The sequence below is a fragment of the Humulus lupulus genome, chromosome 2, assembly GCF_963169125.1.
Source record: "Humulus lupulus chromosome 2, drHumLupu1.1, whole genome shotgun sequence".
Lineage (NCBI taxonomy): Eukaryota > Viridiplantae > Streptophyta > Magnoliopsida > Rosales > Cannabaceae > Humulus > Humulus lupulus.
In genome coordinates, this window is record NC_084794.1 from 47,665,935 (window position 1) to 47,738,023 (window position 72,089).

The 72,089-nt window shown below is 37.5% G+C and overlaps 2 protein-coding genes, 1 long non-coding RNA gene and 1 other non-coding gene across 4 annotated transcripts; 2 read left to right on the plus strand and 2 right to left on the minus strand.

Moving 5' to 3' along the window:
• Window positions 1-18,528: 18,528 nt before the first annotated feature.
• On the minus strand, window positions 18,529-20,891 carry LOC133816010 (uncharacterized). Its single transcript, XR_009884954.1, has 2 exons — window positions 20,690-20,891; window positions 18,529-18,591 (listed from the first exon to the last, which is right to left on the minus strand). It is a non-coding gene; the product is annotated as an uncharacterized LOC133816010 (long non-coding RNA).
• A 34,185-nt stretch (window positions 20,892-55,076) lies between these two features.
• LOC133820721 (small nucleolar RNA R71) lies at window positions 55,077-55,182 on the minus strand. Its single transcript, XR_009887121.1, has one exon. It is a non-coding gene; the product is annotated as a small nucleolar RNA R71 (small nucleolar RNA).
• Window positions 55,183-56,268: 1,086 nt separating this feature from the next.
• Window positions 56,269-56,766, plus strand: LOC133814211 (uncharacterized). The gene has a single exon (XM_062247204.1). The coding sequence runs from the start codon at window positions 56,269-56,271 to the stop codon at window positions 56,764-56,766; it is 498 nt and encodes a 165-aa protein (XP_062103188.1).
• Window positions 56,767-58,930: 2,164 nt separating this feature from the next.
• Window positions 58,931-59,860, plus strand: LOC133814212 (uncharacterized). Its single transcript, XM_062247205.1, has one exon. The coding sequence runs from the start codon at window positions 58,931-58,933 to the stop codon at window positions 59,858-59,860; it is 930 nt and encodes a 309-aa protein (XP_062103189.1).
• Window positions 59,861-72,089: the final 12,229 nt, after the last annotated feature.

The following is a 72,089-nucleotide window of genomic DNA, read 5'->3' on the forward strand; positions in this document are numbered from 1 at the left end:
TTTCATCCAAATGAATAGGGTGTCATATAGTTTTTTATTTTATCCATTTTGTTACAAAGAAAAAAATATTAAACTAGAATTACTTACTAAAATTGCCTATAATACAATTTTATTTATTAATTTTAAAAGAGAATCAGTATTCTAATTGTTCATTAAAGACTTTGACTAAATTATAATGATTCAAAATGTTTCCGTATGATGATTTTTTCTATATTATTTTTAATTGATAAATTCTTTTCTTTCACAAAAATATCATTTTCATTAATATAAGCATCTTATTTATATTTATTTAGTAAAATGGTATATTTTTGTACACCTTATATGAATTTGTAATAAAAGACACACCTCATTTGTTTTAAGGGCAAGTGAGAGAATGTTAGAGTTAGTGTTCTAAAAGTTTGTAATAAGACATTTTCTGTTTGAAATTAAATAAAAGGACAATTTCTCTATAATTAAATGTTTGAATAATTGTTGAATAATTATAAATATAAGAAAATTCTACATTCATTAATGAAAGTATGATTATGTATGAGTAAGAAGTGATTAAGATCCTAGATAATGAATAAAATTATTAGCAACATACTAAAGTATGAAATTTTAATAAATGGTTGCTAGTACATTTTACTAAACAATTTTAGACAATGTATGTGATCTAAATCTGAATTGCTGATGTGGATAGACATCTTAGTAAATGAATTTTATATAATTAGTTTATATATGACTAGACCGATGTGAATTAATTTCCTTATGAATATATCATTTGCGAAAAAAGATTTAATTCATATAAAAAGATGATCATATGTAGATCAGTCTAAACTCTGAGTAGTCATAAACTCCTGTTAATGTCTATTGGGTCTTTTGATTCACTCGTTAAGGTCTCTTAGTATATTGAGGCTAGTGACTTTTCTTTTGGAGATTCAATAGTATGAATCGTTGGGAACATGATCTTAGAAGAATGGAATCCAAGCTTTCTTAACATATTGAATAGTGGTTATCTTAAGGGTTAATTCCAGAACTCAACAATTGTTGAGCTCAAATTATAATATTATTACAAATTAATTGTCTACTAGTGAATTAATGGTACTGAAGGAATAAAAGGTAATTAAAAGGGTAAAATTGTAATTTTGACCAGCTCTAATTAGCGAACCAAAAAATTGGAGGCCAGACCTACATGAAGTGATTATATCAATGGATAAATCGAGATAATTCGGTAAACATAATTCTATAATGATTCAAGCAAGGTTAAAGCCATAACGATTCTAGGGAATATTATAAGCTTGATAGCGGGAGGATCTTGCTGAAAACAACTTAGTGAGAAGTAGTTTAAGCTGTGAATTTCTGAGTTTCTGTTTCCTTAAGTTTTTTTAGTTTTGATTTGGATTTTATGGTTCGATGAGTTTTTGATCCATCTGAAAAGCGGGTTTGGTTGCCTGGAACATTTGAGGGATGGTTTGAGATTGAATTGTGGGTTTGGTTTGGGGTGAGTTTTGGGAGGATTTGGATCTGAGAAAACTGGGTACACAGGGTCCCACCACGGCCCTCATGAACCCAGAAGTCTGGGCAGTTTCCCTAAAGCAGGCTCGTGCAACGGCTTGTGTCCAAGAAAAAGAAGAACCTCTCTAACTTAGGGCGGGCGCGGCTCAAATGTGTGGGGCTGCGACCCTAAGGCAGTTTTGAGAGCGGGAACTCAAACTTAAGGGCTCAGGATCGATCCTACGACCCAGTTTAGTAGGATTCGATCTCCCAGAGGATAGGACTCAGTCTGGATGCCTTCGTTTACTCGTTATTGACAAGATTCTATACTTGGTTGTCACTAGGTTATCGCTAGGGAATTGGAATCAAGATTGTGCTCAAGGTTTGTTCTTCTTACATATTACACTCGGACCTGAGGTAAGAAAACTGCACTTAATACATGATGTACATTATTAGGGCTTGGCCCGAATGTTGAATACCGATTTGATTAGGGCTTGTGTAATGCCCCAAAATCTCTAATAAGGTTTAGGACCTTGATTAGGAGGTCGGGAGGGCCATAATTGATTTATCATGTTATTAAATGATAATATGAATGGTTAGTTGTTTTAAATATGCATGTGAGCCCATTTTTGATTAATTGGGTGATTTTCATATTTTGGTCATTTCAGGCATATTTGGCATATATGTGATATATGTGTGGTGCTTCTTTATTATTTGGTTATGCTAGGGTTACTCAGCACGAGACGATCCTAGGAGGTAAGCTAGTGGGAAAGTGACAACGAGATTTATGCTTAACTCAGAGTGAGTCAAGGGGTATTTAGCACATTACCGGGATATTGGGTAATGGGAATAAATATTTGATGATAAATTGGGAGTTAGTAAGATCAGGGGGAAGTTCTGGAAGTTTTGACTATTTTGCCCCCGGGGATATTTTTGGGACCCCGAGGATTGGGATTTATTTGAGGGTACTTAAGCTTGAAGTAACCTGTTAAGAAATAAAAAGAACGTTCATAATGTTCTCTCTCACTAAAAGTTCCATTTTTGTCTCCCAATCACATTTTCGAAGGAAACTTGAGTTCTAGGACTCGTATTCAAGCGAGGATCAAGGCATAGCAGTTCTAGGGAAGATTAGAAGCTTATTAGCCAGTTGATTTAGTTGGGAAACAATTTATCGAAGGTAATCCAAGTTTTAAATTCTAAGTTTTTGAGTTTCTAAGCTTTGAATTAGATTTTATGTGTTGTTGAGTTTTTGAGTTGTTTGAGCTTTGGGTTTTGTTGGTTTTGGATCATGAGGATGTTTGGGATCTTTGATTTTGGGATTGGGATATGTTTGGATAGGTTTTTGGAAGGTTTTAAAATGGAGAAATCGAGGAAAAATGGCTGGTCCGAGGTAGGGCCGCAGCCCTGTTCTAGGGCGCCGCGACCCAGGCTCGATGAAGAAGGTGGAGGTTACTGAAAGGCCTGGGGGCCGTGGCGCTTGGATAGTGGGGCTGCAGCACTTGAGGCCATTTGTGGCCAAAATGATGTTTTTACCATGGGAGCTCAAGCCTTAGGCCCCGGGATCGTTCCTACTACCTGGTTTAGTGGGATTCGATGATCCGGAGGCTAGGTCTTGGTTCCGGGATAGGGGTTTTAGAACTTGAACTCATTGGATCACCGTTTATGGTTGTGACTAGGTTATCACTAGAGGCTTGGAATCAGGATCGTGCTTGTGGCTCGTTTATTGGTATCCTGTTCTTGGACCAAAGGTAAGAAAACTGTACCTAGTATGTGATGCATAAGAAACATGTGATTAGGGCATGCCATGAATGTTGAATATGAGATTGATCAGAGCTTGAGTCTTTGTGTTTGTGCATGATCCTAATAATGCTAGAAATTGTTAAGTAAGCATGCTGAATGCCCTACACTTAGATATTGACATATGATATATGCCTGGTAGCATTGCTTACTTGTGTGTGGCACTGACTAAATAGTCAGAATTAGCAATGGTGTCAGTATTAACTGTGAAGTTGTGAACTACTTGTCAAGTTCGGCAGTAGTACTGAGCACTAGTCACATGGAATTGACTAAAAAGCAAGAATGGACTTAGCATGTTTAACGCAAGCCGACAAAGATTAGATCCAATCGACATCTGCATTGAATGACTCGAATGAGCATTAATACCGGACCGACCTCAAGTTCGATGAAAATTATAAGCGCTTGTTTAGCCTATGACTAGTCACTTTGAGCCAGGGCCAGAAGGCCCAGGTGACTACTTCGTCACATGGCTATGGGTGCTGAGCCCGTGTGACTTACTCATCAGTCACTCATCTGGTTTAAGCTAGTGACTTACTCATAAGTCACTCTTCTGGTTTATGCAAGTGACTTACTCATCAGTCACTCATCTGTTTAAGCTAGTGACTTACTCATCAGTTACTCACCTTGTTTATGGAAGTGACTTACCCAACAATCACTCATTTGATTAGAGCCATGGTCAGAAAGCCTAGGTAGCTGTTTCGTCACATGGCTGTTGGTGCTGAGCCCCATAGTGACTTGCTTGTCAGTCACTCAATATGGTTAAATAGAACTTCAAAGTGATATTCACTCATCTGTTCAGGGCTATAAGCTCTGTATGATCTTAATGATCATCATTCACATGGCTGTGGGTTCTGAGTCCCGTGGTGACTTGCTTGTCAGTCACTCATCTGATTGGAGCCAGGATTAGAAGGTCTAGGTGACTACTTAGTCACATGGCTATGGGTGCTGAGCCCGTGTGACTTACACAACAATCACTCAGTATGGTTAGAAGAACCATAAGTGTTAAATCACTTATCTGATTAGGTTTGAATTGATAGTTGAATGACCCAACTACTCTAGACTATGGACCATTAATGAAAACTTAAGCATAGACATTAATCCCTAATAATACTTACAAGTGAAATAATCATACTTTATTAAAAACTTGTAAAAATAAATGTTAAACTTACATAAACTCAAAGCAGGATATGGGATCCCATTGTTTTAAAAAGTAAAAACATAACTTAATTGTAATAAAAAGGAGATTACATAAATAGGTGCGGAAAAATACACATAAACCATAAAACAAAGACTTCATCCTCGAAAATCGAAACTCTCGACTCCTTGAATCCATTCCGCCTCAATACACATTCCCCAAGCATCCATGAACCTTTCCCGCCACTACAGCTATTTTCCTGCACATATAAACATAAAAGGAATGAGCATAATGCCCAGCAAGGAAAATCTAACATATAGCCATATACCTAAAAATTCATAATGCAACACAAAAAAAAACATACTATAACACTTATGTCACATACATACTATAATGGCCATTATTACTTGGGGTCCCATAAACTAAACAAGTCATATGCCCATTAGATTAGTGGGGTCTTGCTAGCTAAGCAAGTCATATGCCCATAATCTATTTGGGGCTTGTTAGTTGTATAGGTCCTATGCCCAAGTCTACAAACATACTTAACATAACATTTTTCATAACACACATTCATAAGATAACATATAAAATCATATAGCACATAAAACCTATCCTATTTTCCTTACCAAAATAACCGGGATATGAGGACTGATTTGGGACCTTGGAACACTCCTAAAAACCATTTATAATATGGTAAGTATATTGAAGAAAAGCGATAAAAGTGAAGAAGGAACTATACTATCATAATATACTTACCAAAAACCTTGTGCTTAAGAACTTGGATTTCCTAACCAAGAATAAGAATAAGGTTAGAATGAGTAGAAGACTATGAGAATTTTTTTAAAGAACATAATACAGAAATGGACTAAAGTTTGGAAATACCTTGAAGACTTATATGACCAATCTAAACCTTGAACCGAAATGTGAATAAACCTTACTTCCCTAAGTGTTTGATAAGCTTATAATTCCCAACCCACGTGTTTACACTCTCACACTCACCTATCAACTTGCAGCCCCTAAACTTAGAGTAATAGATGAATAAATGGCTGGGTACTAGGTCCTATTTATAGAGTTTAGGAATGAAAAGATCTTCATTTAACTTGAATAAAAATAATGGCTTTTTAAGTGAAAATAATTTGAATTATCGTTCAGCAGAGGCTGAAGACTCGTTCAGAAAGGTGCTGGACTTATCAAGAGGTTGAAGGTTTGAATGGAGAACGTTTTTGAAAACTTTCAAAATATGCTGAGAGAGGCGATATATCTGTAGAGTCCAAGAACTTTACTTAGCTAGTTAGATAGTAGTATTATAGTATTTATAGTATTATCTTTATGACTGTGGATTTTTGGTTCAGACCGGGATTTATTTGGACACTCATAGTAGTACTTGTACATTTTCTAAGTTTAACCTATAGTTTAAGAATATTAATTTTAACCTAAGGTTTGATTAATATGACTGATATTGAGGATAATATTTGTTATACTATAAGGTTTAAATATGAACCAATAAGATTTTAGCACATGTTATTAAGGATTAAGTATTTTGGAGGATTAAATTTATTAGGGTTAAAATTTGAATCCCCTAAGGTCTGTCAGCAGCTTTGAATACGTTTGAGGGCTTAGTCAAGGCTGTTTACTCAATTTGAATTAAGCTAAAAATGTGTAATTTTGTGTTTAAATAATCAGTGAGTGCCGATATATCGCAGCTATAGGGGGCGATATATCGCAGCACGTAGATACGGAAAACACGAAACGATGCACGTTTGCCTCGGGCATAATGATCCAGGCGATATATGGCCTATAGGGGGCGATATATCGCCTCCTTCAACATATTTTGAATGTTTTTGAATTCATTTTCCATTCAACCATTCAACCTCTTGATAAGTCCAGCACCTTTTTGAACGAGTCTTCAGCCTCTGCTGAACGATTATTCAAATTATTTTCACCTAAAAAGCCATTATTTTTATTCAAGTGAAATTAAGATCCTTTCATTCCTAAACTCTATAAATAGGACCTAGTACCCAACCATTATTCACCTTTTACTCTAAGTTCAGAGGCTGCAAGTTGATAGGTGAGTGTGAGAGTGTAAACACTTGGGTGGGGAAATCATAAGCTTGATCATCATAAGCTTATCAAACACTTGGGGAAGTAAGGATTTATAGTATTTCGGTTCGAGGTTTAGATTGGTCTTACAAGTCTTCATGGCAACCCAAACTCTAGTTCGTTTCTGTACCTTTTCTTTAAAAGTTCTCATAGTCTATTACTTATTCTAACCTTATTCTTATTTTGGTTAGGAAATCTAAGAACTCGCACATAAGCTTTTGGTAAGTATTTTTCTCAATGGTTTAGTCCTTCCATTCCTTTCAATTCTCTTCTTCTCTATACTCACTCTTTTTCAAATGGTTCTTAGGAGTGTTCCAAAGTCCCACCTCTGTCCTCTTATCCCGGTATTTTGTTAAGGAAAATAGGATAGAAATTCATATGTTATATGTTTTATATGTTATCTTATGTTTCTTATGTTATGATAAGTGTTATGATATGTATGTTTGTAGGCTTGGGCATATGACCCATATGACTAACAAGACCCCAAATAGATTATGGGCATATGACCTGTTTAGCTAGTAGGACCCCACTAATCTCATGGGCATATGACTTGTTTAGTCTATGGGACCCCAAGTAATAATGGCCATTATAGTATGTGTATGATATAAGTGTAATGTATGTTATATTATGTTTTTATGTTTCTTATGAAATTTATGTATATGAACTATGTGGTAGATTTTCCTTGCTGGGCATTAGGCTCATTCCTTTTTGTTTATGTGTGCAGGAAAATAGCTATAGTGGCGGGTAAGATTCATGGATGCTTGGGAGAATGTGTATCGGTGATGAATGGATTCAAGGAGTCGAGAGTTCGATTTTCGAGGATGTAGTCTTCTTTTTATGGTTTTACATGTATCTTTCCGCACTTGCTATGTAACTCCTTTTTATTTTAAATTATGTTTTGTTTTTAAAACAATGGGATCCCATATCCTACTTGACATTTTATGTAAGTAATTCTTATTTTTACAAGTTTCCTAATAAAGTTATGGTATTTTTCACAATGTAAGTTTTATTAAGGATTAGTATGTATAGTTTCGTTAATGGTCCAAAAGTCTAGAGTAGTTGGGTCATTACAATATCGCCCCCTATAGGCGATATATCGCCTGGGCCATTATGCCCGAGGCAATCGTGCAATGTTTTGTATTTTCCGTATCTTCGTACTGCGATATATCGCCCCCTATAGCTGCGATATATCGGCATTCGCTGAATATTTAAACACGAAATTACACATTTTTAGCTTCATTTGAATTGAGTAAACAACCTTGACTAAGCCCTCTAACATTTTCAAAGCTACTGACTGACCTTAGAGTATTCAAATTTTAACCTTAATAAATTTAATCCTCAAAATACTTAATCATTAATAAACCTATACATAACATGTGCTATTATCTAATTGGTTCTTATCTAAACCTTATAGTATAATAAATATTATCCTCAATATCAGTCATATTAATCAAACCTTAGGTTAAAATTAATATTCCTAAACTATAGGTTAAACTTACATAATCTACAAGTACTACTAGGAGTGTCCAGATAAATCCCGGTCTGAACCAAAAATCCACAGTCATAAAGATAATACTATTATTACTACTACTATCTATCTAACTTAGCTAAGTAAAGTTCTTTGGACTCTACAGATAGCCATCCATTCAGGAGGGCAGGATTCCTTATCCTGGATACCCATCATTATCAGAACTTATTTGCATGCTTGAATAGGGCTATATTTGCTAGGCATGCACGTTATGACTTGATGGCATGATATTACTAATCATGAGCATATTGAGTTTTCTTGTTGGGTTTTGGCTCACGAGTGCTATGTGGTGCAGGTAAGGCAAAAGAAAGCTGGACCATCCTTAAGTAGGAGAGCTTAGGTGATGATGTGTACATATGCGGCTGCTCGACCACCACAGCTGAGGGTTGAAAGAGGAACTATGGTTAAACCCTATTTTGTCGCTTAGGTCGGCTGGTTGTAAATATTTTGTTGTAATGAACCTTTAAATTATATTTTTGGGATCCCTATGTGTACAGTAAACATTCTAATGAAACGTTATATCTCAACCAAAATTTTTAATCCTGAACCGCTAATCATATTTAGTTACACGATTATGGACAAATGACCCGATTAGCGAGTTTAGCACTGTTTCAAATTGCACACCGTAACGGTTCCTGGAGTTTGGGGCGTTACAACTTGGTATTAGAGCGAGCCAAGGTTTAAAGGTTCCTGAAGACAAGTTGGGCATGTTTTTAGCACTGCAGTGGGTTGTGATTGTAGGGTGGTATGAATGTTCCCGTGGGGAAAGCTCTTGATATGATTATCATGTTTAATAAGTCAAGTTATTGACTACAGATTCAATCAGCAGGTTTGTATCCAAGGCAGATAATGAGACTTGGGGGTGGTTATATTGAGGCAAGGAGTTGCAGCCAAGGGTTGAGCTTTTCATCTGCCCCTTACAATTTCCAGGAAATGTTTACAGATTTGCAATTATGATTGCAGAGGCATGAGGAAGAGATTAGGTGCTTGAAGCAATAGCGTAATCTGCCAGGAAACACCTCTTCCTTTTTTTTGCCAGGAGTGGCACCAGTTTTGGCTCAGCCTAGGGTTGAGAACAGATGGGAATTTCTCTACAGAAGATTCCAGGAGTATTACCCTTCAGTCTTCGAGGGAGGCCTAAATCTACTTAGAGCTGAGCAATGGATGGGCATGATCAGTCCCATTCTTGATAGTATGGGGCTAGTAGGTCACGATGGGGTGATCTGTGTGACATATGTATTGCGGAATGATGCCCAAGCATGGTGGGAGGTAGTATCCCAGACATGAGACACAACTGTGATGGAATGGAAAGAGTTTAGGCAGCTGTTTAATGAAAGATATTACTGTGATGTGACCCAGACTGCTAAGATGAATGAGTTTCTGAACCTCGTTCAGGGTAATGCACTGTGACCGAATATATTAATATATTTGATGGGTTGTCCAAGTTTGCTTTTGACATGGTACCCACATATGTAGCTCAGAAGGAAAAGGTTTATTCAAGGATTGAATCGTGGAATAACTCAGGGCATTAGAGTTACCCCAGTGCATGAAATCACTACATATGCTCAGGTGGTAGGGAAGGCTCTTGCTGTTGAGAGCATAGTAAATTGGTTTGAGTCGGAGAGTGCTAGAGAGCATAGAGCTCAAACAGTGATGCCTCCACTTATTGGATTAAGCAAGAAGAAGGAGTGAAAGACTGATATAGAATGCACTCGGTGTAAGAGGCGTCATCTGGGAGAATCTTGAGCGAAGGAATGCTTCTTATGTGACATGGTTGGGCATTTCAAAAAGGATTGCCCAAGGCGAAGGAAGGATGAGCAAAAAGGGATGGAAAACTCGACTCCAGCTCGAGTGTTCATTCTGAGGCAGTTAGAAACTGAGACTGAGACTAGTTCCTCATGGGTTGCAGGTCAGCTTTATAGTTCTGATTTCGTATTGTACTGACTGGTTTTTGTAACATGCTCTTTCTTTGCTTGTTTCATATAGAGAAGCATAGAGTTGTTATGCAGATTTCATGGTTATGTTATAAAGGGAATGTGATACTGTATTGGTGATTTAAGAAATGAGTTGGATTATGGTGGAAAGAACTCATCAGTTGGTGTTGATAAAGTTGGTTATGACTGACTTCAGTATGATCCAGGATATGGATTGGTTAATCAAGTTTGGGGCAATGCTAAAGTGCAAGGAAAGGATAGTAACTCTTGGGTTTGAGAGTGGGAAAGAGCCTTATGGTAGCTGGCACTGTGCATGAATCTTGTATGCTGATGACATCTGTATTTAGAGCTAGAGATCTAGTGCAAGGGGTGCATAGAACTCTTAGCTAGTGTGGTGGATACCACTTAGATTGTGCCAGTGGGATTAGGACAGACTGGATTAGTCTGTGAGTTTCTGGATGTTCTTCCAAGGGATTTTCCAGGATTGCCTTTATATGAAGAGATAGAATGGTGATTTGATTGGTGCCAGGAATGGATTCAGATCTAGGGCACTATATTGAATGGCTTCAGCAAAGTGGTAAGATCTAAGGACTCAGTTATTGAGTGGGATGGTATTCTCCAAGGGAGATCTTTGATCTGGTTATTACTAGCTAGAGATCAGGGAGAAGGATAAGCAGAAGACTGTTTTTATATCAGATAAGAGCATTGGGAGTGTTGGGTGATGTTATGAGAATTTGGTTAATGCCAAGTTGTTTTATGAACCAGATGAACGGAGTAATCAAGATGTATCTGAATTGGATTTGTGATCATTTTGAACGATGGTATCATGATGTATTCTCTGTGGAGATTTGCCAAGGTCAAGGAACGCCTTAGGGGCAAGAGTTTCCTTGAATGGGCAGGATATTACATGTACTTTGGGACAGAGTTTCGAGTCTTCTTACAAATCAAAATCAGTTTGTAGGTTGTTATGACACCTCAGTGACAGGGAGAAGTGATTGCTTATGCATCATGATAGTTAAAGAATCTGACCAGAACTAGAGCAGAGTTTCTGTTGGACCAAGTGGTCAGCGGTATGCTTGAGAATATTATTTCAGAAAGGATCAAAGGAAAGACAATTAAGTGAACCACATATAGAAGAGGTGAAGGGAAATGCTTTAGTTGGATTAGCTAAGGGTTATGCAGTGTCAGGTATGGGTTATTATGGTATAAAGATCGGATTTGAAATTCGATGGACACTGGGATAAATTGGGAGATTCTAGATGAATCTTATGCTATTCTCTTATTCTCTTCATTCAGGCATCATGAAAGATGTAACAAAGTTTGAAGGTTTTATAGTGGTGGTCTGGGATGGAGAGGGACATAATGGTATATGTGACAAAGTTCCTAACTTGATAAGCAGGTCAAGACAGAGTATCAGAAACTAGTAAGGTCATTATAGCCTTTGAGTATTCCATAATGGAAATAAGGAAACATCGGGATGGGTTTCGCGGAGGGGCTGCCCAGGGTAGTGGGTCAGCGTGATTTGGATTAGGTCATTATGGACTAGTATTTAAAGTGAGTCACTTCTATCAGTAAGGACGAATAATACGGTAGATTAGCATTCAGGCCTCTATGTGAAAGAGGTAGCGTGCCTTCATGGAATCCGAGGTCTATCTTATCAGATGAATACTCAGTTTTTACTTCCAGGTCTTGGAAAGGTTAAGGACGGCAATGAGTATATAGATAGAATTTAGTACATTTCATTATCCTCAGACTGATGGTTAATCAGAGAGAGGAAGAAAGTTATCCAGTATTGGAAACGTAGCTCATGAGTTGAGTTATGAGAATTTGAAAATTGAGGCTAAGTTATCCTGAAAAGGAGTAGCCAGTTTAGATTTAGACAGAAAGAATAAGGTTCTGAGGAACAAAGTTATACCTACGGTTAAGGTATGTTTCAGAGATAGTGAGGTCGAGGGAACTACCTGGGAAACTGGAATTAGTTGTGCGGAATTCATATTCTGAGTGGTTCAGATAAATTTCGAGGAAGAGATTTCTACAAGGAAGGGATAATTTTAATTCCCCAAAATCCCTAATAAGGTTTAGGACCTTGATTAGGAGGTCGGGAGGACCATAATTGATTTATCATGTTATTAAATTATAATATACATGTTTAGGTGTATTAAATATGCATGTGAACCCATTTTTGATTAATTGGGTGATTTTCATATTTTGGCCATTTCAGGCAAATTTGGCATATATGTGATATATGTGTGGTGCTTCTTTATTATTTGGTTATGCTAGGGTTACTCAGCACGAGACGATCCTAGGAGGTAAGCTAGTGGGAAAGTCACAATGAGATTTATGCTTGACTCAGTGTGAGTCAAGGGGTATTTAGCACATTACCGGGATATTGCGTAATGGGAATAAATATTTGATGATAAATTGAGAGTTAGTAAGATCAGGGGGAAGTTCTGGAAGTTTTGACTATTTTGCCCTCGGGGATGTTTTTGGGACCCCAAGCATTAGGATTTGTTTGGGGCTACTTAAGCTTGAAGTAACCTGTTAAGAAATAAAAAGAATGTTCAGAACGTTCTCTCTCCCTCGAAGTTCCATTTTTGTCTCCCGATCACATTTTCGAAGGAAACTTGAGTTCTAGGATTCGGATTCAAGCGAGGATTGAGGCATAGCGGTTCTAGGGAAGATTAGAAGCTTTTTAGATGGAGGATTTAGTTGGGAAACAACTTAATCGAAGGTAATACAAGTTTTAAGTTCTAAGTTTTGAGTTTCTAAGCTTTGAATTGGATTTTATGTGTTGTTGAGTTTTTAAGTTGTTTGAGCTTTGGGTTTTGTTGGTTTTGGATCATGAGGATGTTTGGGAACTTTGATTTTGGAATTTGGAGAAGTTTGGATAGGTTTTTGGAAGGTTTTAAAATGGAGAAATCGAGGAAAAATGGTTGGTCTGAGGTTAGGCCGCGACCCAGGTTCGATGAAGAAGGTGGAGGTTGCTGAAAGGCCTGGGGGTCGCAGCGCTTGGATAGTGGGGCCGCGGCACTTGAGGCCATTTGTGGACAAAATGATGTTTTGACCATGGGAACTCAAACCTTAGGCCTCGGGATAGTTCTTACTACCCGGTTTAGTGGGATTCGATGTCCCGGAGGCTAGGTCTTGGTTCCAAGATTGGGTTTTAGAATTTGAACTCATTGGATCACCGTGTATGGTTGTGACTAGGTTATCACTAGAAGCTTGGAATCAGGATCGTGCTTGTGGCTCATTTATTGGTAACCTGTGCTTGGACCAAAGGTAAGAAAACTGCACCCAGTATGTGATGCATGAGAAACATGTGATTAGAGCATGCCATGAATGTTGAATATGAGATTGATCAGAGCTTGAGTCTCTGTGTTTGTGGATGATGCTAATGATGCTAGCAATTATTAAGTAAGCATGCTAAATGCCCTACACTTGGATATTTGACATATGACATATGCCTGGTAGCATTGCTTACTTGTGCGTGGCACTGACTAAATAGTCAGAATTGGCAATGGTGTCAGTATTAACTGTGAAGTTGTGACCTACTTGTCAAGTTTGGCAGTAGTACTGAGCATTGGTCACATGGCATTAACTAAAAACTCAAGAATGGACTTAGCGTGTTTAATGCAAGCCGACAAAGATTAGATCTAATCGACATCTACATTGAATGACTCAAATGAGCATTAATGCCGGACCAACCTCAAGTTCGATGAAAATTATAAGCGCTTGTCTAGCCTATGGCTAGTCACTTAGAGCCAAGGCCAGAAGGCTCAGGTGACTACTTCGTCACATGGTTATGGGTGCTGAGCTCGTGTGACTTACTCATCAGTCACTCATCTAGTTTAAGCTAGTGACTTACTCATCAGTCACTCATCTGGTTAAGCTAATGACTTACTCATTAGTCATTCATCTGGTTTATGGAAGTGACTTACTCAACAGTCACTCATTTGATTAGATCCATGCTCAGAAAGCCTAGGTGACTGTTTTGTCACATGGATGTGGGTGCAGAGCCCCATAGTGACCTTCTTGTCAGTCAGTCATTATGGTTAAACAGAACCTCAAAGTGATATTCACTCATCTGTTCAGGGCTATAAGCTCTGTATGATCATAATGATCATCATTCGCATGGTTATGGGTTCTGATCCCCGTGGTGACTTGCTTGTCAGTCACTCATCTAATTGGAGCCAGGATTAGAAGGTCCAGGTGACTACTTCGTCACATGGCTATGGGTGTTGAGCCCGTGTGACTTACTCAACAGTCACTCAATATGGTTAGAAGAACCATGAGTGTTAAATCACTTATCTGATTAGGATTGAATTGATAGTCATCCTTTCAGGAGGGCAGGATTTCTTATACTGGATACCCATAATTATTAGAACCTATTTGCATGCTTGAATAGGGCTACATTTGCTAGGCATGGACGTTATGACTTGATGGCATGATATTACTGATCATGAGCATATTGAGTATCCTTGCTGGGCTTCGGCTCACGGGTGCTATGTGGTGCAGGTAAAGGAAAATGTAAGTTGTACCATCCTTGAGTTGGAGAGCTTAGGTGACAATGTGTACATATGTGTCTACTCGACCACCACGGCCGAGGGTTGAAAGAGGAACTAGGGTTAAACCCTATTTTGCCGCTTAGATTGGTTGGTTGTAAATATTTTGTTGTAATGAACCTTGAAATTGTATTTCTGGTATCCTAATGTATATAGTAAACGTTCTAATAAAATGTTATATCTTAACCAAAAATTTTAATCCTAAACCGCTAATCATACTTAGTTACACGATTATGGACAAATGACTCGATTAGCGAGTTTAGCACTGTTTCAAATTGCACACAGTAACGGTCCTTGGAGTTTGGGGCGTTACAACTTGGCCCCCTTTAAATGTGCATGATTATGATTATGCCTATGATTGATTGATTAAGCATGCGAAATGTTCTGTAACTGGATATTTGTTATATAATGAATGTCTGTTTGCATTATGTAATTGAGAAAAACTTGACTTATGAGTCAAGGACGACAATATCGCTGAGCACTGGTTGAAAAGCATTGACTTATGAGTCAAGGATGGCAATAGCGCTGATCGCTGGTCAAAAAGCATTGACTTATAAGTCAAGGGCGGCAATAGCATGCAGAGTGTTGGTTGATATGGTTAGACCTAATCAGGAGCACATCATACATTTGTCCGACCCAATGGTCGTGGAAAATTAAAGCGCCAGGTATGTTGGGCCAGCTCCAAGGCTAGTTTTATTGAAAATAGGGCAATGGAACCTAGGGTGACTTATTAGTCCCATATCCTAGGGCCGGGCCCCCAATATGATTCATTATTCTCATATTTTGGGCAACAGGCCTTAGTATGACTCATTAATCATGTATTTTTTGCACTGAGCACTAATATGATTCATTAATCATGTATTTTGGGCAACGGGCCCCCAGTATGATTCATTAATCATGTATTTTTGGCAACGATCCCCAATATGATTCATTAATTGTGTATTTTGGGCAAGGGCCCCCTGTATGATTCATTAATCATTTAATTAGGGCAGCTGGCCCCATATGACGCTGTAGTCATTTATATGAATGGTATGCATGCATGAGTAGGGTTATTATTGCTAGACTTGGTTATTATGATTTGGTAACGTTTTATTAACTACTTATGAGCATGTTTATGTTTTGTTGATGAGCCTTGGCTCACGGGTGCTATGTGGTGCAGGTAAGGGGAAAGGGAAGCTAGACCAGCCATGAGTTGGAGCTTTGGTGGCGATGTGTACATATGCGGCTGCTCGACCACCACGGACGAGGTTTCTCAGAGGGACTAGGGTTAAACCATATTTTTCCGCTTATGTCTTCTGATTGTAACTTTTGAGTTGTAATTACCATTTTGGAACTGTAAACAACTTTGTAAACGTTTATTATGAGATCCCGTGTACAACTTAATGTTTTAACGAAATATCTATTCCTTTTGACATAAATTTTGAACCCTAAACCATTAATCACGTTTAGTTACACGGTTATGGCCAAATGACTCGTTTAGCGAGTTTAGCACTATTTAAAATAAATAGTATAACGGTCTTGGCTAACCAAGGTGTTATATTAGCCATTTCTTTTTTTACATCATTGAGTTCAGCTTTCAAAGAAAGCACCAAAATGTTGACCATTGATTTGGTAAACGACACGGAGTAACGAAAACGATATGAAAAGTATGGGTTGAGCAAAATAAGACAAACAACACCAAGATCTTGTAGTGGTTCAACCTAGATGATTGGTAATGACTGTTAGGAACGAGTTTCCTAATACGCAGCGGAATGGTTGTGGGGTTGGCCCAGTGTACAACAAAAATTTTGTAACATATTTAAACTACCTTTAAATAAGCGGATCCATTAACATACATACACTACAAGAAAAAATGCTTTTAATAACACCAAAAATGTGTTATCAAAACATACCATAACACTTTTTGATGTGTTAAGACCAACTATGTTATCATAGGTCAGGGTACTTTACATAATACTTTATCATTGTTATACAGATGTGTTATTATACTGTCAACGATAACACACTTTCTATGTTATTTTAATAAATAGATAAGTGTTTAATTATATTATTTATAGTCTATTATATAACACATTTCAATACTTATAAATTTGTGTTATACTACACTTTAGTATAACACATTTTTTGTGTTATACTACACTTTAGTATAACATTATTTGTGTTATAATACACTTTAGTATAACACATTATTTGTGTTGTATAATGAAGTTTGCATAACAAAATTCTTTACATAAAAAGTGTTATTGTAATAAATATTATAACACATTTTTCGTATTATTTTAATATTTAGATAAGTTTAAATTCTCATTATATATTCATTTATATAACACTAATTTATTCTATTATATTTTAACATTTTTTTATATAATTAAAATTAGCTTTCTAATATATACTAGCATCATCAAATGAACTTGATTTTCAAATAACCAAAATTAAAAACATTCAACATTGTATTAACAATCCACAAATTAGTTTAAAACATTCAACACTGTCATCAATAACAAAATATTCTTTAAGTATTCAAGTAGTCTTAAATATTCAACATATTGAAAAATTACTCCTTTCAGCACAAAATATTGAAGAGTTTAATTTTTTACATAATAACACGTCAAAATTTGAGTAGTTGCACACTCCTACAGTACTATTTGATAGGAAAAAAACATGCAATTGAAGTTGCTTCATTGTACCAGCCATAATGATCTGATCTTCACATCCAATTCTAGCAAAACCAACACACTCTGTGTCTTCATTGCAAACTGCAACGCAACATAATACAACAACATTCAATGTTAAATTGATAAACTAAGTCTGATTTAGTTCTTTGAAATTCAAAGTTAAGACATGAGTGAGTCATAGAGTAATAGTAGTAGTTATCATTACCAGATTCTACTTTTGCTTTAACAAAAGAGAGAAGAAACAAATTTGTTAATTTTAGTAATGGGGTTGAAGCTATATAACTCTTTATGGCTGTTATGGTGCCCATAGAGGCAAATATTGAAGAAAAAAAATTAGTTTTTCAAGAAATCTTTATTATTATTATTGGTTTGGCCCTTTGGAGTGGCAGATCAGTGGCCTTAGGTTCAGCATTTTTTCTTTCAAACATATCATTGCTGCTCCCCACCCTAACTCACTCTTTCCTATTTATTTTATTTAAAATAATTCAAAATCGAAAGAGAATCAGAAAAGAGCCAGAATCAGAATTCACTGGGGCAAAGGCAGAAAAACTAATCCAAGAACTTCACCATCTTGATGTTCAGATACAAAAACACTAGACATAAAAGTGAGCACTTTAAATCGCCAATCCTATTTTCTTATAATGTCTATATAGCTAATACTAATGTAAGTAATCTCAATTGACTCATAAAACAAAGAAGATTGTCTAGGTTCTACAACAGGTTTCTTATGCCTGCAAATTCTTTCCCATAATGTTGTTGAATTGGCATGACTCTTCAACATTGGAACAATAATTGTTTAGACTAAAATAAACAGAGTTGAACCCTTCACTAATTGATTTATATTGCTTACCATTTTCTTCCAGCACCCAATGCATTGGTTAAAGCACCACCAGCTAAGTGTCCTAGATGCCTTACCTGAAATAATGGAAAAAGAGATACCTAACTTCACAACTTCAAAAAGCATGACTGAAAAAGAAAATGTATACTGACCTTGGGCTCAGATCGTTACTTTGTTGGATCCATACTTTGTACTTCTAGAGATTTGAGCCATAAATACATGTTTGCAACTTGATCTTTAATCATTTCTTGAGGTAGAAAATAATAATAAAAGAAATAGTATTAAGGAACAGAATGAAACATCTCTGAATAATAAAAAAAAGATAAGTAAAAACTGCAAGCAATATTCATTTAGTTACTACATTAGGATTAATATGTACTCTCAGAAAATTATGTTTGTCTATGAGATGGATGCATGTATTTATGTGTTTATTCAACTAAGCCTTAATCAACGAAACTTAAACAAGTACTCTACCTGGAAAAAACCATATAGGCCAGGAATGGACATAGCATTTGCACCAAGTACTTTTAATCCAAAGTCAACATGTGGCTGCAAAAAACATTAGAGACAAAAATGAAAGAAGGAAATAAAAGGTCAAGCAAGAAACTAGAATACACTGAAGCCATATATTATATCAACTGAATGGCTAAGAAACAAAATAAAAAACTCAAAAAAAACTGAGTTGAGTACATACCATGTTGAGTAATTGGAGACAAGCACTTGGGCATTATCAAATGAGAACGATAGGTTTCAATAATTTCATAAATTGCCTGCATATGGAAGCGAATTTTCAATTATCAAATGGCCAAATTCTCACAATCAAATTTGGTTGTATCTCAATTAGACAAGTGCCAATGATCTCAATTTCATTATTACAAAAAAAGACATAAAGGTAGTGTGCAAAACATAGTATTTCAGGCAAAAAAATAAGTAATAAAATAGAAGAAAAAATTTACGGAACATGCAAAATTTAAATCTAATTTCATTTCTTTTCACTACTGTGATCAAGAACCTAAAATATGCAAATGAAATACAATTGCAAAAACTGATATGCAAATAATCATAGTTTAACTTTAAGAGAGTAGAGCTTTAGTTCGCACTTATAACAAAAGCTTAATAAAATCAGATAATAGAAAATGTATAAATCAAATCTAAATAAAAAAAAATCTAGTTTAACTAAGATCTTTTGGTTAAATTTCTTATAAAGATAGTGAAAATTAACAAACTAAGAATATACACAAGTTCAAAACAGCAAGCAAGATTAGGAGAAACAACAAGAACAGAGAGAATGTGAACCAATGAAACAACACAATCTAATGTAAAACACATACAGCAGGGGAAAAATTAAAGAAGTTAATGTTAGTATGAAATTTTGTAAAGATCCAAGCTTTTTTTTATTGGTCGGCTTCAGTTAGCATTTCCATCATATTATGTCATTATGCTAATTGAATAAGTGTTATGGGATTCATTAATTTAGTGGTGGCCTAACACAAAATGTGATAGTTACTTCACAAATTAATTCGTGATGACGTGACTTTATTATGATCTCGCTAGGTGGAGCTGAGAGATTGATTGTTGATGCGGTTGTTGAACTTGCGTCACATGGGCATAAAGTTCATGTCTTCACTTTGCACCATGACAAGAATCGATATTTTGAGGAGACGGTTTCTGGTATGTCTTAAAATTCTGTTTCCTGCTTGTGTTCAGTACCCTTGCAGTACCCTCAAAACCAAAGTGTTGGAAGTCATAAGACTAATAAAAAATCTAAAAAACAAAATCCACAAATTGAAAAACTGTACAGAAACCAAAAATAAAAAATCTTACACAAGAAGCGATAATGAGAGGTTGGACTGTCCAAAAGAAGGTTGAATTATCTAAGTTCTATGATATTACTATGAAATTATTCTTAAAATATACATGGTTAAATTAACTAAAACTTATCATGGTTCTTATCATGCATTACTTTTATAGATAAAAAATGTATAAAAATTATTTTTATTATACAAAATGCAGAGCACAATATACTGATTGGAATAAAAACCATGATAATATAAATGATTAGTGTCATTGCAGGCCTGTAGTGTAGTACGAAAGAGATCCTCTAATATAAATAATATATGGTTCTTCTAGTATTATATATCTGTAGTGTAGTGCCAGAGAGATCCATGGGAGTATATGACACACATCAAGACTAGGTCCACATCAAGTTAATATAATACATAATTGGTAAAAAAATATATACACAAAGTACCCAATTTGCCTTGAATTTCTCGTGATTGTTTAAAATACCTTTTTTAATCAAACATTCTGAAGTTAAAAATTGATATTGCTACTATAACCCACCAGATAATTGTTGCTAAAAAAAATTAGCATCTAATTCATTACATACAGAAAGAAATATCAAGTATGCAGCCAGAAAAAACTAGTGCATACAGGGTGGCATGCTTTACTAGACTATATGATCACAATTATCTTCTTCTACATATCCATGGAATTTGAGATGGCCCAAATCAGCAATGCATATATACATACATGTAACATTCATCTAATGAGGAAAAAAGATATAATTTCTAATATAAACAAGAAAAAAAAATCACAAAGAAAAGAAAAACAGAAAATTGAACGAAATGATACAAAACCCCAGTACCTTAACAGAGGAAACCTGATCAATATTCACAAGTACATCAATGGAGCATTCAAAAAGTCTATGCATCGAGTCCTGCTCAAGTTCTTCCGTCTACAACAACAATTATCTAGTTTTAGTTTTGTAGTGATAACTGGATGTATAAATTTATAGCCTGCTAGTACTAGGATAGATCACCAAATACCTTATAACCAGCAGAAAGAGCATAAACAACTCCAGACAACAGCACAACCATGTGCTCATTTAAAATGGAAGACTCTTGCATGTAAACAAACCAGTTAATATAACAATGAAGTTAATATAAAGCAGTCAATCGTAAGGTTTGTAACAACAAAATCTATCAAGATAAAAATACAAATGTGTACCTCATTTAAAGAGGAAGAACTAGATGAAATTGCATCCTCTGAATCTGGTAGCAGTAACACAAAAGAGAGTTCTTGCAAACTCCTTTAGATGCAAAAATATAGAAACGTATGAGCTCACAAAAGAAAGGTGGAGATGGAGAGAGTTTGAAAAGAAACAAAATATTTAATACCTCAGAGTCCACAACAAACCATCATAACCTCAGAGTAGTCACTATCACAAGATTTCATTCTATAGTTGCTAAAATCATAAATGATGTTAAAGTGGTTACAAGATACTCTACAAAGATTACTTACAAGAGTCTCGATCAATTATGTTTTCATATTAAAAAATATGATTTAAATTGTTTCTTTTGTGTTTTATTTGATACTTTTCAAAATCAAATTGATATTTCTGACATTTCATCAATGTTTCCACAATATTTCTGCTATATTTTGACAGATAAAGTTTTACACTCAGAAAAATATCAGAACCTTGGAAAATTTAGATATTTCGACAGATTTCAAACTTTGAGCAACTATGCCTGAACTCAGAAGAAAAAAAAAGACCCAAATGATAGCCAATACTATTATACTATTGGACATATAACAACAACACACCTGCATGAATTATACTATTGGACATATAACAACAACTCAGAAGAAAATAATATATTAAATATATACTAATTCCAATCTAAGCACTTATACTTGTACGCAACAATAGACCTTTTTACAACAGATGTAATGAATTAAAGAGGAAATGGATATTCGGGTTGGCCAGGTCGAGACCAACAGCTTAAATAACTAGTTTGGTACAACTAACTTCTAGATTGAATTACTATTGGTTTGGATCAGAAGATCATATCCTACTTGCATAGAGTAAACAAAGAAGGTTCTAACTTCAAAGATTTGGAAGTCTACTAACATAAAAGAGAGCATGCTATATCCAAAATGAGCAAAAGAAGCATAAACACGATTATATTGAAACATACTATACATGCTACAAGCATAAACACGAACCAAGGCATAACTACTCATAATGATCAACCCAAACCTTCAATTATATTGAAACATACTATATAGGGCATTAATCAATATTATTCATCGACAATTAAAATGACAATAATAACAGATTAATTCTTATGAATGCTTTGAGCAACCTGTATTGATCTAATCTCATCTAGTTGGAGAGCATTGATAATAAACAAATGTTGATAATTAAAGAATATCTGAAACTAAAGAATAAAAAACTTAAAAGTAAATAATAACACTAATCAATATACTTATAAGAATGTGAAATAGAATCTCACCTATAATGGTAGAGCCTTTAAGGTTGCCCACACTCTAAAATTGCAACACCGTTTCTTTTAGTAATTTAATCCAGCCCTGAAACCACATCAATTTGTCATAAAACAATTATAAATAAACGGAGAACTTTTGATATTGAAAAAGACAAATAAAATTTTACAGCTTTACAAGACTTACTGATCATTTCATGATAATCTGTTTTAATACTTATCTATATATATACACATGTAAGACATGAATTATACTATGGAAAAAATAAAGATAAAGAAAATATTTAATTTTCTCTGAACACTTAGACAGGTATTTTTAAGCCAACACAACAGAGAGTAGAAATATTCATTGGAAAGAGAAAGGGAATATACATGAGCATATGCGCTAATATAATATATTAGCATGTGTGACATGGGAATATGTAGGCCAAGACTTTTGGTGATGAGAACATACAACAAACATACCATCATGTTAACAAGCATTTATATTTAGACACATGAAAATATAAGAAATCTGTATAGAGGTCGGCTGCATGGCAAATATTTCATTTCTGGCCCCCTGCACAACACAGAACATCAATTCTGAAACAAACTAAACTGACGCATCAAGAAAAAAAGAGCAAATTCATACTAAATCTTAATAATTATGTTTCAAGGTTCTTTGACCCAATGTCACTCACTGGCTAACTCAAGCTATACTATACCTTAGTATAACCATTAAGATTGACAAGGATCTGTATTTTATCCTCGTTAATCATCCTGGCAATCATATCAGATGACATTGATGAGACATCTATAAAATGCTCCACTTCTGATTGGATACGCAGCCTCCATTCAGATCCATCATTTGCACTTAAAGCATAGCAAAAGACCTGCCAACAAATTTGTTTAAGTTCATGGTAGTTGAAGGAAATGGGTAAATTCAATAATCTTTGGAGCAATCAACAAACCTTAAGATTCTCTCTATCGTGCATGCCAAAGACAGAACCCATCAGATGAGACAGAGGATGGTTACCAAAGTCGCTGCTAACATACCTAAATTCAAAACCAGTAACAGCGAATGAAAACAGGCATAGGCAGTATGTACATACAAAGGAAGAGAGAATATATATCTCAAACTTACCTGACCCTTAGCCTTTTATTGCCACCTTCGCTCTTTATGGGCAAGGCTGCTCGATAATTGAAGGAAGGAAGAGAAAAATGAGATGCAATGACAGAGCAATGTGCAACATATTTACGACTACAAGACCAAAAAGACAGTAAATAAAGTGAACAAACTACTACAAGACCAAAAAGACAGTAAATAAAGAAAACAGACTAATGCAATATATAGGCAATATAATACTTACCTTATCTCTAGTGCAAGCATTTGATCAATTGGATAGGCTATTGCATGGAAAGGTTGCACACTAGGAATAAGAGACATCTAATAGCAAAGATTGAGTGATTTAGAGTGGAACCTGACTGGTAAAGTGGTAATTAGCATCAAATTAAACAACACTTTACCTTTATCTGTCTTCTCAGAATTCCTTCAACTTCAATAAACTTATTTTCACGATCATCCCAGTCACAAACACACTGGAGAGTAGCACAAATGCAAATATCATATTAGATAAACCAACAACAAAATTCCTGTATCTAAATTCATTCCAAACCTCTATTAAAAAAAAATCATACTTGAATTCACAATAAGCCATCAAAACTCCACCAAAAACTTGTTCAGATCTAAATAAGAAATAATCAAACAATGCTTCATTTCCTTACACCCTATTACACAAAGAAACACCCTATTACTAAAAGATATAGGGTAAATTTATTAACAAGAGGGACCTGAAATTCAAATTTGGGTACTGTAGTATTAAAAGACACCATCACAATTAGACTTTTAAAGTCAAAAGACTACATGAACTTTTCGATAATATTGAAAATAAACCAAGCAAGGAAGAGAAAAAAATTATTTAAAAAAATTTGCAATCATTTTCGTACTTGTTTGTTAATTTCCATTAAGAAATACTGGCTCAAGAGTCAGCAACAGGCTACTATTCCAACCATATCCTTAGCCCTTAAATGACAGGAGTACAGGACTAACAAACCAGATCAATCCAATCATTTATGGTTCACCATCTAAATTCATTTCAAGACAACAGTTTTTCAAAGAAGAAACCAGGATAACACTCAGGAACAATGAAGAAAACTTAATGTTAGGCAATTCATGTTGCAAACGAAATGAAACAAGCAACGAGTACAAATGTCAAAAATACAAGAATCAAGATGACATTGTAAACAACACTAACATGAGGTTTATGCATAAGAATTTACTACAATAAACTTAGAAAATAACTCAAACAAAGATAAGCTCACTTTTACAATGTTACCTCAACTCTAACTCTTATTTACAGTAGAATGGCTATCATAAATAAATTTCATAACAAACTTACCTTAAATTTCTCGTGGTATTTGAAATGCCTAATTATGAATCGATCAATTTCCTTCCTTATAAGATCTAGTCCACCTACATCTTCCAATTTTACATTAGGAATGGCAAAAAACCCTTCTCTTCTAGTAGAAGGTTGGACAATTTTTATAGCTTTCTGCAAAATACCACACAAAATTAAATTATTCATGCTAAAAAAAATTAGATACTAAATGGTAACCTGTTTTAATTGGCTATGATTGCTTTTAAATATATTAACAAAATATTAAGTATTTCATCACTATGACATTTGTATAATAATAATAATAAATAAAAGAGCAAATTGTGCCTACAAAAGGAAGTTAATTACAAATTTTGTCCTCTAGTATGCTTTGGGTGCTTACAACGCCCAACTGATTCATAGAGATAATAACATTTAGTAAAATAGTTTCAAATAAATGGTGCATGGCTATTGGATGCAAATAAACCTTCTTTTGGTAATGAATATGAAAATGAAGAAGCACACAAATGAATTCTGTATAATTTTATAGGACTAAAGTCAGAGGAACAAATTTTGAAAGCAACAGTGCCTAGAGTTTTTACCAAAGAAAGAGTAAGCAATAAAGAAACAAACAAACAAAGTACAAATACAACCAAGCTGAGTGAAAAAGAAAATGTGAGATCAAATGTGAAACACTTCAAGCTAGTTCTTAGGATATTTTAACGAATGGTCATGGCTATCACAAAATGTATCAAATTGCTTGTGGTAGAAAGAGGGTGGGCAGAAAAATCATCGTTGACTGAAAGCTCGTTTGAAGATGAAAGGTGTATAACTCTATGTGTGTGTTCACATAAATGGAAAAAAAATGCAAGTATGAACTTTTAGATAGTGATAGAAAGAAAAACACACTGGCATCCACACAGATTACTCATGTCCCTTTTACATTTTTCCCCGATACATTTATAATTTAAATTTGTCTGACCATTGAAAGAAGTGACAAATTAGCTAAAACTTTAATTCTTTAACATAAATTTCTTCACGTTTCATCACAAAACTTTAATCTATCCTTGGTAATTACTCAAACATGAATGCAAACCTACACAAAGCAAAGCATTCCCAATAATATCCTTCTAGGTTAGTAATCTTAAGAGTACATTCAACATTTCACATATTCATTCTCCAAATTTTTAATCTCAACATAGTATCTAATAATCTCAAAGAACAATTGTCATTTAATCTTAATGAAAAATCAGTTCAATTTAATAAAACATGTCGCTGACCAATATATACGATAGCCCAGCCCCAATACTTCTCATGTGAACTGTCCTTGAAGACATTGAAACCCCTCCTCTGCAAGGACTACAAAGAAAACCCAAAAACTAATAGAAAATAAATTAAAAAACACCTATATATATTTATATATATATATATTACCTGATATAGAGAGAATGAGGTCCGATCAAGGGTTTATTGGGAGGTGACGACGATAACAACGGGAGCTGCAAGGGAAAAAATAAAGGTTGGGCTGTGACGGCTTCAAGAGGCTGAATGCAATGACTACATGAGGATGGCCTTTAGGTGGCTTAGAAGCATGAACAACCCTATTAATTAATAATTAGTAAAGAGAGAAGCATACCTAGCAAAGGATAATGGCAATCCACCGAGAAGAAGCCCAGCATCAAGTTTGGCCAGCCTTCTCGACCGCCCCATGACCGAGATCAAAAGTTTAAGGATCGGGATCACCATTGTTATTAGAAGAAGAAGAGGAAGATGGTAACCTAACTGGGTATAGCTTTAAGGATGGTAAGAAGTGTTTAGAGGTTTGGAAATAAAAAAGTTTTTGGCAAATAAAAAAGTAAAAAGTAGAGACGCGGGCTCACAAATTTTGTTACTGCCAATTTTCCTTCCCGCCTTTTATTTTATTATTTGATGTATTATAATACTTTTTCAATACTATTATATTTATATGTTATAAAAAGGGGTATTTGGTGTAGTGATACATTAATCATAAGCAAGTTAAGAATAGAATTCATACCTCTTGAAGCCTATCAAGTGTCCTTGCTATCTTTTTGTAATAAGAACGATCTTCCTATCCAAGCTGCTCCCAGGTACTCACACCAAGATCTTCCAAAGCGTTCTTTACACCTCAAGAAGTGTGTGGGCACTTAGAGAATGAAGAATAGTTTATTTGTGATTCTACTTGATGTACTCAACAAATGAGATCAAGAGAATAGGCCTAATAATTGGTTATTTATTTTTCAGGGAGAGAAAACTATCATTCTATTTTTCACAGAACGAATCTTCTCATTCTTTTGAGATTGGTTAGTTATCTAAATTATCTTCTGATAAGTCATACTTAAAAGAAAATATTTGAATTTAAAAAATAAATCTGTAACCAACTTACAATTTACATTTTAATTAATTAATTATTTTATTAATGAAAATATCCAAAAACTAATGTTTGAATTATCCATTAATTAATTAATTAAATAAATAAAAATGAAAACCATATCCCTGAAAATAGCAGTACATGCCACACATAATCCATGGACTATGTGTGCACGTGTAGCATCCCTATTTTTAGGGATGTTGGTTTTTTTTCAATTTTTATTTAATTATTTATTCAAACTTCTTTGTTAGATAAGATCTAACAACCTGATAACTAATTCAAATTTAAATTAAATATATTTTTAACTAATTGTTAAATATAATTAATTATTTGAATAAATATTAATCTTTTAAATTCAAATCAAATTTGAACTTATCAGATTATTATCTCCTACTCAAATAAAGATATTTAATTAATTCTACCAATTAATTAAATCCAATATTTTCGAAAATAAATATTTAATTTATTATAATTTCGAACATTATAATTAATTAAATTTCAAAATTAATTTAATTATTTAATATAATTTCGAAAATTATACAATAATTAAATATTAATTAATTTTGATAACTACAACTAATTTGTAATTAATTAATTAATCACTATTATCATATAATTGCATATTTGGCCTGAAGAACAAATTTCTTCTTAAATATATGTCTTTAAACTATTTTTCCCTTCATATCAACTCTTACCTTGAATAGTGTTGATAGAGCTGCTATGGGGACCTATGGATCTATAATTCCAAGCTCCAATAAATTTGAGATTATTAATTAAATTCTTTAATTAAATAATCTTAATTTATTAATCTCATGATTATTCCACTATAAATATGAGACCGCACTCTTGTAATTATAGACATTTCATTTACTGAGTAATTTATAATTATAAAGTGTCCATTGATATAATCATTACATACAAATTGACCCTCTAATAATGGTTCATAATTAATCGGGAATAAAATTACCATTTTACCCTTTTAATTATCTCTTGTTTCCTTAAGTACCATTGACTTTACTAGTGAAGGTTAATTCATAACTAAATTATGAATTTGAGTTCAATAACCTTTCAGTCCCAAAAGTCAACGCTTAAGAGAACCATCATTCAATCTCTTTGCGAGAAGGCATAGATTCCATATCTGTATACTATGTCCCCAGCCATCTACAGTATTGAGTTCCCAAAACAAAAGTTTCTAGCCTGATCATTCTGACAGACCCTAACGAGTGAATCAAAGAACTCATATAACATAAACAGGAGTTCATAGTAACTTTAAGATTAAGATCTATTTGCATATGATCATCAGTTGATATATTTAATTAATACTTCGAAACAATATTTAACTAAGTATTAATAAACATATCTGGTCCAGTTCTATATATTCTCTAATATATAAAGCACATCTACTAAAGTGTCCTACAACACTAGTGATTCGGATCTAGATCACATGTATTCATAATACTAGTGGACCGTACTTGTAGTAATCAATCTAAAGATTCCATAACTTTATTTTACTGCAAACTATTCAAGTTCATTTATCTCAAACACAATCCTCCCGTACAAATACGTGTTTGAGATCACATATATGAACTTATGAATTTTTCTGATATTTACTTAATATTATCACAGAATAATATAGTCCATAAAATATATGCATAACAAATTCAATTTATTTATTTATTTCATAAAACAATGTCTACTACATATGCTTTTAGGGCACAATTCCCAACAATGACCTACATCAACTTAGTGTTTTTATTAATGCAAAGACTTAAAAACCTACAATCAGCGAACTATGGTTCACTGAGTCTCACAAGCTCTGAAGATGGATACAAAGATCATGTATACAAACACTTTAATTCTCTCTACGTACAAATTATTGTGTATTTCTAAATGAACCCAGAACTAGGAAAAATTAATTCCTTTGAAGTTTAGTTTCCTGTGTTTGAAAAATTTAAACCCAATAATAAACATGAAAAAGTGTTCAGATTTTCCATTCCCATCTCCAGATTCCTGTATACGAAATGACCCCTAAAAGATGACACTAAATGATGATACACACATTGTCCTTTCTACTAGAAGGAATCGAGAGCTCAATGTTCACGTGTTTTATATTCGACATCATCTTCTTCAATGAGCTACTTTGCCCCAATCATCGCCTAGAGTCATAGTCAGGATTTTTGTTTAGGAAGAGCATGATGAATTTTTTTTTCTTTTTCAATTAAAACTAGAATCATAGATGTATAAATAAAAATAGGCAATGAACAAGAAAATAAAGAACACACATATTTTGCGTGGAAACCCTTTCGGAAAAATACTACGTACGAGCAGAGAAGAGAAAATTTATTATGTCATACTGAATATTACAAAATGAGAGTATTACAATATGTAGTTCTACATACAAAATGAGATCATGCTTATTAGTCTGATATCTTTTAATTAATGAATATTTATTGTTGAAGAATGTTTATGTCAATATTAATTAGAAAAATGTGGGAAAATAAAAAAAGAGTGCTAATAAAACTATCCAATATAATATTGTGGTGGATAAAAAAGAGTCATATATATCTGTATGGGATACTTGCAGCAGTAATACCTATATAGTTGGATTTTCTGCACTTTAATTCCTACTTAAAAAAATTTATGGCAATAATGTCTACCGTTAATGTTTCGGTGCAGACGCTGGTCCCTGAGTCGTTATATGTATAAAGGGGTACACTTGGCAGCACTCGATTGGGACAAATTAATTTCAATTTATTAAATATTTTAAAAACCCTTAAATTTTGTTTTTTCAAAATCTAATTAATTTCAAATAATAAAAAAAATTCAATCAAACTGATTTTCTTTTTCTCCACTTCTTCCTCCTTCTTGTTCATCCTAAATCTCATCCCTTATTTTCTTCTTCTTCTTCTCGAATACCCTACATTCTCTTCTTACCATTGTCCCACACAAACCCAGAAGCATGAACCCGAAAACTATTTTTTTCAGTTTCTTTTTTTTTTTCAACATTTCTCCTGATGGGTTCATCTCTCTAGTTATGGGAAGAATTGTTTTTTTTCTTCTTGCTTGCCTTTTTGGTTAGTTTTTTTTTTCTTCAGATCCGAAGGTCGTGCGCTTGGGCGAGCATGACTATGATGGATGGGGCTGGAGAAGAAGGTCGTGCGTTTGGGCGAAATAAGGGGGAGGTTGGGCTGAGGCCTGGGTTTGCTTTATTTTTTCTTCCAATCAGCTCATATTACACAATGCCAATTGAAGCCAACGAATTTGTGGTCTTTATTTTGCAAGTCTATTCATTGTTCATACCTAGTTTACTCGGTTTGTTTAATTTGGATTTGCACAAAGATTGAGAAGGTTGATGATTTTTTTTTTTTTTTGGAAAACTGTCTTTATGTACAAATTTCAACTAGGGGTTTGATTTTGTTTTTCTGCAAATTTTTTCTTTGTTTGAATTCATCAGAAACGACTATGATAATTTTTGAAGATGATGAACAATGGTTTCATGATTTTGTAATGGTTTTGTAATTAGGTTTTTGTGTATAAATCAGTTTTGATAAATATAGTTATGTAAAGAACGTATTTTTCAGTTATTATTAGTTAAATTTTAATTTTTTTAATGGAATGAATTTTTTATTATTTTAAATTAATTTGATTTTATACAATAATTTTTTAAGGATTTTTAAAATATTTAATAAATTAAAATTAATTTGACCTAATTGGGTGCTACCACGTGTACCCCTTTATACATTTAACGACTGAGGGACTGACGTCTACACCAAAACACTAACGGTAGGGATTATTGCCATAAATTTTTTTACATAGGCATTTAAGTATAACAACATAAGTGTTATTGCCACATATTTTCCTATATTAATTGTATATTGTTGAAAAGTAATAATTAATGAACATTTATTGTTAAGCAAATTTTATTAGTAGAAATTGTTGATTTTTATTGAAATGATAATTATTAAAATACAATTAAGCATAAAGCAAATAATGTATCTAGTATTCAGGATAAATTACTCTATTAATACATTTGTATCATTATCATTTTAAATATCTACTTTTTTTATTGGAAATAATAATAATAATAATAATAATAATAATTGCCTTGAAATTATCTGTGAAAAAATAATAACGAAAGAAATAAAAAATATGCTTAACCAAACTAAGTTGTGAGGAAATACCTATTTCGCCTAATATTATGTTTGGTGGGGAGGAGATATGAGTAGATGGAGAGAAGTGGATGTGGCGGTTAATGCCACTTTTGTGGCATAATATAATTGGACCAAAGTCCATGAAGGATATTACTTCTTCATTAAGTCACTTCTTCAATAAGCTTTGACTAAGTCAAAAGCTAATCAATTGAGTAACAAGCTATGTAACAGCTTGGAAGTTGGTATTTACCACCTCCATAAGCCATTGCCCATCGCTTATATATATATATATATGTGTGTGTGTGTACGCGTGTGCGCGCGCGCTTTGAACACCAAGTGAAGTTTCCCATCTTCAAGAGGTAGAGAGTCTCAACAAAGAGAGATAAAAAGTGTGTTTTTTCTAAATACAAAGTCTTTCCTTTGTTAGAAAGTGAGTGTTTTTTCTCCTATTATAAAAGTGATAGTATTATTATTTATGTTCTCCGTATTTTAGAGAGAAGTTACTATAGTAATTTTGCTATAGTAAAATCCATCTATTTATTGCCAACTATTTTGTCTTAATTTATTTGAGGTTCTCGTTTTTAGTATCTCGATTTCAGATGTAATTGAGTGCCTAGTACCATAAAAATCCTAACAAGTCGTATTAGAACTCCGGGTTTGTAGTCGAGTTTTTTGTGCTACATTAAGATCCACTTAGTGGAAATGAGGCATCTTGAACAATGGTGACGAAGTACAAGATAGAAACATTCAATGGTAATAATTTATCATTGTGGAAAATGAGAATAAAAGAAGTTTTGAGAAAAGACAACTGTTTAGCGACCGTAGAGTTCCTTAATGATGACAAGTGAAACGAGATGGATGGAAATGCTATTGCCAATTTTCACTTGGCACTAGCTGACAGAGTTTTGTCAAGTGGATCGGAGAAGAAAATAACAAAAGAGATATGGGACACTCTCACAAAATTGTACGAGGCCAAATCACTACACAACAAAATCTTCTTGAAACAGAAAATTTACACCATTCGAATGATGGAGTCAACTTCAGTGAAAAACGACATCAACACCCTTAATACTTTATTTTCACATCTCACAATCATGTGGCATAATATAGAGACAGGTGAACGTGCTGAAATTCTACTTCAAAGTCTACTTGATTAGTATGATCAACTCATCATCAACATAACTAACAATATAGAAGTTCTAGTCTTCGATGATATTGTAGTTGCGGTTCTTGAAGAAGAAAGTTGGCGCAAGAACAAGGAAGACATAATTGAAAGCTTGTAGAAAGTTGAAGCTTTGTTGATGACGATAGGGAGATCAATGGAACGTGGCCCTGGTGGGAGTCATATTCGGAGTAGATCAAAATCCAAAAGTAAGAAGAACGCCAAGTGGCATCATTGTGGCAAGAAAGGGCACTAAAAGAAGGATTGTTGGCATCTCAAGAACAATGAAGAAACTAAAGGAAAATGTGTTGACTCATTGAAGTCTCAAGGTTATGTATCAAGCACCTTAGATGATGGTGAAATTTTGTACAGTGAGGCAACCACAATTACTGAAGGCGGAAGAAGTTTCGTTGATGTCTGACTTATGGACTCAGAAGCAACATAGCACATGACCCCACAGAGAGAATGGTTTCATCAATATGAACCTCTCTCACGAGGTACAGTTCCTTGGAGATTGCTAGCATTGGTACCATTAAATTAAAAATGTATGATGGTACAGTTCGCACCATCCAGGTGCTACGACATGTAAAAAGCGTAAAGAAGAATCTATTATATTTGGGACAATTAGATAACAATGGGAGACAATCATTCCTTGGAGGATCTCAATAAGAATCTATTATCTTCGGGACAATTAGATACCAGTGGGTGCACAACCTATGTAGAAAATGAGATTATGAAGATTGTTAAAGGTGTGCTTGTGGTGATGAAAGCTGAAAAGGGAGTTGTAAATCTGTACATGCTTAAAGCAGAGATACATCAGGAAGGAGAAGCGTCCACTGCTTCAACTAGTTCGGTAGAAGAATCAATGATGATGTTTCATGATAAACTTGGCCACATGTGAGAGTGAGGTTTGAAGATTCTAGCAGAGCAAAAGCTACTTCTAGGGCTAAAAAAGGTTTCATTACCCTTTTGTGAGCATTGTGTTATAAGTAAGAAACACATATTGAAGTTCAACAGGTCAACTTCTAGAAGTAAAGCTATCATATAGCTAATCCACTCTGATGTTTGGCAAGCACCAGTTCTGTCCCTAGGAGGTGCAAGATACTTTATATTATCCCTAAAAAATCTAGGGATGACGTGGCAAATGAGAAAGTGGCACGTGGCATCACAAATCAGGGAAAAACGACGAAGTATTGAAAAAAGATTGATGAGCAAAAAAGATAGGTCCAAGACCTATAGGGAAGTTGACTAGGCCAAGACCTCGTAGGGGTGGTCGGTTTGACCCCAACCCCTAGGGGTGGTCGGCCCACCCTATTCTTCATATAGTGGTTGACCTACACTCCCAAAGACACTTCATTAGGTAAAAATCACGCTCGTTCAAACTAAGATCAACAGGCCTAGCACCCAGATGGTCATCAGGCCTAGTACCCAGAAGATAAACAAGCCTAGTACCTAGAGGGTCATCAGGCCTAGCACCCAGAAGATCAACAAGCCTAGCACCCAAGCTCTAAAGGGTCGCCGGGCCTAGCACCTAAGTCTCATAGACCAACCAAGACTTAGCGTTTTCCCAAAGGCTTTAATCGTGCATCGCCAACCACGATCCAGAGAAACATAGAGAAGAACCATAATCTCATAATTATGTGGAGGTGGACATGTATCTCCACTCACAATGATCTTGTTCCAAACCACAATCTCTAGTACTACTGATCATGTAACAGCCCCTGGGTACTATAAATAAAGGACACAGGGCTTCATAAAGGGGACTTTTATCCTTGGGCTCTTTTTTTGGACTTTTTGGATCGATCTTTTGGGCAAACTTCTGAGGAGTGAACTCTGAGTTGATCTTTGTAATTGTCTATCGAGTGATTCAATACTAAATACTAAGTGAAATATGTTATTACTATTTAGAAAAACAGGGTTGAACCACTATAAAATTTATGTGTGTATATTTATGATATTTGTACTTTGTTGTATATTAGATTCATTCCGTTAAAAAGGTGTAGTATATTGTACATACGATTGTTGGCCAATTTCACATGTCAACATTTTGGTGCTTTCATTGAGAGAACGAAATTAAGAAACACACTTTCATCTGTTTTACGATGCCTCCAAAATCCAGTCAGACAAAGAAGATAGCTCCCAGGGATTCCACCACTCAGGATCCCATCGATCCCGTTAACAAACCTTAGGTGGAGGTTAGAGACCAACGTGATGTAGAAGATTTATAGGATGCTCACCAAAAGGAGATGGCACAATTTCTGGCGAGGCAGGAGGCCTTTCTGCAGAAATTTCCCTCTAGAGGGCGACTATGGATCAACAATGACAGGAAATAGATGAGCAGGTCTAGAGGATGATCCAGAGGGAGCAGGAAGCTGACCACAAGCACCAGGAGGCTGGTGTGGCCCTAGAGGCAGCTACCCAGTTAGCCTGAGCTGACGCTGAAGCTGCTGCTCAGATGGTAAAGGAGGCTGCAAAAACTGGATGTGAGACAGCAGTAACAGGGAGTCCCAGGGGAGGAGTCAAAGCCCAAGGACGCTATAAGAGCCACTTTCCTAGAGACAGGATGAAGAGGAACAGTTAAGACTGCATCCTCCATGACTAAGAAGAATAATACTTCATCTCGAAGTAAGAGTGTTACCAACCCGAAGGCCCCTTCCCAGGGGGACAGACGAAAAAATGCAGGAGATGAGGGTCAACCATCTGAGAGGCAGTACAGGAACGGAAATGGTCGCTCAAAGTCCCAAAGTCATGTAGGAGGAAACGCTCGGGGGTAGGGTCGCACCGACAAGGGCAAGGCAGACCTACGACCCCTACACCCTTAGTCTCGCAAGGAAAAGAAATCGATGAACAACACCAATATCGTGTTCGATAGGCTCGGGAAAGATGCACAACCTCAGGATCTGAGGAAGGTCATCAACAGAAGGACCAGCGCTCAAGAGGGGGTACTAGGGACGTCTACCCCAGCTGGAGCAACGATCCCACCAGCAGTGCAGGCTCAAATAGATGCAGTCGTCATGGCTGTCCAGGGTCTGACAAAGAAGCCTTTGATATTGAGCTGGCTCATAGAAATGGGAGTCCCTTCAGTGGCAAGATCGAAGCTGCACAACCAACACCGAAATACAAGACCCCAAAACTTCCAACATACACTAGGAAGGAGGACCCAATACAACACATTGGAAAGTTTGAGGATTAGATGGTGTTACTCAATGTCGAGCACGATTATAGGTGCAGGGTATTCCCTACCACTCTCTCTGAATCAACTCAGGAATGGTATTGGAAATTCAAACCTGGATCCATCACTTCCTGGGAGAAGTTCAGGAATGAAAATTTTGAAGGTGTTCAGTGCCGGACGGATTCTACAAGTTTATCCCAATCAGTTAGCTGACATCAAGCAAGGGAAGGATGAATCACTGAAGGACTACATCAAAAGATTCATGAGACAGGCAAACCGAGCGTCCATAGTAGGAGATGAAGGGAAGTTCGTTGCAATCTCAATAGGAATAATTAATCATAGTCCCTTGTGGGATAACATACACAAGAACCCCATCAACACCTTCTAGGAGTTCCTATACTGAGCAGACAGATACATGAAGCTAGATGATGCTATCATGAAAGAAGAAAATGGCATAAACCATCCAACCACTATCAAGACAGACAAGAACGACGCAAACCCTTAGAGTGGCAATGGGGGCAACTGTAAAAAGAAGAGTACCCAAGGGGCCGAACAGGGTGGAGAAAAGAAAGATAAGTCAGCACCAGCCGACAAACAGCCTAAGCATCAGCCCTACCAACCCAGGTTTACCAATGATTCCATCTTGACCACATCAAGGGCTGAGATTTACTTGGCAACATACTAGGAGGTACCATACCAAAATCCACCACCTTTGTGTTAAGAAGGAAAGAGGGACAAAAATAAGTTTTGTCGTTTCCAAAATTATTATGGGCACGACACAAACGAATGCAAATAGTTGAAAGATGAGATAGAGTTTCTCCTTCGATCAGGGAAACTCTCGAGGTACAGAGTCAAGACCGAAACCCCGAGCAAGAATCCAGAGTTTCGAAGGCAGATGTAAAGCCCTAATCTTTAGGGACCGTTACAGTGTGCCCTTTTAAACAGTGCTAAACTCGCTAATTGAGTCATTTTGCCATAATCGTGTAACTAAGTATGATTAGCGGTTTAGGGATAAAATTTTTGGTTATGATATAAAGTTTCACTAAAACATTTAACGTTTACATTGGGATCCTAAAAATATAATTTAAAGGTTTATTACAACAAAATATTTACAACCAGCCGATCTAAGCGGCAAGTTCCTCTTTAAACCCTCAGCCGTGACGGTCGAGCAACCACATATGTACACATTGTCACCTAAGCTCTCCAATTCAAGGATGGTCCAGCTTTCTTTTGCCTTTACCTGCACAACATAGCACCCGTGAGCCAAAGCCCCAGCAAGAAAAATTAATATGCTCATGAACAAGTAATAACATGTTACTAAGTCATAATAGGCATGCCTAGCAGTAATAACCCTACTCATGCATGCAAGCATGTACAAATACATGTTTGTGAAGTCCTGCGCTCTGAGTAGATCACTAATAATCTCTTGCTTTGAGGTAGATGACTAATAAGTTTCTCTGAGGTAGATAGCTAATAAGTCATTCCTTGATCAGTTGACTAATAAGTCACTTTCTAAATAAATGACTGGTAAGTCCATCTCTGTAAGATGAATGATAAGTCTATCTCGGTTAGATGATTGATAAGTCTATCCCGGTCAGATGACTGATAAGTCTATCCCAGTCAGATGACTAATAAGTCCATCTTGGTCAGATGACTGATAAGTCTATCTCGGTTAGATGACTGATAAGTCTATCTCGGTCAGATGACTGATTAGTCTCTCCCGGTTAGATGACTAATAAGTCCATCTTGGTCAGATGATTGATAAGTCCATCTCGGTCAGATGACTGATAAGTCCATCTCGGTCATATGACTAATAAGTCTTTCTCAAAGGTCCTATACCCTCCTAGGCATGTGATGTGTAGGTCACCTTAGCCTTTCCGACTTTGGCTCTAAGTAACTAGCCTTTAGACTAGACAAGCACTGTTAGTTTTCATCGAACTTGAGGTCCGTCCGGAATTAATGCTCATTATTAGTCTTTCAATGCAGATGTCGATTAGATCTAATCTTTATCGGCTTGCGTTAAACACACTACAACCGTCCTTGACTCATAATTTAATTTCATATGACCAGTTCTCGGTACTACTACCGAACTTGACTAATAAGTCACAGCTTCATAGTTAATACCGACACCATTGCCGATTCTGACTAATAAGTCGGTGCCATTCACAAGTGAGCAAGATTGTTTCTAAGCATTTGATATGCAATCAATATCCACATTTAAGCACTCAACATGCTTCAATAATAACCATGCATGTCACATGTGAGGTACATTTTTCTTACCTCTGGTTCGAGCGAGAAATAAAAAATAAACAACCCTTTGGAATGATCAATCTTTTGATCCCTTAACGGTTACCTAGTCAAAACCAATTTGGAATCCATCAATAAAGTAAATCAATAAAAGGTTCATAATCTGAAACCTCACTCCCGGGAATAATCTCGAGCTCTCGGGTAGTGGAACCAACCCCCGAGCCCCCAAAGTCATCCCGAGCCTTAAGAAGATGCCTTGCTGAGAATACCTAGCGCTGGGGCACTGCTAGGTAGCACTGGGGCACTGCCCCAAGTCAGAGAGAATCCCACTCTCTGCCCTCCCGAGTGTAACATGCCGGCCTTGAGGGCATGTTACAAGATAGGATGGTGCTTGGTCAGATGCGCACGCTAGGGTGCAGGCTGGTGAGCATGTTGATGCCTAGTTTGGAAATTCATAGGTAGAGATTTCATGCACTAGGGAAATTCTAATGGCCAGAGGTATTTTGGAATTCAATCCCAATTATTTCGAGGTTGCCCTTTTTCAAATAACACCCAATGGATATAGAGTACTATCAGCAGTCTATATCCTATACAACAATAAAAGTGCCCTGTGCCTACACCACATGAGATCAACTATCTGTTCAATCTTAAGTCCAACCCCATCCAAAACAACACGAGGTTTTTCCACTTCTAGCACCAGGAATCTGCTCGCATATTCCTGAGTGATGTTACTTACAAATCAAACATAGGAAAATACTTCCAGGAGTACTTCCTTACGACAGACCTGGTCACTGAAAACTTGGCCTTCACTCGAGGAAGTAAATTTTTCAATCTCTGGTCGTTTATTTTTTTCGGCTTTTCCTTTCACTGTCCTTAGCAAATTGGTGTTGCACCTAGGTCCATGGCACCGACCAGACCCCACTCTAGAAATGGATATAAGGGCCACAACCTTAGCCAGCATGACGAACATAGAGAAGAGCGTCAAGGAGTTGGTTACTGAAAGCAATCTAAGGTTGGTCGGCCTTCTGGAACCTCATCAAGAAGTGAGGGAATCCATCGCGGGGAGTGCTACTGGAGAGGAAATCCCTGAGAAACTACAAGATGTGTCACAACCCCAGAGGCAACGACCAACGAGAGTGACCATCTGAGAACCACTCCACAGCCCCTGCGCACCATGGGATGGGAAAACAAAAACTGCCGGATTACACCAGCCTTATATCCGAATCCTCCAACGAGAATGATATAGATCTCTCCCTCTGAGATAATTTTCCTATCCCCTGTGACTTATTTGATAGGGATGTCAACTTTGAATTTACAACCAATAGTTTTAATTCGGACTTCTTCGAGGAAGATAGTGAGTGTAGCTGTAGTTCTATAGATGATAGCTCGGGTATACTAATTATAATTTCTCTTTGCCTTATTCCATTACTTCTCAAAACTACTTTGTCTGATCATTTGATTTTATTTTCCTGTCATGCCTTCTGAAAACGCATTTGACATGTACGTCTCGGTCGAAGCTCCATCGAGCAAGAAGAGGCTGAGCAAAAGGTAGTCGGGGGAGTGCAGTAGCGAGCCTTCTAAGAAAAAGGTTCGATCAGATGACCCCCTAGCTCCAACTCCTTTCTGAAATACAATTCCCCCCCTCCTCCTCGCAATGGCCCTACCTCCGAGCAGGCGGGGAGATCCCAGGACACCGATTTGCTGAGTAGCGCCTACAACGCTACCCACGAGAAGATGCAAAGACTGGCTAGGCACCGCCATAGCCAGGAAGCCTTTTCTCATCTTCCTCGACTGAAGAACAGCCTAGTTATGAGCCGCGGGCTGTCTGAAATCCTTAGTGTAAGTGTGTTTCTTTTTTTTTTTTTAGTTTCAATCGAGCAAAATTTTCTCTAATTGCCCCTAACCGGTTCAATTTGGTTTTCTGTTCGTAGGGTATCCTGACCATGAGCCATTGTTGTTGTCAAACTGAGGAGATCGAGGCCAAACATGCTGAGGAGACCAAGGTGTGCGAGGAGAAGGTTAAGGCGTCTGAAGACAAAGTTGCCAGTTTAACCGAGGATTTAAGGAGGAGCCAAGGAGAGTTGGCCAAAGTTGTTGTTGCCAAAGAAAAATTCAAGGTGGCCTCGGAGAACAACTTCAAAGAAGTGACCAAACTCCAAGAGGACCTGGCGGCCAGCATGAAGGAGGCCATTGAGCTGGAGCGGCGGGTCAAGCTGCTCGAGGAGACCAACTCTCAAAACCTAGAGAGGTTCAAAGGAGCAACCTTCAATTGCTTCTACCTATTCTGGAGGAACAACCCAGGGGTGAACTTCAACTACCTCCCCGAGCAAATGAGGCAAGTTGAACTTGCGAAATGCACTACTTGCCTAGAAGAAGAGAAGAAAGCTCAGGAATCTCCTGAAATTTCCTTGGCGATAGGCATTGATGGTGCCGTAGAAGATGCAGGGACAACAGTCGACCAGAATTCTCAGCCCGATCCTCCCCCAGCTGCACAATGATTTATTTATTTGTTTTTACTCTGTAAACATATGCGAACATTTGTTTGTAATGTTGAGCCAATTTTGCTGCATAATGCAGCTTTTCTTTTAATTTTAATTACATCTGAGCAGGAACTGCTCGCAGTGTAAAGACATTTCATTATGATACTATAATATCTTTATTAATATTATAACATCTGTTCGTATGAACGAACTTAGCATAACACTTTGTCTAGATTTTGCAAAATTTAACTAATTTTTTTGAAAAATACTCTAAGTGTCGTAGTACGCTTTCCATTATTTTGCTTGCTTGTTTACATATGCTTGTTGATATCTTGTATGCCCCCCAAGTGAGCGAGGAGCTTAAGGTTCTTGGTCACTTGCCATGACCTAGTCATGTTCAAACTTTATTGCTCTCGTACTTATAAAAAATTAATGATAATATAGCAAAACAACACACGTAATGAGAAAATACTTGTAATAAATACAATAATTGGCAAGAATAACTGGCTGCGCACAGTTCCTTTTATTTCTCGTAATAAAATGAACAAAATTTTGTCTTTATGAGTGATCAAAGGTTGATCTTACACTTGTAAGCGACCAGTCATATAATTGACTAGCCATTATTCATAAACTTGTAAAAAGTAAAATTATTACAAGCCAATTCTTTAAAAAGAATTGTTCATTGATAATACTTGCGCAGGTGTTCTCCATTCCAATAGCAAGGAATGAGAATCTCCATTTAAGTGAGAAAGTATATATGTTCTTGGTTGAAGGATTTCTTCAATCTGATATAGACCTTCCTAGTTTGGTCCGAGGACTCCGGCAGTCTAATCGTGAGTGTTGAGAAAAACTCTTCTAAGTACCAAATCCCCTACGTTAAACTTTCTTTCACATACTTTAGAGTTAAAATATCAAACAACCTTTTGTTGGTAAGCTGCTACCCGAAGTTGGGCTTGCTCGCGCCTTTCACTGACTATGTCCAAAGACTCCATCAATAATTGATCGTTAGTGCTCTGGTCGTATGTCTGCCTTCTATGTGATGGTGGATTTAGCTCAACAGGTAACATGGCTTCATATCCATAAGCCAAGGAAAATGGTGTATGGTGTGTTGCTGTTTGGTGGGATGTCCTATACGACCAGAGTACTTCTAGTAATTGTTCTGGCCACACCCCTTTTACTTCTTTGAGCCTTTTCTTTAGTGTGTCCTTCAGAGTCTTGTTAACGACCTCGACTTGTCCATTTGCCTATGGATGAGCTACCAATAATTTTTTTTTTATAATTCAATGCCTTTCATAGAAATCAGTGAAAAGATCATTGTTAAATTTTGTACCATTATTTGAGACACTTTTCCTTGGAAACCGATACCAACATTGTTGCTAGTGGCTCAGCTTCTGCCCACTTTGTAAAGTAGTCAACAACAACTACTGCATACTTGACATTCCCTTTTCCTGTAGGTAATGACCCGATCTGATCAATTCCCCATACTGCGAGTGGCCACGGGCTTTGTAACTGTTAGAGCTCATTTGGGGCTGCTCGTGGTGTCTTGGAGAATCTCTGGCTCTTGTCACATTTTCTAATGAAATCCATAGAGTCCTTATTCATGGTAGGCCCGAAATAACCTTGCCTTAGAATCTTTTTGAAAACTCATTCCCCCAGCATGATCTCCACAGAAACCTTCGTGGACCTCTTGCATCAGTTCCTTGGCTTTCTCCTTAGAAACACACTATAACAAAGGCATTGAGTATCCTTTTCTATACAAAATTCCATCGACCAGAATAAATCGAATCGATTATCTTTGAAGCGTCCTCACTTTGTTCTGTTCTGCTAGTAACAATCCTTGTTCAAGATATTCGATGATGGGCGTCATCCACGTGTCTGTCGTTTGAATCACTAGTGAGGATTCTTGTATTTGAATGCTTGGTGCCAATAAATGTTCAACTGGTACTATGCCCAAGGCGTCAGCGTCTTTCGCACTTGCTAACTTGGTCAAGGCATCATCATTTGAATTCTGATCGTGAGGCACTTGTTGGAGAGTATACTTTTCAAATTGTGCCAACAATTCCTTTGCTTTATTCAAATAAGCAACTATCCTGAGACCCCTAGCTTGGTACTCTCCCATAAGTTGATTAACTACTAGCTGAGAATCACTATATATTTCTAGTGATTTTATACCCATATCCTTAGCTAGTCTTAATCTTGAGAGCAGAGCTTTATACTCGACTTCATTGTTGGACACTGTAAAGTTAAATCTGATTACACAATGGAACCGATGTCCTTCGGGCGTGATCAAAATCAGACCTGCTCTTGCATTGCGCTCATTCAAAGAGCCGTCTACGAACAACTTCTAGGCAGGAGATTGATTTTGACTTTCAATTTCTACTATCGGTTCGCTAACTGGGAGTCCAGTGAATTCTGTGACGAAATCTGCTAGGGCTTGTCCTTTCACAACTGCTCGTAGAGAATAAGAAATTTCGAACTGCCCTAATTCAACTGCCCATTTTAATAACCGATCAACGACTTCTGGTTTTTGCAAGACTTGCCGTAATGGCTGGTCGGTGAGTACCACGATGGGGTGAGCTTGAAAGTAGGGTCGTAGCTTCCTAGAGGCCAGAATCAAGCAATAGGGAAACTTTTTTATGGGTGGATACAATAATTCTGCCCCCACTAGCCTCTTGCTTACATAGTATACTACTTTTTGAATGTTGTCTTCTTTTCTGAAAAAAACAGTGCTAGCAACATACTCTGTGATTTCCAAGTAGATGAACAAAGTTTCTTTTTTGACTGGTTTGGACAAGATTGGTGGTTGTGACATGTTGGATTTTAGCGCTTGGAAGGCCTGCTCGTACTCTTCTGTCCATTCAAACTTCTTGTTGCCTTTGAGTTGATTCAAAAATGGAACACACTTGTCTGTTGACTTAGATATGAATCTACTTAGGGCAGCAATTCTTCCAATTAGGCATTCAACATCATTAATTTTGGCAGGAGACTGCATCTCGATTAGTGCCTAAATTTTTTTGGGATTAGCTTCGATTCCTCGTGAGTTTACTATGAATCCCAAAAATTTCCCTGATCCAACGCCAAAGGAACACTTGAAAGGGTTTAGCTTCATCTGATATTTGTTCAAGATGTTGAAGCATTCTTGCAGGTCTTTGATGTGTTCTTCGGCCTTCTTTGACTTGACCAGCATGTCGTCGACATACACTTCCATGTTAATGCCGATTAGTTCATTGAAAATATGGCTGACTAGTCACTGGTAAGTCGAAGCAGCATTTTTCAAACCGAAGGGCATTACTTTATAACAGTAAAGTCCTATATTTGTTTGAAAGCTAGTTTGATCCTCATTAGGTGGGTGAATACTAATTTGATTGTATCCAAAGTATGCATCCATGAACGATAAAATTTCATGCCCTGATGTAGCATCGACCAATTGATCGATTCTTGGAAGTGGGAAACAATCCTTCGGACATGCTTTATTAAGATCTGTGAAATCCACGCACGTCCTCCACTTGCCATTTAGCTTGGGAACTAGTACAGGATTAGACACCAAAGATGGATAAAATGCTACCCTGATGAATCTATTTTCCTTTAGCTTCTTGACTCCTTTTAGGGCGTTTGATTTGTCTTTGTCGAGCAACCTTCTTTTCTGTTGTACAGGTGGAAGGTTTTGTCTATATGTAAGACATGGATGATCACCGTTAGGTCTATCCCAACCATATCTTTATCCGAACAGGCAAACACCTCTTGGTGCTCCTTCAAAAATTCCACTAGTTTGTTTTTTGTTGTTGTCTCTAAGTTCTTACTGACTTTCACAACCCTGGATGGGTTTACCTTTTCTAATTGGACCTCCTCGAGGTCTTCCATGGGTCCAGTGTTCTCTTCAAAATCCCCAAAGCGATGATCAAATTCCTTGTCCTCACTTTGGGCAACACCCTATTTGATGCCCTGTTCACTTGATTGAGCTTGTATTTCATTTGTCACCAGTAACCTTTCCTCGACTTTTTCTCCCGATCCGCCTATTTTTGCGTTTGTGATCGAGGACTTATAACATTTCCGTGCTTCTCGCTGGTTTCCCAACACGCATCCAATTCCTGTGTCGGTCATAAACTTCATGGCCAGATGCCATAATGAGGTCACTTCCCGGAGATCGAAGAGAAAGGGCCTTCCAATCACAACATTATATGTGGAAGGACAATCAACTACTATGAAAGTAGCAAGTAATGTCCTTTTCACAGGTGCAGCCCCTCCTATGACTGGAAGCCTGAATTACCCAGTTGGCGCGAGTCCTTCCCCGAAAAACCTTAAATTGTTTGGTTGCATGGTTCCAAATCTTGCATTGATAATTTCATCATTTCTAGTGAAGATTTATACAAAATGTTGACCGAGCTTGCTGTATCCACCAATACTCGCTTGACCATCATGTTGGCGATCTGAACATCCATGACCAGAGGATCTGAATGGGGAAATCAAAATGCTGAGCGTCTAGCTCGGAGAAAGTTATTGATTTTTCCTGCGTTCGAGCTTTTTTGGGAGTTCGCTCCTAAACGTTCAGGATTTCAATATCTTGATCGTGACGTAAGGTTCTGGCATACCTTTCTCTTGCCTTCCCACTATGACCTGCTATGTGTGGTCCTTCACAGATGCTCAATAATGTACCAACAACTAGAGCTGGCTGTAAAGGAGGCGAGCGTTGGCGTATAGGTGCCTGCTCATTGCCTCCTTGAGCCTCATGCTGAGAACCTCTAGCCGCTCACACATACCTCCTCAGATGTCCTTCTCTGATAAAGGAACTCAATTTCATCCTTGAGCTGGTTGCACTCGTTGGTGTCATGGCCATAGCCATTATGAAAATGAAAAAACTTGGTAGTATCTCTCTTGGATATATCTTTCCTGATTGGGGCTAGTCGCCTAAAGGAATAGCAGTATGACTAGGGCTGTGTAATTGGTGAACCTCAGCTAGTATTTATTCTATTTCGGGCGCTTGTTATCAGACGTTGTCGACTTGTGGTTCGCCCTTTTTCCTCCATTCTTTCAATTATTTTTGTCGTTACCATTGGTTTTCCATGATCCATTGGTTGCTTTGGTGGGATCTTCTTTCTATCTCCGGTCGTTTGTGGGAGACTTTCTTTCAATGGCGATGGCCTCCTCGAGCTTGATATACCTGTCTGCTTGATCCGGAAATTCCTGGGTGCTCTTGACCCCATTCTTTTGTAAATTACTCTAGAGGGATGAGTGGCGCCATACCCTAGCAGTGAGAGCCATCGTCTTTCCCTCATCACCAAGTGTCTTGGCCCTAGCAGCTGCACGTATGAATCATTAAATATACCCCTTCAGGGTCTCTCCTTCTTTCTGGCGTATTTTGACCAGCTAGTTGGCCTAGATTAGATGTACTCGACAAAATAGAACTGTCCATAAAACTCCTTATTGGTCAGTTCTCCATTGGCGGGGGGTTATTGGTTGGTTCTCCATTGGCAGGGGGTTCTGTCCTTCACCCCTCTCCTCTTGCCTCCGACCAGCATTCCTCCTACTAGAATCACCTCATTATAATAATCATGGCCATCTCTCAATTGTGACCTATAATGATGCGACCTACTGTTCGCACTATTTCCCTCTCTCCCTGCTGACACATCCTGATAGATAGGTGGAGGCCTACATTGGTCGGTAGGTCCCCTGACATTATTATGTCATGGGGGACCCTTGACCGCAAAGCCTGAATCCACCTGCCTTCTACCCTGGAAGGATGTTGTCCTCTGCTCGGGGAGTTTTTTTCCTCAGTCATTTGACATCTAGGGCTTCTAAGATTTTGGCTGATGGGTGTTTTCTTGACCAGCGCGAGAGGGTCGTTGCTACTCATGAACCTGGACAGGCCTATCTTGTTGAGCAGCAGAGGGTTGCTCTGGCCTCTAAGGATGCATTGGTTGTTGCGGATTGTGGTGATGCTTGGGATGCTCTGAATGTGGATTTTGTTGCGGGTGGGTACTAGGTGGCTAGTCCAGTTAGGAGGCAGGTGCATGCTATCCTCGAGCCAATTGAATTGCTGCCTCCAAGGCTGCAGTGGCATCCCTTTGTCAGCGGTCCATGTCAGCTTGCCTCTCATTCAATTCTTGAAGCTGCCGATCAATCTCCCTTTGCTGCAGCGCCATTGTTTCAGCCACATTTCCTTGATTAGCTCTCAAATTAGCTAATTCCTCTTGCAACACAATCAATGTCATCCACAAAGTCCCAGAATCCATCTCCTCCTCTTCCAATTCCACTTGTGGCTCATCCTCAACTACACCTTATGGAGGAGGTTGATATGGCACACTCCCTGAGGTTTTCCTAGTTATTTTCGCCATTTGATCTTTTGAAGGTCTTGAGTTCAACTCTAAATGAAAGCGCCAAAATGTTGACCATTGATTTGGTCAATGACACAGAGGTAAATAAAAAGATAGAAATTAGATGTTTTCAAGTGAAGAAGATAAATCACACAAGGGTTTATAGTTGTTCGGCCCCAAGTCATGGTAATGACATATGTCCACTTAGTGTTCCTATTAATGTAAAGGGAACTTGCAATCAGTAAACAAGGGTTTACTAAGTTTCACAAGCTTAGTAATAGATACAAAGAATTATGTAAGAAAAATTATTTTCTCTCTCAGTCTCCAAAGATCCCACTCATGAGCCATTTGAATCTTATTTATAAGCTCAAGGATCTACCTATGAGCTGATTGGCCTCGATTACATTTAATACAAACATATCTGAATAATAATGGAAATTACACTTTTTACATAAATGCAAGATCAAATATCTCTAGAAAATATCTGATATATCGCGACCATCCCTGGTCGGTTAAGAAATATGCCCTCTACCATACAAATTCTCCTCTGGTCGATGGACGACAAGTACGTAACTACTTAAATAGTCACGCTCACCTCACATTTGTACTAATGCTGCCACGTCATCAAATGAATATTTTTTGGGTAAACAGTACCTATAAGCTCATTACAGTTTACAAATAAGCACTAATATCCTTCTTATTAGATTTCTAAATCTACTGTTAGCGAAAAATTGCGTCAACAATACCAGTCATATCTTTAACTGCAGTAGTCTTTTGCACTACATTTGCAAATATAAAATTACTTATTTATTTATTTATTTTTAATTGAGCATAATATTTGAACAAGTTTGTATTATATAATGTTCTTATAGTGACTTATATTCTTTTAAATGATTCAACATTCTCACTCTATAGTGAGACACTATATTATAATAATATACAACAAAATTTCTAGCCAAGCTTATTATTGAGAAATCTTTTGAGCAGTTTGGCTCAATGAAATTTCTTGCTTATTCCTCGATCCGACACCTAACAATGAAGTTCTCCTCAACTTCCGGTATATGCACTGAATGTCCTACGTTTTCGGGTACCTTTAAACGACTCGGGTTGGGATTTTTCCCCCGGGTTAAGAATATTATTTTAAATAATATTATATTTTGTTTGTAAGTATTCCATGAGTTATTGCTAGCCAAAATATGAATTTTGTGATTTTAAAAGTCAAGATAAGACTTTCGGTCCTGGACCGACACAAAAACCCTGATCGGGTAAAAAATCTCGGAAAATAAAATGAAAAATTATGGCAATTATATTTTGGGCATAAAATACATCCATAAAAGTTAAAGTTTGATAAAAAATAATAAACCTAAAAGAAAATGGAAATTTTAAGGCATTTTGTGGTAAATGCCTAATTTTGTCGAAATGGGGAATTTTATTCCATGAATGGACCTTAGGTTAAATTTTATTATGTGATTAATTAAATTAAATGTGAGAGACATTAAATTTAATTAATTAATGTTAAATTTGGTGATTAAAACTTAATAAGAGTGAAAAAAGGTGTCAAAATCCAATTTGGACTTTTCTTCTTATGAAACCTTTATTAACCTTTAAAAAAAAAAAAAATATTTAATGATCACATATATGGCAAAGGGTGGCCGGCCATGTGCTATTTTAGAGTGGTGTGAACCCAACTTAATAAAGATAAAATCTCATTTTAAGTAAGTCAAGTCAAGTGGGCAAGTGGGAGTAAAACACTTCAGTGTTTTTGAGATAAATTAGATAGTATAAACTATTCTAACCCCCAAAACCGACCCCCACACTCTCTCAATCACTCCCATCTGATTTTTGAAGACCTCTCAAAGTGTTCTCTCCATTTTTCAACCCCAATAACACCAAGGAAACTTTGAGGCTAAGTCTTGGTCTAGGAAGTACTTTCCCTAAGGTAAAGTTTCACTAATCTAGGCTTTTGTAAAGTTTTAAGCATAGAGTTTCAAATAGCTAATTGAATATGTTGTTGGGGGAAGTTTTTTAGGGTTTTTGAAAGGTTTTGGAGGAGCCAAAGCTAATAGGAAGGTCAAAACCTTAAGCAAGAACACCAAAGAGGTAAAAAGTTTACTTTTGATGATTTTGTTGTAGGGTTTTTAGTTTTAAGCATTATTTTGTATATTTAATGCTTAAAGTTTCTTGTTGGTGATGTAATAAGGTTATGTTAGTTTTTTAATAATTTTTATGATGCATGTTTATTGATTTTTGAAAATGGGAACCTAAACCACCAAGGGTTTTGTACGATACCCTAAAACAAAACATGTTTTGAGCTGTGACTTCCAAGGGGTCAAGCATCCACTGTATATTGGTTTTGTAAAATTAAATTGTACTCTGATGTTGTTGAGATTGAGTACATAAAATTGAGCTTTTGAAACACTAAAAAATGTTTAGAAATGAGTAAGTTATGCTATTTCAAAGTTTACGTAAAAAAACTGTTTTTTTTCGTATTCTTATTTTCGGAACCAAGTTTGGACAGCCACTGTATAGGGCAATTGAACCCATTTTTTTCTAAAATTTTGTGGATATATTTCTGGCATAACCTATTATTCCACTGTAAAATTTGGTAAGAAAATATTGAACGGTTTGAAAGTTATTAACTGTCAAAGTTTGGAAAAAATAAGGACTTGAAAATAAGGTCATTTTTACCTCATTGTTGGAAACTGATTTCACCAATCAAAACTGCTCATTTTGACCTAAGATTTTACAAAGACCTAAATGGCATAACAAAAATGGAATTGGGAAATTTTGGTAACAATTGGGTAAGTAAATTTCAAGTTATGAACTAACGAAGTATGTAGTTAAAAATGTGAAAAATAGACTTTTCACACTTAGTGTAAAAATGAGATTTTGGAACATAAGGTAAAAAGTAAAATTTTGTTTATTTCAAGATATAAAATGGTAAGTCTTGAAATCATATTTTCACTAAAATTACCCCTTTGAGTTTAAATGAATTATTTTTATTAAGGAGTTTTTATTCTTTTTAAAAATAAGAGATTTAATTTATTAATAGTTAATAAATTAAAAGAGGGTTTAAAACACTATATTTTGAGAAAATAATTAAATGAATTATTTTTCTAGTAAGTAAAATTGATTAATTGCTTTTGGAAAATTAATTAGTCAAGATGAGAAATTTTTTTACGGTTTTCCTAATTAAGACAAATTAGGCAATTTTCTTAAAACAGTTTTTAGATATTAAAACCTTAAGAAAAATAAAAGGAAAATTTAAAGAGTTTATTTTCTTTAAAAATAATTAAGGAATTTATTTGTATTTTCTGGATATAATACCGGCTAAAATCTTACATATTTTAACCGACTAGTCGAAAGTACGGGTTAATAGCGATACCTTGAAAGAATAAGATTTTTAGCGGGTTGTGGGGAAATACCATTGTGATACCCGAGCCTAGGTATCGAGACCTTAGGATAGGTCTCCCCGAGACTTAGGGTTTAGTCTCGAATATTTTGTCTGACTTTCCTTAATAGGTTTAAAACCAAATAAGGATTTTAAATCCTTACAAATGACTTTTATTAAAATGACCAAACTGCCCAAAATAATAATAATGATTTATGAGTGCCATAATTAATCCGAGTATACTGTATGGATAACTACAGTATTGGCTAAGCGTAACTGGACTGAACATTGGAGGGTGAAAACCTGCTGAGCGCTAAGGACTCCAAGTAAGTCAACTTATATTGTATGGCTGCAACATGAAATGATTATTGTCTTGTATGTTAGTATAGGGATACATGCACATATATAGGCTGTCATAGAAAGTTTCTTAGAGACGTTAGTCTAGTGAGTGCTGATTTAGAAAATATGAACGGTAGAAGTCCGTCATATCCTAAACGGTTGATCCCCGTCACACTGCTTGATTTTATTTATGTCCGGTTCATTACCGCGACGAGTGGCCATGAGATGAGGATAAGCTGGTTAAACCTAGGGGCGCCAAGATAAATGGGACCTAGGGGCCCTCATGCTTACTTAATCATTGGACAGTTAGAATCCGAGCAAATGCTCTGATAAGTTATTCCCGGATAGCAGCCGTGAATATTGGCCATTCAGTGAGAGTGCCTAGAAATACTAGGGGTTGCCAAGATTGAGTGAGGCTGAACACCCTAGGAGCAACTGCTCACCAGCACCACTGATTAACATAGAAGTGTTTGTAAAACCGTGTAAATTGGATTACACTCTTGGATAAGTAGCGATGCCCTAGGTAACACGATAGTTACCCTTGATGAGAATATTTATTGGCTAAATCTTAGTGTGGAGACTCGGTTCTCTTTTACAGATTAGCAATTATGTTGGAGGGCGCGTTACGCTTGAATTGTTGGAAATTGTCGAGCGTTGGTATCGAATTATATTGTGATATAATATATCTGCTTTCTCTGGGATTTTCTGAGTGCAGGGATATAATTGTTGATAAGATATAGTTGTGATATAATATATCTGCTTGTTCTGGGATTTTTCTGAGTGCAGGATTTTTATCTAGTTGTGAATTAATTTATCCTTGGTTATCAGGCATGACCATAAGTTTGCCAGGATGCTTTGGCGTTCTTGAAATTGATCGTGTAGGGTCCGGAACCCTAATTCTCTACATGCTTTGTTTGAAAGTTGATCTTACTAAGCGTTTTCGCTTACCTAGTTGTTTCATGTTGTAGGTAAGTGCAAGGGCAAGGCAGAGTAGTGAGCGTTGGAGTCTTCCTTGCAAATGTACATGTGGACCGACCTTTTGGGAAACCTTTTTATTTTTGGAAATGTTGTGTAATTTTCCTAAACTAGGCTCACTCTAATCTTTATAAAACATGTTTGTAACTAAATGTTAAGTATGGCCATACGACTTTTTTAAAAGTTTTTTTTTCTATGGGTTTTTGAGACATTTTGTTAAATGAAAACATTTATATTTCCGCATTATCGAGTCTTGAAAATCCGGGTCGTTACATGCATTGTAAGAGGAGACTAGCTCGCTGCCCAAGAATGCTATAGCATAGCCATGAAGGGAAAATCACAACCTTGACAACAGACAATGGTCATAGCTGAAGAAAGTGAGGAGTCCCAGATAATGGATGTTTCCCATGGGATGGAAGAACCACGAGAAAGAGATAACGAGGTCACCCACCAGGATGATATTGATCCGCGAATAGGCAAAGATAGATCTAAGCTCAAAGTTGTGAAGGAACACGAGGAAATCAGTATCGATCAAAAAACACCTTCAAGAGATGTAAAAGTTGGGAAAAATCTTGAAGCTGAAAGAAAGAAGGAAATGGTTGAATTCTTGAGGAAGAACCTGGATATCTTCGAATGGTCGCATGACAATATGGTGGGAATCAGTCTGAGTAAAATAATGCATACTTTGACCTTGGACAGGAATGTGCCTCCAAAGTCCCAAGAACGGAGGCTTTTTGGGAGAGTACGGTCGGAAGCATTATAAGTAGCTTGTCTACTTAAATGCAGATTTATCAGTGAAGAAAACTACCCAATCTAGGATGCTAACCCCGTTCTAGTCTTGAAGCCAAATGGGAAGTGGAAAACTTGCATTGACTTCTTCAATCACAACAAGACCTATCCTAAGGACTTTTTCCAATTACCTAGAATTGATCAGATGGTAGACGCCACATCCGGTTACGAGTTCATGTCTTTCATGACATTCATTGTGTTATTATGAGTAGGGCTTGGCCCATCTATTGTATTTGAATATGGTTAGGGCTTGGGCCCCTGTGTTGGTTATGTTGGGCTATTGTTTTAAATGCTTGCTGATGAATGCTTAAGTGCTTATATTCATTGTATGAATTCTATGAGTAGGGCATGTGGCTCCGTTGTATTAATATGCTTAGTATTATGAAAATGGTTATACAATGGGATTATATGATAAGCGTGAGTATGTGCTTAATTGTAGGGATGTGCCTATTCACATTTGTTCCTTATAAGTAAGGTATGAAATCCTAGATCAGGGCTTGACTTATGAGTCAAGGGCGGCAATAGCGCACTGTGTGCTGGTCGAAAGGCATTGGCCTAAACCAGCTACGTATTATTACGTTGATCGACTCTAAGGTCGAAGGTGAACAACAGGGGTTGGGATATCTCTATGGCTAGTAATACAGAGCTAAGGGCAAGGCCCCAGGTGACTCTATGGTCACGTAGCTAGGGCATATGTCTAAGGTTTGGCTTAAAAGCCATCTGAATAGGGCAACAGCCCCAGGTTGATCTAATGATCACTCGATTGAACTTACATAATATTGGTTATGAATTGATGTCGATTATTTTGTTGAATGGTTATTTTAAGTTATATTCTCTGTTATCTCACGTTCTGTTTTCTTGGTGAGCCTCGACTCACGGGTGCTTTGTGGTGCAGGAAAGGGAAAGGGAAAGCTTGACTAGCCATGAGTTGGAGAGCTTCAGTGGCAGCGTGTACATGTGCGGCTGCTCAACCATCACGGCCGGGGTTATCTTAGAGGAACTAGGGTTACAACCCTGTTTTGCCGTTTAGGCCGACTGATGTAACTTTGTTATGTACTTATCTTTTTTAATAGTGGAGTTGTAATATTTTGGGATCCCATGTTGTGTAAAACTTTTGGAATAAAATTCAATGGTTCTTTGACCAAAATTTTTAACCCTAACCCTTGTCACTAACCTTAGTTACACATTTTAAGCCAAATGATCTAATTAGCAGGTCTGACACAATTTTAAGACACAGTGTAACAGTCCTAGATTAGGAGGGTGTAATTGGCAATATTGTACTTTGGGGGACAAATTGGGAAACCTAGAATACACTTAGAAAGGACCAGCCGCAAGGAGGAGAAAAAAAAACCATTTTTGGAAAGAAAAACCAGCAAGAAGAAGGATGAAAAACTTGAAATCAACAAGAATGAAGGAGGACGAAAAAGAAGAAGCTCAAGCATCAATTGGATTTGTTCTTTCTTCTATTTCTAAACTTCATTTTTATATTTTCTAAGTTGATTTCTGAATTTGAATATTATGGGTTGTATTGATTGTGGATTAATGTTTATTAACTCAACCATGAACTAATTTTTTGGTGGCTTGAATTGTTGATGAACCCTATGTTATAATCTAGTAATTTCTTACACGTTATTTTAGTAAAATCTCTCTTGTTTATTCAAGTGTGCTTATATTAATTTCTTGTTGTTGTTTGGCCAGAAATGGCAAGATATTTAATTATGTTTAATGCTGGAAAGATTAAATGTAATGGGAAGACCTTGGATGACACAAGTCATTATCTAGGTTAGATTATGTTAGTAAGTAACATAGGGATGCGTTATTTTCCATGTGTAACTTTGAGAATTAAACTTTGAATTTGCATTCTTAAATCGGATATTGCATAGTAATATGTTTAATTAGGTAAAGGAGTTAATATCATAAACTTTGGAAAAGTTTTATGAGTGTTTATTGAATTCTTGTTAACCTTGGAATTTTGCTAAAATATTGCTGCCGTAATCTATTCAGGATTACTAACATAGGGGAATCAATAATTCAATTTTCTTGTTCAATTCAGTTTTAATTTCAGTATTTCCATCTCCTTAATATTTTGTTTAGCATATAAACAACCCATTTGATTTTTAGTACTTTTAAGTTGTGTTGTATTTGTTTTGCTTATTTTTCTATTTTACAATCCCTATGGAGACGATCTACTTATCATTATATTACTTGTATGATTACGTGGACTTGCGTATTTAAATCAAATATTAATTTTCACAACAAGTTTTTGGCACTGTTGCTGGGGATTGAAATTAGAAATTTGTGAAATATCAATTACTTGCAATTTATTTTTTTCTTTGTTGTTCTAACCTTGTTTGCTTGCTGTTGTGTTTTCTCAAGTGATTTATTGTACGAACGAGCAAGAAGACATTGAACTAGCTCCTATTGACCCTGAGATTGAACGAACAGTTAGAAGAAGACTAAGGGAACAACAGGCTAAAAATCACCTTAATATGGCTGAAGAGGTTGAAGGAGTTGAAGGTGCTCATAAAATCACTAATGTGATTGTTATGGTTGATGATAGAGAGGGAGCCATAAGGAATTTTGCTGCCTCCATGTTCAATGAGCTCAATTCGGGCATTGTTAGGCCTAAAATTCAAGCACCCCAATTCAAGTTAAAGCCCGTGATGTTCCAAATGTTGCAAACAGTGGGTCAATTTGGGCTGCCTACTGAGGATCCTCATCTTCGTATTCGTTCATTTTTGGAGGTGAGCGATTCTTTCAAGCTCCAGAGAGTGAGTTACAAGGCCCTAAGGTTGAAATTGTTCCCTTTCTCTTTGAGGGATTAAGGGAGAGCTTGGCTCAACATCCTTCCTCCCGACTCGGTGACTACATGGAATGAGTTGGCTGAAAAATTCTTGATGAAGTACTTTCCTCCTCCCAAAAATGCCAAGTTTCGCAATGAAATCATGTCTTTTCAGCAGCTGGAAGATGAATCCTTTTGTAAAGCGTGGGAGAGATTCAAGGAATTATTGAGGAAATGCCCATACCACGGGATTTCATATTGTATATAAATGGAAACTTTCTACAATGGGCTCAATTCTTCCACTCACATGGTGTTAAACTAATGGGGATATTCTCTCTAAGTCCTACAATGAAGCCTGTGAGAATTTGGAGAGCATAGCTAGCAACAATTATCAATGGTCCAATGCTAGAGGCTCAACAAGTCGAAAAGTGGCTGGTGTACTTGAAGTGGATGCATTGACAACTTTGACTGCTCAAGTTTCATCGATGACTAACCTTTTCAAGAACATGAGTTTGGGGGGAATTGTATAACCAGCTGCCATGGTACAAGTTGCCGATGTGTCTTGTGTTTATTGTTGAGATGGACACACCTTTGAGAGTTGTCCGTCGAATCCCACTTCAGTTTGTTATGTGGGGAATCAAAATGCCAATCGTAATAACCCATATTTTAACTCTTATAATCCGGGGTGGAGGCAGCATCCAAACTTCTCATGGGGGGAGGGGGTCAAGGAGCTAGTTCAAGCGGAGCACCAATGCAAAACAAACCTACATATCCACTGGGGTTTTATCAACCACAACAAAGAGCTCAATCACCTCCTCCTCAAGTGTCTCAATCAAGCTCTTTGGAGAGTTTAATGAAAGAATATATGGACAAGAATGATGCTATGATTCAGAGCCAAGTGACATCCTTGAGGAACTTAGAAATTCAGATGGGGCAGCTAGCTAATAAGCTAAGGAATAGACCACAAGGAACCTTGCCTAGTGATACAAAAAACCAAGGAAAGATGGTAATGAGCATTGCAAGGTGGTTACCTTGAGGAGTGGTAAAAATATGGAATTGACCGAGGATAATTTTAAGAGACATAGTGAGCCCACTTCAATCCAAAGTAGTATGGACAAGGAATACAGTGTTGTAAGTTCAAAAATGTTAAATGTTGATCCTGAAGCAATTGCTGTAGCAATTCCTCAGCAAAATGCTACAGAGAAGCCTATGAACAAGCCACCTCCACAATTTCCTCAATGCTTTCAAAAGTAGCAACAAGATGGTCAATTCTAGTGATTTTTAGATGTTTTGAAACAACCTCACATCAATATACCGTTGGTGGAAGCTTTGGAGCAAATGCCCAACTATGTGAAGTTTTTGAAGGATATTTTAACTAAGAAGAGGAGACTTGGAGAATTTGAAATGGTGACTTTGACTGAAGGTTGTAGTGCTATATTGAAGAACAAAATTCCTCCTAAATTGAAAGATCCAGGCAGCTTCACAATTCCTTGCTCTATTGGTGGTAGAGATGTTGGTAGAACGCTTTGTGAATTGGGGGCTAGTATTAATTTGTTGCCCATGTCGATTTTCAAGAATTTGGGGATTGCTAAAGCAAGACCAACCACAGTCACTTTGCAATTAGTAGATCGATCTATGGAACATCCAAAAGGAAAGATTAAGGATGTACTTGTGCAAGTTGATAAATTCATTTTTCCGACTGATTTTATCATTCTTGATTATGAAGCGGATAGAGATGTTCCTATTATCTTGGGTAGGACATTTCTAGCTATAGGGAGGACTTTGATTGATGTACAAAACTGGGAGCTTACTATGAGGGTGAATGGCCACAGGTGACTTTTAATGTGTTCAACGCTATGAAGTTTCCAAATGAGATTGAGGAATGCTCTCGGCTGAGTGTAATTGAGTCAATTTTTGCTGAAAAATTCCACAAGGAAGCTTTTAAAGATGGAATGGGGGTGAGGTCACTTGAAGAGCTAGAAAACTTAAGTGAAGAGGAAGAAGGCCAAGTTACATGGGTGGAATCAAAGCATCCCTTTACTAAATTTAGGAGGCCTTTTGAGTCATTGGACTTGTCGAAAGGGAATTTTAAGCCTCCTAAGCCCTCTATTCAAGAGCCACCAAAGTTAGAGTTGAAGCCTTTGCATAATCACTTGAAGTATGCTTATTTGAGAGATAATGATACTTTGCCTGTGATTATTTCAGCCATGTTAGGAGCTGAAAAAGAGCATTTGTTGCTGGTTGTTTTGAAGAAATATACAAGGACCATTGGTTGGACAATGGCAGATATTAAGGGTATAAGTCCCTCATTTTTTATGCATAAAATTCTGTTGGAGGATTGCTCTAATAATTTTGTTGAGCAGCAGCAAAGGCTTAATCCTATCATGAAGGAAGTAGTTAGAAAAGAAATAAGTAAGTGGCTTGATTATGGAATTATGGTGGTGGCTGATGAAAATAATGACTTGATTCCCACAAGACAAGTGACGAGGTGGCATGTTTGTATGGACTACCGATAGCTGAATAAGGCTACTCGGAAATACCATTTCTCGCTGCCATTCATTGATCAAATGCTTGATCGGTTGGTGGGAAAAGAGTTTTATTTTTTCCTTGAAGGGTATTCAGGCTATAATCAGATTTCCATTGCCCCAGAAGACCAAGAGAATACAACCTTGACTTGTCCTTATGGCACCTTTTCCTTTAGAAGGATACTGTTTGGGTTGTGCAATGCTCCCGCTACTTTCCAACGCTGTATGATGGCAATATTTTCAGATATGCTGGAAAAGTCTCTTGATGTTTTCATGGATGATTTTTTAGTATTTTGTGAGTCCTTTGAAACTTGTTTGGCGAACTTGGAACAAGTCTTGGCGAGAAGTGAAGAAACAAACTTGTTACTCAATTGGGAAAGATGCCATTTCATGGTTCAAGAAGGCATTGTGTTGGGCCATAGAATTTCTAACAAGGGCATAGAAAATTACAACCACCTACTATAGTCAAGGGGATTAGAAGCTTTTTGGGGCACGCGGGCTTCTATAAGAGGTTTATAAAAAAAAATTCAAAGATTTTCAAGCCCCTTTGTTCCTTACTTGAGCAAAATCAAGCATTTGAGTTCACTATGGAGTGTCAAGATGCATTTCTGTCTTTGAAGAAAGCTCTTATCATCGTACCCATCATCGTAGCTCTGGATTGGTCTCTTCCCTTTGAATTGATGTGCGATGCTAGTGACTTTACTGTGGGTGCCGTACTTGGGCAACGAAAAGAGAAGGTCTTTCATTCCATTTATTATGCAAGCAAGACATTAGCCGAAGCTCAATTGAACTATACCACCACCGAGAAAAAACTTTTGGCGGTGGTGTTTGCTTTTGACAAGTTTAGAGCTTATCTTGTGGGGACTAAAGTGGTGGTTTACACTGATCATAAAGCAATCAAGTATCTAATTGCCAAGAAGGATGCCAAGCCAAGACTTATTCGATGGGTGTTGCTTCTTCAAGAACTTGACTTGGAAATTCGGGATAGAAAAGGAATGGAGAACCAAGTGGCTAACCATTTATCTAGACTTGAGGCTGGAAGTGAAAAGCAAGGTGACAGGCTCATTAAAGAGACATTCCCTGATGAACAATAGTTGGTTGTGAACCAAGTCACTACACCATCATACGCTGATTTTGTTAAGTATTTGGTGAGTGGTTTGCACCCACCTGATTTGAATAGGCAGCAGCTCAAGAATTTCTTTCATGATGTGAGATTTTATTATTGGGATGAGCCCTATTTATACAAGTAATGTCCAGATCGAATCATGAGGCATTGTGTTCCTGAGGATGAAGTTTCAAGTATACTAAAGCATTGTCATTCAACTTCTTATGGTGGGCATTTTGGTAGGAAAAGGACAACTGCTAAGGTTTTTCAACCGGGGTACTTTTGGCCTTCTATCTTCAAGGATGCTCATGACATTGCTAAAAGATGTGAACGCTGTCAACGTGTTGGAAATATTTAAGCAAGGAGTGAAATGCCTTTGAATAGCATCCTTGAAGTGGAATTGTTCGATGTTTGGGGAATCGATTTCATGGGGCCATTTCCACCATCATTCAAAAATTTGTATATCTTGGTGGCGGTTGACTATGTCTCTAAGTGGGTTGAAGTAGTGGAAAGTCCTACTAATGATTCCAAGGTGGTCATGAAGTTCCTATATAAGCATTTGTTCACTCGTTTTGGCACTCCAAGGGCACTTATAAGTGACGAAGGCACCCACTTTGTGAACAAGATTTTGGCAGCTTTGTTTGCCAAATATAGTGTGAAGCACAAGATTGCCACAGCCTACCACCCTCAAACAAATGGTCAAGCGGAAATATCCAATAGAGAGATCAAAGGAATCTTAGTGAAAGTGGTGAATCCTAGTAGAAAGGTATGGTCTCAGCGATTGGATGATGCTCTTTGGGCCTATAGAACGACTTTCAAAACCCCTTTGGGAATGTCACCGTATCGTTTGGTTTTTGGGAAAGCTTGCCATTTTCTCGTTGAGATGGAGCATAAGGCATATTGGGTCACTAAAAAGTTGAATATGGATCTCCAAGCAGCTGGAGAAGCTCATAAGTTACAATTAAATGAGCTGGAAGAGATGAGGTTTTTCTCCTATGAAAATGCTAAGCTATACAAGGAGAAAACTAAGAGGTGGCATGACCAGAAAATTCAAGCTCGAGCCTTTGAGAAGCGGCAGAAAGTGTTACTCTTCAACTCATGCTTGAAGTTGTTTCCTGGCAATTTGAAGTCTTGCTGGTCAAGCCCATTCACCGCGGTGAAAGTTTATCCCTTTGGAGCAGTTGAAGTTTGGGAAGATCAATCCGGGAGGGAATTTAAAGTGAATGTGCAGCATTTGAAACATTATTGGGGAGGTGAGGTTGACTGCGAGAAGACCTCCATCACTTTGGAGGATCCTTAAAGTCGTTATTGTTTTGGGTTGTCAAGTGATTCAGGCACTAAATTTAAGGTAACCCAAAAAGGAGAAAGTGTAAAATAATAGTGTATATATAAAAATAAATAAAAGAAAGAAAAGAAAAGAAAAAAAAATATATGAGTGTTTTTAATTATTTATATTTTTATTTTTAATTTTTGTAATTTTAATTTAATTTTATTGTGATGTTTTGGAGTGGTTTTATTAGTGTGTTTGTGTTTCAGGTGTTAATAAAGCAAGCAAATGGTGTTTTGGAAGTAATTTTGGGGTCTCATGGTTTTGCGAAATTTTTGCTTCAGCAAACAGGGAGCAAACATTTCCGAAAAAATGGAGGACTTACATCAAATTTTGGTTGCTGCATCAAAACTTAGGCAAAATAGTGGAAGTCTGGGCAGGCAAAAATCCTGGGTCGTGGGTTCACTCAGAGAAAACCATATATGTATAATACTATATTTATATATATATAAAAAACCAAAACAACATTTTATATATCTATATGTAAATATATATATGTAGAAATATACATATATACAAAAAATACATACAAAATATTTATATTACTAACTATAGATACCCTATTCACCTTCCCCCCAACCCTACCAATCCACCATCTACCTAACTCAGACCCCCTATTGCCTAGCCCCATGACGCCTTTTCCAAGGACCCAACTGCCTCTGTTCGCACACCACGCAGAGGCGCCATTTCACGAGGTGCGACTACGTCGCGCACCACACCCAGGTGCGCCTGCCATTTGTGTGCCTCCCCATGGTAAACCTCCACCGCGTGACACTCAGCCGAGTGAACAACCACCATGCCTTAGACCCAGACGCTGCTCTGATTCGAAGCACCACACAGAAGCGCATTTCCACTAGCGCCATTCAGTCGAGCGAACTAGGCGTGACCCCAAACTAGGCACGCCTTCACAAGGCGAGCCTTTGCCCTGTCACACCAAGCTTTCCCGAACCGAACCTAGGCACGGTTTTCTCTCCCCATTGCTCATCTCCGACCAACACCACAGACTCTGAGTTTACTCATGGGTAATTGATTCTCTTATTTTTCCTTGTTCCTTTGCAATTGTACATTTGCTGTGAAATCTGTTAGGCTCTTTGCCAGTGCATATTTGATCTTGGGAGCACCATTGGAAAATCTGTTGGCATCGTTGTTCAGAGGTTGTTATATTGCTCGGGTGATCTGTTATTCTGTTAGCATTTTAGAGGGTGATTCTTTTGCTGTGATTTCTAACTTGTGATATATCTGCTCCCTTTTTTACCAATATGGCCACTAAAACACGAGCCCAGAGAAAGAAATCTAAACCACCATCTATCCCACCCCCAACCAAAAAGAGCACCACTGTCCCCAAATTTACCCCATCATCAACTACCCCACCACCAGGAAAACAGAAATCTAAACCACCCTCTCTCCCATAACTAGCCAAAAAGAAATCCACACCAAGCTCTGCCCCATCAAAAGCCAAACAAATTCTCATTGCCCCACTACTTTTGCCTTCCCCAGTCACTATAAATGACCTTACCCCCACCATCACAAAACCAATACCTAAGACAACACCCACCATGCCAGAAGCCAAACGGCCAGCCAAAACCACATCAGGTGCACCTCCACCCAAAACCCACTGATGTACTTACCCCAACCACCAAGAAAAAGCCCGTCCCTTCAGGTCCCGCTAAGAAATTTGCTTCTGCTCAGGCCAGGGGAAAATACGAGTCTATTAAGACCAAGAAGTTGCTCCCAGAAAGAGGATTTTTACCTACCTCCATTGAGGTTCCAGCTTTCATCAGTGATGCTATTAAGCAGCACAATTGGGACACCTTCTGTCAAAAACCAGAGTATGCTATTATTCCTTTGGTGCATGAGTTTTACGCTAACATGGCATCCTCTTCAAATTCTAAAGTGATCATTCGCGGAAAGGTTGTTTCATTCTCTGGTGAGGCTATTAACTCATTATTTGGGATGGACAGTTTTTAGTGTGCTGTGTACATTGATATGGTAGTGGCCCCCACACCAGACCATTTTGACAAAGCACTGCAGCTTGTCGCATCTCCCGGCGCTCAATGGTGTGTCTCTTCCGGTGGTGTTCACACTTTATTACACACTTCTATTTTACCTGAAGCTGGAGTATGATTGCATTTCCTCAAATGCTGCTTACTGCCTACCACACATGACACTACAGTGTCCAAGGAGCGGGTACTTCTGTTATACTGTATGTTGGCTGGTTTGAGTATCGATGTGGGCAAGTTGATCACAAGGCAGATTGTTCGCTGTACCAAAAAGAAAAAGGGAAAATTGTTCTTTCCATCGCTCATCACACAGTTGTGCCTTCGAGCTGGGGTACCTTCTGCATCCACTGAGGGTGTGCTCTTTGACCACCAGAACATGGACTTCACCACCACTACTCAGAGCTGCGAGCTGCATCTGCAGCTGGGGCATCCACAGTGCCTCCACCACTCCCCCCCTTTTGCCCACGCTCGCCGACATCCTTGCTCAGTAGCGGGAAATTATTAGGCGGATGGTGTCCCTTGAAACTCAGCAGTATGCCTATTGGAAGTACGCCAAATAGCGGGATGCAACGTTAATCAAGTCCCTTTCAGTGAAACTTCACCAAACCCACTGCTGCTTTTCCTGCATTCCCCTACTCCATTTTGGAGGCTTTGACCGCTCCGGTTATTCATGATGACCCTATTCCTTCTGATGCTGATCAAGAGGAACAGGCACGGGGAGCCTCTTTAACCCAACTTTTGTTCTGTATTTAATATTTTGTACTTAATTTCTATTTTGGACTATCTCGTTGTTTAATTTTCGTCATCAATTGTTTTGTTTTTCTATAATGCCCTGGATAACCAAGACAATTACACTGTGTGTTTAAAATAGTGCAGGACTTGCTAATCAAGTCTGTTGACGCTGTTTTCTGTCAACTTGAAATGTAGAGCAATTAAACAGCAAGAACTATGGCATAGATGAATAATACAGTAGAACAACGAGAATTTTACGTGGTTCAGCAGTTAAATCTGCCTATTCCACGAGTCTATTTTATTAAGACTTGGAGATTTTTGGAAATCCTTCAGGGATGAATTCTCCAGAATTTGTCTCAGTATATCAAAAGATCCTCTTTACAAATGTTCATGACCTCTCTATTTATAGAGGGTTCTCAGAGTTCATTCTCACATATTTCGGGAAGATACTCTTATTTATTAATGAAAATAATGATATTAAATTCAGTAACTCCTATATACAAGGAAACGTCCCCTGAAGACTAGGGGGCGTATAACAGACTTGCTAATATCCCTTTAATGTGGGAATTTTACAACAATAAATATCTTTAAGTACATGGAACGCGCCTCATCAGATGACCCATTAAGCCGTTCGAGGTCGGCAATCAGCATCATGCCGGTCTAGGTCTATAAATAAGTTATAAGTTAGCCACCTTACCCTAATACTAGCTTGGAGTGGGTAAATACCATCGAGGCTGTTACACTTCGAGCTTATACTCATACCAAGCTCGGGCTACTTGATCCGAAGGCACCTGACATCGGATATCTCTTTATGCTAAGTCCTTTCGAGCTCAGAAAGAACTTCAAGGTTAAAAATCTATTCAAGGTTGCCATCTTGATTTGAGGGTTCGACATCCGGGCCTACACATGCGTTTTAGACATCTCGAGCTCACAGTTGACGAGTCCAGCTTTCGAGATCACAATCTCGAGGTCTCGAAATCTGGGTATAACATTTTGCCCCCTCAAAAGTATTAGTTCGAATCCTATGAGAAGGAAACTTTTGAACTACTTCCTTCGAGAACCGTTCCGTGACACACTCGAGTTAGGACACGTGTCAGCTGGGTATTGCTCACTCAAGGTACTTGAGTGCCTTGAAACTCTGCCCATGATCATTCGCCTGCCAACTTTATTGCACCATCATGTCATTTGTCCCTGGCCTTCAGATCTGATATGGAATTTGGCCAATGGCCTAGATTAATTCAACTCTTATCATCTCCATAGGCCTATAAATATGCCTTCGCTTGTCTTCTCCACTTTTCTTCACACTCAAACTTTCATAAAGAAAAGACCAGAGCCTTTCTTGCCCCGTTCTTACATGTTGTCCAAGCCGAGATGTAATGACCCACTAATCTAGACTCTTGGACCATTACCAAACTATACATACAAATTCCTGCTAAAACATACATTTGCGAAAATACCATAATTTATTATAAATTTGTAGAAACAAAGGTTACTTTCATAAAAATAAGTAGGTTATGGGTACCCATTGTCTTTTAAACAAAAAATAACTTAAAGTGAAAAGAGTTACATAGAAAATTGCAGAAAATACATGTAAAACCATAAAAGATAAAATGAGACTATATCCTCGAATCGAATAACGCTCGGCCCCTTGACTCCATTCACCATCGATACACATCCTCTAAGCGTCACGAATCTTACCGCCTCTAAAGCTATTTTCCTGCACATAAAACAAAAAGGAATGAGCCTAATGCCCAGCAAGAAAAATCTAACACATAGTCATACACATAAATTTCATAATAAACGTAAAGACATATCATAACACTTAATACATACACTTATTATAATGGCCATTATTACTTGGGGTCCCATAGACTAAACAAGCTTATGCCCATGAGATTAGTGGGGTCCTACTAGCTAAGTAGGCATATGCCCATAATATTTTTGGGGTCTTGTTAGTCAAATAGGGCATAAGCCCAAGCCTACAAACATACATATTCATAACACAATTAATAACATAAAGCATAAGATAACATAAGCAAATAACATATTGATTCTAGCCTATTTTCCTTACCAAAGTTACCGGGATATGTGGACTGAGTTGGGACTTTTTGGAACACTTCGAATAACCATTAAAAAGAGTGAGTATAAAGAAGAAAAGAGATGAAATGAAACAGATGGAAAGACTAAACCATTGAAAGTTACACTTACCAAAACTTATGTGCTCAAGAGCTTAGATTTCCTAACCAAAATAAAATGGGGTTAGGAGACTGAGTAGAAGATTAAGAGAAGGGAAAATAACTTAAAACAAATGAACTAGAGTTTTGGTTACCTCAAAGACTTGTAAGATCAAATTACACCACAACCGAAATACTATAGAACCTCGCTTCCCAAAGTGTTTGATAAGCTTATGATGTTTAAGCGTATGATTTTCCCAAACCAGGTGTTTACACTCTCACACTCACTTAACACTAGCAGCTTCTGAACTTAGAGCAAAAGGTGAATAATGGCTAGATACTAGGTTCTATTTATAGAGTTTGGGAATGAAAGTATCTTGATTTTACTTGAATAAAAATAATGGCTTTTTAGGTGAAAATCATTTGAATAATCGTTCAGCAGAGGCTGAAGACTCGTTCAAAAGATGCTGGACTTATGACGAAGTTTGAATGGCTGAAAGGAAAATAATTCAAAAATGTTTGAATTTATGCTGGAGGAGGCGATATATCGCCCCCTATAGGCGATATATCGCCTGCACCATTGTTCCCGAGGCGACCGTGCATCGATTCATGTTTTCCGTATCTACGTGCTGCAATATATCGCCCCCTATAGCTGCGATATATCGGGACATGCTGAATATTTAAACACGAAATTACACATTTTTAGCTAAGTTTGAATGGAGTAAACAGCCTTGACTAAGCCTTCAACGTATTCAAAGCTGCTGACTGACCTAATAACATTCAAACTTTACCCTTATTTAATTTAATCCTCAAAAATACTTAATCCTTAATTACCCATTCATAACATGTGCTTAAAATCCTATTGGTTGATATCTAAACCTTATAGTATAATAAATATAATCCTTAATTATCAGTCATATAATCAAACCTTAGGTTATACTTAATATTCTTAAACTATAGGTTAAACTTAGAAAATCTATAAGTACTACTATGAGTGTCCAAATAATTCCCGGTCTGAACCAAAAATCCACAGTTACAAAGATAATACTAAACATACTATAATACTACTAAACAATTAGCTAAGTAAAGTTCTTGGACATTACAATTCTCCCCTACTAAAAACAATTTCATCCTCAAAATTTACTTACCAAATAACTTCGGATACCGGCTCTGCATGTCCTCCTCTAACTCCCACGTTGCCTCGCGTTCAGAACTATTACTCCATAAAACTTTGACTATAGGAAAGCTCTTGGACCGCAACTGCTTCATCCCTCTATCTAGGATGCTAATCGGTCGTTCCTCATAACTTAAGTCTTTCTGGAGCGCTATGGTATCGTACTTGAGGACGTGAACTGGGTCTGACACATACTTGCGTAACATCGAGATGTGGAAGACGTTGTGACTATCGGCTAGTGTTGGCGGTAGGGCTAGTCTATAAGCTACTGGTCCCACTTTGTCCAATATCTCAAAAGGACCTAAAAATCGGGGACTAAGTTTGCCTTTCTTCCCGAACCGCTTGACACCTTTCATAGGAGTTATCTTCAGGAAGACTTGATCTCCAACTTGGAACTCCACATCGCATCGCTTGGTATCCGCATAGCTTTTCTGTCGGCTTTGAGCAGCAAGCATACGCTGTCTAATAAGCGCTACTGCTTCTTGAGCTTGTCTAACAATTTCAGGCCCTAGAAGTTGCCTTTCTCCTACCTCGTCCCAGTGCAACGGTGATCGGAACCTTCTTCCATATAGCAACTCATAAGGTGCCATCCCGATCGTCGACTGGTAGCTGTTGTTGTATGAGAATTCGATCAGCGGTAAGTACTTGTTCCACGATCCTCCGAAATCAAGTATACATGCTCGTAGCATATCCTCTAAGATCTGAATCGTACGCTTGGACTGCCCTTCTGTCTGAGGATGGAAATCTGTACAAAGACTTAACTTAGTACCCATGGCTTGCTGTAAGCTTCTCCAAAATCTTGACGTAAACATCGATCCTCTATCTGACACTATCGTCTTGGGGATTCCATGCAATCGTACAATCTCTTGGATGTAGATGTCTGCATATTGGTCTGCCGTATATGAAGTCTTAACAGGCAAAAAATGAGCCGACTTGGTTAGTCTATCTATGACTATCCAAGCGGAATCATGCTGCTTATTCGTCTTTGGCAGACCCGTCACGAAGTCCATGGCTATATCGTCCCACTTCCATTCCGGTATGCTAAGCGGTTGGAATAATCCTACAGGCCGTTGATGCTCCGCCTTCACTTGCTGGCATACAAGACACTTAGATACATACTCTGCTATCTCCTTCTTCATCCCTGGCCACCAATAGACTGCCTTGATGTCATGAGTCATCTTGGTAGACCCTGGATGAATTGAGTATGGGGTGCTGTGCGCTTCTTCTAGGATCGTCTTCTTAATACTTTGATCGTCTGGCACGCATACCCGATCCTTATATCTCAATAAACCTTGACTGGATATTGAGAAATCTGTAGTCTTGCCTTCTCTGACTGCATCAATGTGTGCTGCTAGTGTGTCGTCATATCCCTGACCAATTTGTATGTCCTCTCGCAGATTTGATTGGATAGACAAGTTAGCCAGCTTGCCTACAACCACTTCTATTCCGGCACTGATAAGTTCCTGCTGTAGCGGCTTTTCTATTCCGGATAAGGCTGCCAAATTCCCATAGCTTTTCCTACTAAGCGTATCGGCAACTAGGTTCGCCTTCCCTGGGTGGTATAGAATTTCACAATCGTAATCCTTGACTAACTCCAGCCACCAGCGTTGCCTCATGTTAAGCTCCTTCTGAGTAAAGAAGTATTTTAAACTCTTGTGGTCCGTATAAATCTCGTACCGTTCTCCGTAAAGATAATGGCGCCAGATTTTTAACGCAAAGACCACCGCTGCAACCTCCATATCGTGAGTTGGATAGCGTTGCTCATACTCCTTTAACTGACGTGAGGCATAGGCTATCACCTTGTCGTTTTGCATCAGCATGCATCCCAATCCTAGCTTTGATGCATCGCAGTAGACAACGAACTTATCGCTGGGTGTTGGGACACTAAGTACTGGTGTTGAGCAAAACTTATCCTTAATTAACTGGAAGCTTTCCTCACACTTATCATTCCAGTTAAACTTTTGTTGCTTCCGGGTCAGGTTGGTGAGTGGAGTGGCTATCTTAGAAAAGCCCTCTACAAACTTTCTATAATAACCTGCTAGCCCTAAGAAGCTTCTTACTTCTGACGCGTTCTTTGGTCTAGGCCAATCCTTCACGGCCTCTACCTTCGATGGATCTACTGCAACTCCGTCTTTTGATATGATGTGCCCGAGGAACGCCACTTGCGAAAGCCAAAATTCGCATTTCTTGAACTTGGCGTAGATTTTATGCTCCTTCAATCGCGTCAAAATCAACCTTAAGTGTTCCTCGTGCTCTACTTCGTCCTTGGAGTAAATTAAAATGTCGTCGATGAACACAACGATGAATTTATCCAAGTAGTCTTTGAAGACCCTATTCATTAAGTCCATAAACGCGGCTGGTGCGTTAGTAAGACCAAAAGACATAACCAAGAACTCGTAATGTCCATAACGAGTCCTAAAGGCTGTCTTAGGAATATCTTCTCCCCTTACCTTGAGCTGATGATACCCAGACCGTAAATCGATCTTAGAAAATACAGTCGCGCCTCGGAGTTGATCAAACAAATCATCAATCTGAGGTAGCGGGTATTTGTTCTTAATTGTTACTTTATTCAGCTCACGGTAGTCTATGCACATCCGCATACTCCCGTCCTTCTTCTTCACGAATAGTACCGGAGCTCCCCATGGTGAATGGCTTGGCCTAATGAAACCCAAGTCTAGGAGTTCTTGTAGCTGCGTCTTTAACTCCTTGAGTTCCGTAGGTGCCATCCGATATGGTGCCTTAGAGATAGGCTCGGTGCCCGGTACTAATTCTATCGTGAAGTCTATTTCTCAAGTTGGCGGCAATCCTGGCAAGTCATCGGGGAAAATTTCTGGAAATTCTTGAATAACCCGAACATCTCCAACCTTAAGCGGTGTCTCATTCTCCACATTCGTGAAGCTGGCTAAGAATGCTTGGCATCCTTTCTCCATCATTCTCTGAGCTTTGAGAGATGACACTAATGGGGTGCGCAATCCTGAAACTTGTCCCATGAAGCACAGTTTCTGGCCGTCAGGAGTCTCGAACATCACCTTCTTGCGTCTGCAGTCGATCGTTGAGCCATGCTGTGCTAGCCAATCCATGCCTAGTATGACATCGAAGTCTTTGATCACCAGTTCTATCAGGTCTCCTTCTAGTTCCTTGTCCTCAATCTTGATTGGTACGCCTCGTACAATTCGTGATGATAGAACTACTTTGCCCGAAGGCAGCTCGGTTACAAACCTAGTTCTAAATATTTCACTAGGTTTGTCTAGTTTATCTATCATTCCTAACGAAATATACGAATGAGTGGCTCCCGAATCAAATAATACATGACATAAATTATTGAGGATAGAAACCTGACCTGTGACCACCTTGTTGCTAGCATCCGCCTCTCCTTGGGTTAAAGCAAAAACCCGAGCAGGAACCATCTTTTCATCCTTCTTTGCTTCTGGCTTTTGCTGAGGACACTCTTTCTTGCGATGCCCCTCTTGGCCACAATTGAAACACTCCTTGGTGTTGGCGCGACATTCTCCGGGGTGTTTCTTCTGACATTTGACACATGGCGGGTATTCCACGTAGCCCGACCTATTTCCCCCATTATTTGGTCGTGCCCTTTTATTATTGTCCGTTTTCTTGTTGTCAGGATGCCTTCTCTTCTGTCCGTTACTGTTGTTGTTGGACTGATTGTTGTCGCTATTGCTAGACTGATTGTTGTTCCGACTGGCCTGAGGTTGGCTCTGCTGTCTGGGTTTCAGCTTACTGGCTTCTTCTTTGCTTACGTTGACTTGTAACCTTTCTACTTCAATTGCCGTCTCAAGAACGTTGGCATATGAAGTGTTTCCCGGGTTTGCTAGCTTCACCCCCATCTCGATCTTTGGTCGGAGTCCTCTCATGAATTTGTTCACCCTCAGATAATCAGTTGGAACTAACTCTGCCGCGAACTTAGCTTAGCGGTCGAACTGACGAGCATATTCTGCCACTGTTAAATTCCCTTGCTTCAGATTGGTGAACTCCTCAACTCTCGTAGCAAGTACTTCTTGTGGAAGAGCTCCACAAATTGGGTCCACGTCATGGTGGTAGCATCGTGGGATTGTTGGACCAAGTCCCACCATATTCTGGCATCCTTCTTGAGCAAGGACGAGACGCAGGATATGCGATCCGCATTACTGAGATTCATGTGGGCTAGGATCGGCTCCACATTCCTTAGCCATTCTTCTGCTTCAAAGGGGTCCGTAGTCCCTTCAAAGTTTGTAGCGTGCTGCTTGTGGAACCTTTCGTACATTGGCTCGATGTGCTGTACTGGGTACGGCGCGTAATTCGTCATAGGCCATCCCCCATACGGACCAACTTGTTGGGGTGCTGGGGCCATTTGCTGTGGCTACGGCTGCGGCTGTGGTGGAGGTTGCGGCTGAGATTGAGCTTGTTGGCGTTGTTGCTGCAGAAGTTCCTCGACTTGCTGTCACAGTCTGGCAATCTCTGTAGTGTTGTCAGATGGCTGTGCCGGCGCGTTGCAGCGAGCAGTAGCACGCACTCCCCTTCGGCGAACTGTAGGGACCGCATTAGTCGCTGGAACATCGTTGGAGGCGTTTCCGTTGGTGCGTGCAGATCTTCGGAGAGACATCGTAGCAGAGTTCTAACAGTTGAAAGAAACATGTTAGAACTTGACCTAATAGGCTCTAAGGCAAAAACTTATTCTAAAACAAACATATCTCCGACCTATTTATTATGGCTTCTTATGAAAAAAAAAATTATATAGGTCTTTATTTATTATTTAGAGTGGGTTTCTATACTTAGAAAAACAAGTCATCTTTATTTTCTAAGTGTGTTTCTAATCATCCTATATGACTTAATTCTCAGGCTCGAAACTTATCTTTGTTCCAAAGTTCACCATATTGAGGGAGGGCTGGGATCAGTAAAATCGTTCCCACTACTATGGCCCCCTAACTCTCAATAAGGAAACCAGGTTCATTGATTTGTATCCACCCTCACCGAACTCAGTAATTATTCATTTTATTTAGTATTTATTATGATTGCGAAAATAAAATCAAACTCACACATGATATTCAAATAGCATGTTATTTATTTGGAAAAACAATTTCACTTATTACAATCAAAAGTAAATAAAACAAATAAAAACTACTAATCTAAAAATCGGGATCTTCTACATCCGATCCGTCATCTAGCATATCATCATCTATTTGTTCATAATCATCATTGTCATGAGCATCAAAACGTCCTATAGGAAGGTTGGTGAGAATCCTATGTTTTTGCTCATTTGTGAACTGAAACTCAAATTTTGCGGTAAACCTAACTAAGAGGAAATAGTATCTCATTGCTAATGGTAATTCATCCTCCTTTTCTTCCCATATTTATTCTAAAGCTACTATTACAGGATGGAAATCTTTAAACAACCTAATTACTAATACATATTGTTCCGTTGATCTTAGCATTATTTGTTTAGCCTCTTGAAGGCCACCTATCTCTTGGTGAAACAAAAGCAACCTTCAAGTGATCCTTTCTAGGGCTCCTACAGTGTTTCTTGGCTCTCTTATTCTTTTTAAGGCCTTAATGGCTTTGATATCTTGGTAGGTTAAAGCTCCGTTCATTCTTAACTAAAACATAAACACTAAAGTTGTTAGCTATACACATAGGCAAAGTAACTTGTAACTTAAATACTTACTTGGTGGTCAGATTCGGAGCTTTGAGCGTGTGTATCGAGGAGAACTTCATGCGAAGGAACCGTTTGCTCTGATACCAACTGTAATGACCCACTAATCTAGACTCTTGGACCATTACCAAACTATACATACAAATTCCTGCTAAAACATACATTTGCGAAAATACCATAATTTATTACAAATTTGTAGAAACAAAGGTTACTTTCATAAAAATAAGTAGGATATGGGTACCCATTGTCTTTAAAACAAAAAATAACTTAAAGTGAAAAGAGTTACATAGAAAATTGCAGAAAAAACATGTAAAACCATAAAAGATAAAATGAGACTATATCCTCGAATCGAATAACGCTCAGCCCCTTGACTCTATTCACCATCGATACACATCCTCTAAGCGTCACGAATCTTACCGCCTCTAAAGCTATTTTCCTGCACATAAAACAAAAAGGAATGAGCCTAATGCCCAGC

Excerpts from the sequence above, each read along its gene's own strand:
- LOC133814212 (XM_062247205.1), top strand. The coding sequence starts at position 58,931 with ATGCCTTTGAATAGCATCCTTGAAGTGGAATTGTTCGATGTTTGGGGA.
- LOC133814211 (XM_062247204.1), top strand. The coding sequence starts at position 56,269 with ATGCCCAACTATGTGAAGTTTTTGAAGGATATTTTAACTAAGAAGAGG.